This window comes from Maylandia zebra, linkage group LG2 (genome assembly GCF_041146795.1).
Source record: "Maylandia zebra isolate NMK-2024a linkage group LG2, Mzebra_GT3a, whole genome shotgun sequence".
Taxonomy (NCBI): Eukaryota; Metazoa; Chordata; class Actinopteri; order Cichliformes; family Cichlidae; genus Maylandia; species Maylandia zebra.
In genome coordinates this window covers 19662063-19733712 of record NC_135168.1, presented here as the reverse complement: position 1 = coordinate 19733712, position 71650 = coordinate 19662063, and the positions used below count along the sequence as shown (strand labels likewise).

The window sequence follows — 71650 nt, the reverse complement described above, 5'->3', positions numbered from 1 at the left end:
TTAAAGTTTTAACGCAATGCAGATTTTCTGTGCGCAGAGACCGTGCCAGCAGTGCGCAATTGCGCATGCGCGCAGCATAGAGGGAACATTGCTGCAGGTCATCATTACACTAGCATATTTTCAGAGTTGAATGTTACCATATCAGTCCTTTTATTAAATTCACCGAGCTCTGAGGGAGACAGACGAAAGATCTCACCATCAGAGCTTTGTCCATGAAGAACTCCTTCCCTGGAGTGCCGTCGTTGTACTTTGTATCAATGGCGAAGCAGAGGAAGAGGACGTCCACCACAATCTCAAAGATGGACAGGAAGCAGTGGGCCACCAGGAAGGAGAAAAGACACACGATGATGAGCGGCAGCAGCCACTCTGCGTAATCCCGCTGGTAGTTCAGGAGGAGGACTCCAGCGAACGCCGTCGTCGTCACAATCAGGATCTGAGGAGATATATTCAAATAAACTGATGACAGGTGGGAAAAGAAAAACTGAAATCCACTGTCCATATGCCGTGATGCTTCAAAGTTCACTAGCTACTTTTTTTCTACTAAAGACAAAAAGCAACAGAGCTCCCGAGAACACCTTAGACAGGTAACCTACAAGTCAACATCAGCTCCAGCTCTGCTGGGGTGTTTGTAAGCTAAAAATTTATCTGTCTGTGAGTGACAGGAGAATGGTGGACAAAAGCCAAGATGAAAGCCCTCCCTGCCACTAGATTTTACAGCTAAAAAACAAATGCAAAGAAAAGGAAGGAAGACGAACATAATAGCACTGTTTCTGGATCTGGCTAGCTAATAGCTCCTTTCCCCACCTATACTGGCGTATACGTATAGTATAGAAAAAAAATTTAGGCATGGCATCAAATCTCATTTCACGGGACCAGTAAAAGTGTTTAAAGTCAATGTTTTGGAAATTCTGAACTTAATCCCACAGAACTGTAAATGGAAAATGGACTGGTTCTTATATAGTGCTTTTCTGCTGTAGCTGAGCACTCGAAGCTCTCTTACAGCAACATCCAGTTAGGTGATCACACTCAAAGTGAAGATCCTTCCTCCAAAGCAGCACAAACTGGCAGGAAAAATGAAAAATCAAGCTCCCGCCTCACCTTCCCCAGGAAGAGCACAAAGTCTCCAATGGCGTTTATTGTGGCGACTCGCAGCGCGTTTTCTACCAGGATCACGAAGGCATCACGTGCAGACGTGCAGAAACTGGTGCTGTTGATGGCTGTGGCTGCATATGCATTCTGGGAAATAAAACCAGACATGGTGAGATGATCATATCAATGAAGAGAAGAGAAGAGAAGAGGGTGGAGTATTACCTGATTGAGATAGTTGAGGCACTTCTCCAAACACCACAGACAACAGATACAAGTTTTCAGCATACAGCGAGCGCACGCATTCTCCTGATAAACAACAGATAATATCAGGTTATACATAAAATGTATTTATGTTTACATGTCACATACAACACACTGTACATGTAATCATTTTTAAAAAGGATGAACGAGTTGTTAATGCAACAGAAATGTTGTTGTAGTGACGAGGAGACTTCTGTTTGAACACCAAAACATCATCAGCATACAGACAGATGCCCTTCGTATTGTTACCAAACCTTTAAAGGACATCAAGTCATTCTTCTGATGTTTTTTTTCCAGATTGATCATAATTGGTGAAACTGTTCAATGAATCACTTCCGTGTAATCTTAGCAACAGTGTGTTCGCCACTGACAGGTTCACATTGTTCTTGTAAGTGACAGTGTCATGGTAAGGTTCCCTACTGAGAAATAAAATCCATAAACCTATGCACATCTCAGGATTCATCAGGAGTTTCAAGAGGGCATACAGAAAAAGAGAAAATCTGCCTAAATGCTTTCTTTAACTAATTGTTACATAAAATCAATTTAATGGGATCTGGTGAAATAACATTTACTTGGTTGGTATATATTCAGTTTACACTAAGCACTGTCCTCTTTAAAAATTATTTATTTGAATAAATAAAACTTTGATTTTAGGTATTTTGTTTGCATCTTATTGCTTTATTACTTCATGTTTAGTAAAAGTGAAAACTAATTTTTTCAGCGTTGGATTTCTGGCGTGTGGCAGCCTGTTACGGCAGCTCTGCTCATTTCTGAGCTTTTTTCTTATTTCCTCTTTCCTCTCTTCTTGTAACTTTCTAACTTAAGTCTTAGCAATTATATTCTGCCATCATGCACTACTGCTTTGCGCTAGTTATAGCATTTTATTCTATTTTTATATAGTATGTTATTCTTTTATCTTATTCTATTCCATTGTTTTTCTTAATTTTTGCTGCTGTAACTTTGCACTGTCCACTTTCTGCTGTGACACAAAAAATTTCCTAGATGTGGGACTAATAAAGGTTTATCTTATCTTAACAGTCTAGTAAATAAACTTTTTGTACCTTTCCTTTGAGCTGATTATGGATGTACATGAGGATGAGTCGTGGGATCTTGACCAGTGTGATGATGAAGGATCCTTTCGCAACTGTGCCCAGGTGGTACCGGACCAGCCTCAGGACTGAGGACAGGATTGGAGTCACTGGGAGTCGGTTCTTGTCCCTGAAACACAAAGTCCTGGTTAAGAGTCTTTCCTGCCATGAGACATTTAGAAGAACCTTTATGTTTCCTGAAACGAGGGGGTACACATGTGGAGAATCCACTCGGAAATCCAGAGTTTAAAAAGGCAGGCTAAAAAGATGCAGTATTATGCTGTCATTGTATACCAGAGTGACTAGAAATACAGACAGTATGATTTTAATACCTTGAGATAAAACAAGCATAATAATTTTTTTGTAATTTTGACTCTGTACACCTCCACAGTGTACTTTACTTCAAACAATTACGATATGACTGAAGCGCACTCTCTAGAAGTATCACGGCCAATGTCTACAATCAAGAGAAACCTTCAAAAATATTATCTTTTTGTAGCTTCTTGTAACCAAGCTGCAACCCACTGCTTACAACCAACAAGAGGACCAGATTAGCCAGCAGAACTACCTCCAGATCAACACTAGTAAAACCAAGGAGCTGGTGGTAGACGTCTGCAGGCACAAACATCCTCCACTGCAACCACTGAACATACAAGGTATGGACATTGAGACTCTGGACAGCTACAGGTACCTTGGTGTTCATCTGAACAATAAACTGGACTGGACTCATAACTCAGACGCCCTCTACAGAAAAGGGCAGAGCAGGCTGTAGCTGCTGCGGAGACTCAGGTCGTTTGGAGTGAAGGGCCCACTACTGAAGCGCTTCTATGACTCTGGGTTGGCCTCAGCCATCTTTTATGGTGTGGTCTGCAGGGGTGGCAGCATCTCAGCTGGGGACAGGAAGAGACTGAACAGGAGGGCCAGCTCTGTTCTAGGATGCCCTCTTGACAAGTGGAGGTGGTGAGTGACAGGAGAATGGTGGCTAAGCTGTCATCCCTGTTGGACAACATCTCCCATCACATGCAGGAGACTCTGAGAGCACTGAGCAGCTCCTTCAGTGGCTGCGGCACCCACGGTGTGGGCAGGTCTTTCCTCCCCACTGCTGTCAGACTGTACAACAAAGACTCCAACTGACCAAACACACACATCCACACATGTGCAAAAGCAATAATACTAAGTGCAATACTCTTTTCTGGCATCGTTGTATTATACTCAGTTGTATATAGCATTTGTATTCTATTTTATTCTATTATATATAGTATTTTATTTTATGCTATTCTATTGTGTACAGTTGTGTACAGTATCTTATTCTTATCTTATTCCAGTGTTTTTCTAATTTTTGCTATGTAACTTTGCACTGTCCACTTTGTAACAAAACAAATTTCCCACGTGTGGGACTAATAAAGGTCATCTTATCTTAGATTAGACTTTATGACAAAACAGCTAATGAGCCTGCACAGATAAATTTATACCAGAACGATTGCTAAAGAAAGGTATGGAGAAAGAGAGACACATGATCCTGCTGTCATTGTCCAAATACCTACAGACCAGCTGTTCATTTTCTTAAAAGTATCCAAGCTGATTTTATCCACTTTCCACCATGTTGCTTTACTACATCGATTACAGTCAGTGTCTCAGGCGAAAAGAAGCTGTCTTTTCTATTTAAATACCATCATATACCAAATTCTCCAGTGAAATATCAAGTATGAAAAAGGTATGTAAAGTGTAGTATGGACTCACCTTGTGAAATAGTACGTGACCACAGCACCGGCCACAGTCATCTGCTGACAGGCCAGGATGAACTCACTGATCCAGACCAGGCCCACAGCATGGTACCAGGTCAAGTACTGAAGAGGACCGGTCAGTCTGAACTCCGTCAGCCCCGTCTCCTCGTTCTGTACGGGGTTACCTGCACGACCACACAGAGCAAAGAGAGAAAGAATAATTTGATGACTAAAACTAAATGAAATCTGCTACTTTACATTCAACGTTCAACAGAAACATAAATCCACAGAGACAGTTTCGGGTACCGCGATTCGCCCAAATTGGTTCAAGCACAATTTATAGGATAAACGATTTACGAATGAGTCACTACAACCAAAAGGTACAACAAGAACAGAGAGAAACTGGACATGTGAACATGTGTATGTGATTGGGGGGTGGGGGGGGTTCAACCAAATATGTACCAGCTGTTTGACTTATTAGCAAAACAAAGACGAATATCTAACAGCATTGTAGTTTAAACTGAAGACAGGAGGCCAAGGTAGCAGTAGCAGAGTTGAAGGTGTTAAGATGTTCACTGGGAGTAACCAGGAGAGATAGGATTAGAAATGAGCACATCAGAGGGACAGCTCCGTGTTTATGATGTCAGCTTTTCTCTTTGACTGCTGCAACTGACCGGTGGTTCCCAAGAAGAGAAGGACCAGGATCCAGTAGATCCAAAAGAGCAGGAGGGCAAAGAAGGTGACAAAGGGCTGCAGGGTGAGGAGGGGGAGGTGTATGAAGACTTTTCCTGCTACGTGGAACAGAGCGATGGTCAGAGCTACTCGTTTCCTCATGAAGAGCATCAGCAGCAGAAGGATGATCTGGAGACAAAACACACAGTCAGTCTCGGGTTTAAAACACCAATCGATCACACTTTCTATGCTCTGTTTGATGTCGAGTACATACAGTGAATACAGTGGCAGCAACGGCATAGACAAGTAGTGCCTGTCCGCTATCTCTGGTGACCTCCACCTCCTCCTTCGCTTCCTTCAGTACTTTAGAGGAAGTGTCGTTCCCGTATAGCCGGTAGTCAATGTAGAGCCACCAGAGCACACTAGTCCCCGCTTAGACACAAAAAGCAGAGCCCTGATTTCAGACACATTTCATCTGTTTACATCTTTTAATGCAACAAACAGACAGGAAGTGATCTCACCAAGGGATCCAAGGACAACCAGTGAGGTGAGGATCCAGACGAGGACAGCAGAGATGTAACGAATGATCACCATGAGGATCATGGAGAGGACTGAAAAAGACAGGCAAAAAAAAGTGATGTTAGAGTCTCAAGTGGCCATTAGAAGAACTGCAGTTTTTGGCACTTCCATATGAGAATTAGATTTTCATCTTAGAGTTTGATGCTTGTTCTCACACAGTGCGAGGACACAAAGTCCGATGATGATCTCTTTACTGGCAGCGACGCCAGCGATCAGTCGGTGCAGAACACTGTTATCCCCGACAAACGTCACCACAGCCTCAGCAAACCTTGCGTAGCAGGAGATGTCCACCGGAGTGCAGCGATTAAACACGGGCAGCGGTTTACTGAGAATGGAAGACAGAGGTCAGAGGTCACAGAAAAAGCAAAAAAGCAAGCGACTTTGGGGTGAAAAGCTGCTACATACCTGGGTGGAACAGGTAGTTTGGGGCATTTAGTGGTCCTCTGTTCGAGAACAGGATATCTATGAGCTGCTAACTCATAGGAGCACAGCTCAGAACCTGAAAGAAAAAAAAAATACCATCATATTTTAAATAATAATAAAATAACTTCTAATACGGCCCTTTAGATGCAGAGAAGGTCTTTGACAAGGTTTAATGATCCTAGTTCTTTAAAGTCTCACTGGGATGGTCCTCTGCTACCGCTGCTGTTTACACTAGCAATTCCACTTTTGCAGTAACTGTACAATCATACCCACAAATCTATGGGTTAACAACAGGACACAATGACCATCAACTATCCCTATATGTTGATAATATAATTTTGTTTATGCCAACAGCATCAGATGATGTTTGCAGACAATATGCATGACCTAATGGAAGCACATCTGTTTCGGTAAATCAAACAGTTCCTGAAATAGGTTTTTACTGGCTTAACCATTTTAAAAACAATAAAACATAATAATAATCTTTATTTATAAACTGTTTTTCAGAACAAAGTCCTTCACAGGACAATTCAGATAAATGGTAAATGGACTGGTTCTTATATAGCGCTTTTCTACTCTCACTGAGCACTCAAAGCACTCAGTAAAATAAACTTTATAAAATACTGGCAGGTGCCAGCGCCTCAGCCTCCTGGCAGTTGAATCTTTAGGTGGCACAATCCCACTTTTACATTTTAACAAGGTTAAAAGTTGTTCTATGCTTATTGTATAATGTTGAAACAACATTAACATCTTTTAACATTTTTGCAATCAAATTGTGCCCTGGCCTGAACATCCAGAAGCGTGATTATCATTATGAAAATTCACTGAATGTAAACTGGGAAAAAGCTTTGAATGTCATTGTGTCAAAACACTGAAACACTGACACCATTTTAACTACATATTGCTTTCTGCGTCCTTGAGAAACCTGCAAAACAAAAATGCATGAATTGGATCAAGATTGTCAAATTGCAAAGTGTCAGAGATTGTCAGTTAAGTTATTAGTATGAGAAGTAGGGCTGCCACGATTTGTCGACTAGTCACGATTACGTCGACTATCAAAATCGTCGACGACTGATTTAATAGTCGACGCGTCGTTTGAAGCTTTGTAAGATCCCAAAAGACGCAGGAATAAGTAGCAGGATTTAAGAGTGTAATAACGGACTGAAACAGAAGATGGCAGCACTGCATGTACAAGGATGCCAGCTGCCGTTAAACCCCGAAGAAGAAGAAGAAGAAGAAGAAGAAGCAGCTGTGTCCCAGAAATCATAGCGCGGCCCAGCTTAGTTTCCAACAATGGCGGCAGCTAGTTAGTTTTAATATTACTCTTATTATTCTTTCTGGGTCAGAAAATAAACGTTTAACGTATTTTCAGGCGAGAATGTAGCTGTGTAAACCTCAAATATCGGCTCAGTTTATCAGGACACCACATATTTTCAAAAGCGCTCCGACGTTTTCGGAGACGTCTGTTACCCACTAGCTCGATAGCTAGCCGGGGGCTAGGTCACTAGCGCTGAGAACACGACTCCCGGCAAATTGTTTTCTAACCCACCGCCGTCTTTCGCTACTCAGGTTAAATATATATGAGTCACTTAGATAAATTAAAAATGTTATTGTTTGGCTTTTTTTTTTAGTATTTTATTTGTTCCTGAGTAAATCGGTTTGTCTGAGATTAAAGTTATAGTTTTTACACAGCTGAATAAACGTCAAGCAGACAGCTGATTATCAAAAGTGTGAGATGCTGGAGAATATACTCCGTTGTCCTGTTATATTTTAGATAGCAAGGAGTTTATTAAACTTCACCGAAACAATCTGCAAATTTCATTAAAATTGAATAAACTATCATCTTGTCTTTATTTTCAGTTAGCACCTTAAAAGCTTAAAGCTGTAAGCTAATGATAGTTATATAAGAGCAGATGCTGCTGGTGCAATAAGCTGTAGTTTTACGTCCAGTGGATGATGATCTGATTAGTCGACTAATCGCATAAATAATCGGTGACTAGTCGACTATCAAAATAATCGTTTGTGGCAGCCCTAATGAGAAGCCTATATTATATTCTTCCTGTGTAAATACACCTATTGCATTCACAAGATTTTTAGTAAACATGACCTTTGACCTTAACCTTGAGGTCAAGGTCACCAATATTGATACTCATCCAAGATTTTTAGTAGATGTACTTATGGGATCAAGGCACTAAAAGTACAAAAAGGCACCACTGTTCAACTATAAGCTGTTCTGCTGTTCTGCTAAATTTGGGGATTTTTGATATTCAAAATATTGGTATTCTAGTCCTCAAGTTATAGAATCAGTATGATCTTAACATGCAGACTTTCATGGTTTTCACATCCAAGCTGATGGTCAGGGTGAGCGCTGGGTTTTTCCACAGTGCCAGCGTTTCCAACTCTGAGCGTATCCGCCGCATCACCGCTGACAGGCTGCACCTGAGTGTAATCTGGGCTGCTGGCTTCTTGAAATCAGTGCTCATATTCACTCTCCACCAGATCGTCTGCTAAGCCTCGTTAGTCAAGCCGCCACAGTGACAGTATCTTGCCATAGTTATTCTTGTATTGACCTTGTACCTTCTGCTCACAGAAAACCTCTGGATGTTGCTGAAACTCACTGCCATAACCCGTCTTGGTTCAGTCACTGGTCAGCACACAGCTTCTCCACTTACATTCACCTGCCTGCCTTCCTGTCCAGCGCTCTGACATTAACGGATTTACTCATCGGAGTACCTCTACACCCCATCCGCACCAACCCCTCTATGCTTCGCCTCCGCCTGTGAAAAGTAAGACTGTTTGCAATTTGCAACCTACGCCTTGGATCCGCATCTGGCATCCCTTCTAACACTTGTTTCCCTTGTTTCAGTGATTCTGAGAATTACGCCACACCCTTTCCCTCTGTCCCACACCCCATGGGTCCTGCACTGGATGTTACCCAGTGTTGGGTCCCCAGCCCTCGTCCGCAACAGCCCCAAGGCTCCCTCACGGACCATGTCACAGTTCACGTAGTGATTTACTAACCACTCGTTTCAGTGTTTTTGTAATCATGTGACTTTTATAGTGTTGTTTCTTTGCTTCACAGTATACTTCACGTGATTATAGTACAGTTCAGGGAACTAGTACATCATAGTATTACTCCTGTTCATAATGTGTCAAAGAATTATTTGAGTAGTAGCTTCCTAGTTTGCTTTGTCACTTGCCCTAAGTTTATGGTATACTTGCTATCGCTCCTTGCATTTCTGTACACTTTGTGCCTCAGTTCACGTCTGATGCATGGACCAGTTTAGCTTCCAGTGACACTAGGCCACTGCTGGTTACTGATGGACTCTGAAGTGTACATGGATATACTATACTGATATACTCTAGAGGTATGATACTATTTTTAAACCAGTTAGTTACTTGGGCTTTATTTATTGGTGCAACATAGACATATTGCAGAAAATTGCACATATTTGTATCAAAAAGGTATCACTACCTCTGCTCTTCACAGTGATCATGCTTGCTGCCATACATAATCACCACCCAAAGGCACCATTCTTATGAGGGAAGAACTCGAACAAAAGAAACATGCAAAGCTCAGATGACTGCAGTCATTAAAATGTCTTGTGTGCAAATCCTTTAAAAAACCCATGGGAACGCGTGGCTGAAGAGGGGAAAAAAACACCATCCAGTGCAAACAGCTCCAAAAGAAACTAGTCCCCAATATGCCCAGTCATTTGACTAATATGCCCAGTTTGTATCATTCCTGACTGTGAACTTGATTTGATTTTTATTTTGAAAGTTTAATCTGAAACACAGATATGAATATTTCCGCTTGTATGAACAAACTGAGTGTGAGCGTGCTGGAGCTGGGCCTCTGTGACAGGCTGCTCAGGTGTAGCAGATAAACTAGTTCCTCTGTGTGAATCTGTGACAGTGGATCCTTTATAAACGACTGCCGGAGGAGCTGTGAGGTCACCTGACCGAGGGTCTGCCGTCATGTTTCAACACGTTTGTGTCTCAAGTGAACAGTGAAGGCTCTGAGTCACAGAGCAGCCATGATGGAGGAGAAGCAGAGCAGAGTGGCACCAATTACACGACACGCATTAATGCTGCCTTTGTTACTGTACTGTAAGTTCAGTATACTGTTGGTGTGTCCGGTCTGCAGACATTCAATCATCACGGTGACGCGATGGCGCGCGGTCGGCCAAGTGCTGACATCACTGCTTCCTTTAAAACCAACAACATGTTCGTACTTCGGTCTTTGTGAGAACATCGAGTCACACAGTGCACCCTCCAATCCCCTGCCACTTCCAGCACTCCACCTGCTTTTCGCCTTCAACGCATCACCCACCCTTCATATTTAACACCTGCTTTCAGATTCAGCACATTGTATGTTTTCACCTTCAGCAGATCACCCGTTACATCTTTAACACTTTGCATGCTGGAAAATGATTATTAAAAAAAAAAAAATCATTAGAGAGAATGCCTTTGTCAGAAGTGTAAAGCTTACACATGCATGCGGCAGAATGTGTGCAAAGCAAAAAATAACACAAGAAAACATGATGCAGCTGAACTGGTCCAGTTTAGAAGGTTGGTTTCAAATCCAATCCAGTACAAGGAGCAATGCAAGTGCAGGCAGGAGGGAGTGTTTCACTGGGCCCAGCTCTCACAGCTAATTACTCTCCAAATCAGACAAGACCACAAAACCAAAACCAAAACAGGGACATCTAGTGCCTAAGCGTCGTCACAACTTCAAGACATCACTTGCTTTCACCTCCAGCTGTTTACCTACTTCTATCTTTAATGGTTCACCTGCTTTAAGCTTCAATACTTCATCGGCTGTCCTGTTTAACACTTTGCATACTTCTTTCAAACTTTATTATATTATTTAACCTCAACATATCATCTGCTAGCCATACAAGGGTATGGGGGGGGGGTTGTATAACGTGTTCTCTACTTTTTGTTTTGTTCTTTTTTCTCCCACATACTGTATTATCCTAATTGTTTCTTGTAATCACGAATATTGTTATTACTTTATGTGTTGGGTTTTCAGATGTTTGAAATTACCCTTGAATGGCATGGATACAAGAATATACACTTAAGTGTGTTCCTATAGTCACAATAACTTACCGTACTGTAACGAGTTGCAGATATTTACTATGTGCCATAAATGTTCTGTAACAGCTTTTGTTTTTTTTTTATTGAAAAATGAAAATAAATCCTATTAAAAAAACATCACCTGCTATCACCTCAAACACATAAGCTTCTTTACACTTTAATTCCTTCTATTTTTATTGCTTCCATTATCTTCATATTTATTAAGTTACCTGCTTTTATTTTTTTATATTCTGCACGCTTGATCTCAGCACAATCGTCACCTTTCAGTTTTCACCTCCAACACATCACCCCAGCCAGCTTCACCTGTTTTCATCTTTGACATATAATCTGTTTATACCTCAAAAACTTTACCTGCTTTAAATGTTTGACCTTGCTGAACAAATAAAGACACAGATTCAAATACATTTCCCATCAACACCCTCTCCTGCCTCTAAAGCCTAGAACAAAGCCTCTTTGTCCCTCAGCTCAGACGTGTAAAAATATATCTGGATATCCAGACACCTATTCAAGTGTGCAAGGAGTCGTGTGACATTTATACCCTCACCATTGACCATAGCGAACCTCTTCAGGTCCTGGTAGGTCTTCAGCTCCTCTGTGGGACACAGAGACACACAAAGAGCCATCGACTTGATTTTCCTTTGAACAATGTCGATGTTACAGGGATCCAGGAAGAAAACAAACCTGTAAGCGACAGAAAGTACAGGAAGTCAGCACATCGACATTTATAATAGAAAAAATGACTATATATATATCTATATATATATAGATATATATATATATATATATATATATATATATATATATAAAAAATGCAGGTAAATGCCTCCAAAGACCTTAAAATCTAAAAAAGAGTGACACCAAATAGGTCAGCATTGGATTGGCATTTAAACCATTTAACAAATGGTGCTTCTAAAACCAGAAAAATCTCCATCTTCTAATAAATATGAAGACATGAAGCCAGTAACTTTATCAAAATTTAATTTCAGGAATTGCTGATAAAGAACACAATGCATTTTTAAAAGAAAAGCACAATTTTCCAGATTTTAGAAGAGTACCAAATATTATAAATAAAGCAAAAAATCTTCTGATAAGTGTCTTTAAGTGCAGGTAAGGCCGTCAGTAGGGTTGAATGGACCTACTTATTCAGTGCGTTTTAAAGTATCAGTTTTAAAGGATCACATTCAAATAAATATCAACTGCAGAAATGTTTAAGAACAGGAATATTTTACATCTAATTTCTATTAAAAGAGGCGTGTCGAGACTGCAATAGAATGCAATCACATTAAGGAAATATACTTTAAAAACTGGATAAATGGAGTGTAAGTTATAATTTTATACTCATGATCCATTTTATTATTAATCAACCTCATTATTATACAAAACCCAGCAGAAGCACTACATCAGCTGCCTGCTCTTCAGTCCATCGTGTATCAGTTCTGCTACTATCTGACTGTTTCACGTACTGTAGACTTGAACTGACTGCTGAATTTTGGCAGTGCTGCCCAGTCTGCCCAGTTTGATAATCCCGACTTGAGTCATGAACAGAAGTGTTTGAGTAAAAATAGAAGCTGAGTCTGAGCAGAGGAGGATTAAAGCTGAGCAGAATGCAGGAATGTAGATGTGGGAGAAACGTGTGACTCAACAACGAATGGAAACAAAGAGCCACAAAGAGTCTGCAGAGACTCAAACCCTCGCCGTTCCTCTCCTACAGGCGCAGGAATCTGTGATCCTGTGATCCCGCTCACTTCACCTGAAATCACCTCGCTCTCTGTTCAGCCTCGTGTTCCCGTGGGTTTATATCAGCTGAAAGACTACATCTGATCCCACATCAGTCAGAATGTCTCAGAGATCAAACAGTCTGACACAGTAAAGAGCTGACAGATGCCTAACAAAGATCTGTACCGTGTGTAAAAGTAGGTCTGACATCGCCTCCAAACTCCAACAGCTGCTCGCCCTCCAGCAGGTGGAGCTCTGCGTGTGTGTGTGTGTGTGTGTGAGATGAGTCACAGCTCTCAGCTAGTGTCAGCATAATCAATGGTGAACTCTCCCACAGGAACTCAAACGCATCGAGTATTAAAGTGCCAGGATGAGCTGCCACAATGTTCTAAAAATACCCAAGTACTACTTCAGTAATACTGCAAATTAACAAAGACAGACTGTACAGGACAGACGTGCAACACAACCAGAATACAAACAAAAATACTAAAGATTACAGTGAAATTAAATTATTTACATATATCACCACCAGGAGCACAAAATAAATGAAACAAAAACTGCAAAAAGACCCTGATAACTTAAAAAAACCCAAAAATATTTATGCAATAAAATCCTAATTATTAGACACAAAACACAGCACTGTGTAATAAAATATCAACACAATAATCGAAACTGCTACGCACTGAAAGAGCTTTATAAACTGTAAAGATGAACACCTCAATACAACCTATAAACCAAGACAAGCCAAACTACAGAATTCCTGTAGTCGCGAGTTTTTCCGACAGAAAAATTCATACACAAAATCTCCCCTCTGATAACCTGTTTTTAAACATTGCTTTGTTAAGAGGAGTATATATTTACTCAAATATCACATTTTTGTTTCTCAAATAGTCAGAAGTAACTTCAAAATGCACAGATTCCTGTCAAACAGTAACAAACTCAACACTTTAACTGTACGAAGAACAGTAAAAACCTCAGTACTTACTTCCTGTCCGTGTGGTCGAGGCCACTCAGCCTGACGCCTTCAATCTGTTCATTTCGTTGGCCGCAAGTGTTGCCATAGCTGTCATATCCGAAGACGAGGCGAGCGGCGCCGCCGGTGACGATGGTGAACCCGCAGATGCTGCCCTGGAGGATAGAAAGAGAGTCAGCGAGTGCAACACACCTTAAGCAACAGGCGCGTTTCTTGCTGTCTATATTCACTGAATCTCATCCCTCAGTGCACTGTATCACATCTACTGCTGTCACATTCTCCAGTTACACGTCAATTTATCTTCAGTCAATAATCTAATCTGATCAACTGCATACATTTGAATCTGGGCCTTCAGCTTTTGCATGGTTGGGAAAATCTGTTGTGTTTTATCTGTACTGATACTCGCACCAGACTATGAATATATATGGAAACTTTCATGACTCTCGTCTCAGCAGCACATAAAATGACCAAACTCAGGATGAGTTCCAGTAAAAACCCCGTCAGGACATCACTGTGAAAAATCTAAGACCACATGACATCTAAAAGGTTTAAATCCTCAGAAATCAGGGCTGAATAGCAGATGTTCTGACCTGAACAGGCTCAGATTCACTGTTTATTCTCTACTCATCATAAAATTTTCATGCATCTATTCCTGTCCTCGCTTCAGTTGTAAAATCAAACGACTGTTGACCAGTCAGAGCTCTGCCTGAGGCTTTAAAAGCCAATCAGCTGCCTGCTCTGCTCCTGCTGCTACTTCCTGTTACCACAAGAATCTTAATCCAGATGTGCACATTCATTCAGTCCCCCCAAAAAATTATATAAAGGGGCAGAAATATATAGTTTAATAACATGCTTCAGTGTGGTCCACATAGAACCACACAATTAACCATCAAGTTATAGTTTGGAAAAGAATTCATTCTGATTGTATTTTTTCAGGTACCTCACAACTTTCACAAGCCTGAGTCTAACAGCTATGGTTAGAATGAGGCATTTAATAAAACCAAACATGTCGTGGTGCCGAGTCAAAAAATAATACACCTAAATAATCAGAGAGTTTGCCCGCATCATACAGCCTGGCCTTCTGCCTTCAGACGTGCCGCAAATAAAAATGAGTTTTATCACTGCTGTGCTGTAGTTACAGGTCTCTTCAAACTGCTGCTTGCCTCAATAAGTCTGGCAGGAGATGTTGTTGATGTTCTAACAGCGTTTACGCTTGAGTTGTTGAACCCACCAGGGCCAGCGAATGAACATCTTTCCACTTCACCTTGAAAAGTAAAGCAATCTGTGCTGTCTTTTCTTTACTTCTGAGTTTTTTTCTCAGAAATTTAAGATGTAAGAGAACCCAAAAGTTGTGTAATTACTAAGCTGAAAAGGAAGAAAAACTACTTAACCATGTTTATTAAGGGGCAAAGACTCAGCGGCATTTCAGCAGTAATCCATCGTCAGCGATTACTGTGTTACAATGGCTAACTGTATATAAAATATAAAAAAACTGAAGACTTATTAAGTCAAAATTTACAATAAGGGGTTAAAATGTAAAATGAATGCAGTCACTGTGGCACAAGCTGGTAAAGATTTTCTGTATCTGTGCTTCTGGCAGCAGAAAAGTATTCAGCTGCATGTCCAGTAAGTAATTTTCCTCATAAATCAACTCAAACAGAAACGCTGTTAGAACATCAACAACACCAAACATATTACAGAGGCAGGCAGCAGTTTGAAGGGGCTTCTAACTACAGTGCAAACAGTTTCTTCAAGTCGATTCTTAACAAGACAAAGCTGTAAAAGCAAGTTTCACCGACTTTACTTTTCATACATGTTTTTTTCTCTCAAAGTGTTCACACATCTCCCACGTCTTGCTTATACCGTCATGCGCTCTCACGCTGCTCAGCCAAATCCCAGTTACAGAGAAGCCTCAGAGTCCGTTCTTTATGAAAAACATTAGACTAAAACAGGCTTGTTCCACATTTTAGCACCAACTCTCAACCATAAACATCAGAAAATGCTAAATTCACTCGCCTGATTTTCTGGGTCAACGCTTATCAGTCAGTAAGATGCAGATTCATAATAATTTGTATTTTTATTTCATTTAAAATCTTTGGTTTAGTGTCAGTGAATAAAATATGCTCATTTAAGTTTAAAAAACAAAATAAAACATAGTTTCATTTTTAGCCATCAGCTACTTTACTGGTTACATCTGTTCAGACTGCTTCAGACTCAAATAGCCACTCATTAGAGTTTTTCCTTCCCACTGTCGCCAAAGTGCTTGCTCATAGTGGGTCATATGATTGTTGCATTTTTCTCTGTATCTATTTTTCTAGGATCTACTTTACAATATAAAGCGCCTTGAGGCAACTGTTGTTGTGATTTGGCGCTATATAAATAAAATTGAATTGTCCTTACTACTCGGTATGACCGTTGCTGTGTTACTTTTACTTTTATTATTAATTAATTTGACTTCAGCCACAGAAAGCCTTAATAAAAACCACTCAATCGTCTCTCGAGAAGGAAGGACAAGCATTGTATTTCACCGTTTATGAGCTATATATCCATTATTGTTTATGTTCTTCCAGTCTTTGTAATGAAGTGATGATTTTAACCTTATTTTTTTATATGACCTGCTTCAAAGAACACGTTAAGAATATGTTGGGCAAAATATCCGAGGTGAATTTAATAAGTAACAATATCATTTCATTTTTTTAATTAAGTCTAGTTTTTATTTCAGTAACTAAAATTTATTCCGCTTGTAACTCAGAAAATATTCATAAACGAAGCAAGTAACTTTTAAATAATGGCTAATATGGGATCAAGATTGCTAACAGTGAAAATACTTTTATTGCAGTTATCGTTAGAGATTTTGAACATAATCCTTCACAAACTGATAAAATTATTTTGTGAGCAACACAGACAGAAGAGTTATGCTCATAATCACAAGTAGGCTCTTATTTACCCAAAAATCTACTATAATTTGTGCTTTTATTTTACTTAGCAGCTAGTGCTGGTGGACATTATTAGCATAGTATGACTGTTTTATGAGGTATCACTACTGTAGTATCACTGTAGCATTGGTGGTATAATTGCTGTAATACAGGAGGGTGCTATTGCTACAGTATCACTGTAGTACAGGAAGTGTTATTACTGTGGTACTACTATATTATTGTGAGGTAATATAAATGCACTATTACTATTGTTTGGAACTCTTATTGCTATAATATCACTGTAATGTTGAGGGTATTGTTACTGTATTATTACTGTAGTACTGGGGTACCATTACTGTAATTGCTGTAATTAACTGCAATTACCGGAGTATCACTGTAGTTTTGTGTGCTATTATTACTGTATTGATACTGTATATCCGAGGGTATCATCACTGTAATACTGGGATGTTACTGTAGTATCACTGTAGTACTAAGAACAATATTTCTACGATAATATTGTAGTTCTGAGGTTTTCATTACTGTAATAATAGGATATTAATACCTTATTGTCATTGTACTATTAGTTGGTATTAATACTCTAAAATTACTGTAGTTATGAGAACATCTTTACTGTAATATTTACTTTGTTATCATTGTAGTAGTATTAGGCATATCATTAATGTAATATTACTATAGTTCAGAGGTATAATACCCAGGGTATTACAGTAATAGTACTGTAGTGTCGTGTGGCAACATTACTGTATGTACTCCTGAGGTAATATCACTGGAATACCAGGTTACTATCGCCATATTATCATCGTAGTATTGTGTCTTTTATTACTGTAGCATTACTGTAGTACTGTGAGTGATGTGGGTGCTGATGGAGGGTTTCTGTGGTTACCATGCCGACGCAGAAGACGGTGAAGAGCAGAAACCAGGGCAGGTCTGTGCAGCTCCGGTCCTCCAGCGGTCTCCATTCTCTCTTTGTCCTCTGAAAGACACACACGCACGCACGCGCACACACACACACACACACACGGTGAGAGCACAGCAGGGCCTTCAGGAACTCCATCCCTCCCTCTATCCCACCTGCCCCGGCCTGCTAACTCGGCTCCATCCCCCAGCTCCGTGTCTGTTTACGGCCGCAGAGAGCGGAGCGGGGCCGCTCACAGGCCGCGGTTACCCGCCTGTTCCCGGCTGGAGCTAATTGGATTAAACGAGCTGCTGGCTCTAATCCTAGCTCGGCCCGCTCTGGTCCCCGGGACCGGTTTCCCTTTCACGGTCACAAAATAAACACACACCGGCGCTCTGCTGAAGGACACGCTTAGAAGAACGAGCACGGTACCGGACCGAGCCGAACCGGGCCGAACCGAACCAGGCCGCGCTTACCTCCGTGCTACCGCAGCATCCCATTGCAGTCAGGGTGGAGGTGCCCGGAGCTTCACGGAGCTTCACAGAGCTTCAGCTCAGCAGCAGCGGGGTCTGGAGCCCGACAGGCGGGGGGGTGGGGGGCGAGGAGGAGACGACCAGCCCCGCGTGATCCCGGAGGCCGAACCCGGAGCGGAGACGGTCCCGACGGTCAGACAGAACGCTCCGACCCGCTGAGCATTCTACTTGTCGGAGGCTACTCCGGGTACCTAACCGAGCGGGGATTAACGGCCGAGGATTTGTCCGCCACACTTCCTGGTGGGCCGTCAGGTGCTGCGGCCATTCATCTCATTGCGCTTGCGCTTGTGCCCGCGCCGTGAGCGGAGCAGAACAACAAAGCCGTTTTTGACCTGCAGCTGCAGTACCCGCTTTGACCACTAAATCCATTCTAAAGGCAAGATGCCGCTGTTTGCCCTGTAGAGCTAATCTACACTAGAAAGTAACACAAAACACTCTAAACAGTCACATCTTTTAAGTAATCATCAACATTTTTCTCAAACAGAGTGAAATACCCCAAAGTTATGCAACAATCTATGCAATAAATAAAGAATTAAACCTCAGTTTCTCCCCCAAAATCCCGCAATTATACATTTCTGCAAACCAGATTGATATCTGCTACTGAAGGTGCTCAGATTTCCATTGGGAGTAAACAGGATGCAGGATTAAAAATGAGCTCAGTCAGAAACGTGAGGCTGAGATGATTTGCACATGTGCAGAGGAGGGAGAGTGAATGTACTGGACAAATGATGATGAAGGTGGAGCTGGCTGGCAGGAGGAAAAAGAAAGACGTTAGAGGAGGTTCATGGATATAGTGAAGGAGGACATACAGAGGGTTGTTGTGGAGATGGAGGCAAATGATCATCTGTGGCAACCAAAATAAGAGGAGCTGAAGATTAATTTTCAGTAAACTTCCTCACTTACAAATACTGTTTATCCTTTTGATGTTTTCACTGTCGGGATGATAAGTTTGACCTGTGCTGCAGAAGAAGCTGCTCTGGTGTTGTCAGCTCCCCTGCATGTATGTATTTATGTACTTTCATTTCCCTCCTCTTCCTCAGTGTGCATTTGCTGTTGATGCTGAAGAAAGCCACTGTGTCTGTCACTGTAAACCTGCTGATTTTGATAAAGCTTTTAAAGAAAGCAGTTTGACCTCTGACCTCCACCGACAGACTGCCACGCAGAGCTCCTGCAATATTTAAAGAAGTGACATCTTTGTTTCACGTCCATGCGAACACTCAGTGCACTGTTGACATTCTCCACCAGTCACCACATACACAACACACCATCCTACAGCAACATGCGCTTTCTTCCACATGCTGGACACATCACTGTCATAGCTAAGAAAGAAAAAAGGCTGGCGTTTGAACTTTGCATCACTACGTTCATATACCTCCAAGAGACTATGTTGGCTCATTTATGAAGCCATGCAGCTGCTGCGGTATTTTCAATTATAGAAATGTTTCCTACCATGAATTAGTCATAATTCTACTTTAACAACTTTTCATAGTTATTAATAGAAACTGTTCCATTGGTGTGGAAAGGAAAGGAAAGGGAAACAGAAAGTTGTGTGGAAATATCTTTAGCACTATACAGATTTTGTTCTGATTTTTGACTTCTAATGGCTACACTCTGATATTTCGAAGAGACAGATCTAGAAGAAGACTCGAAGATATCCTGAAGTACGTGCAGTTTGACAATCGAGCAGCCAGAGCAGATGGTGAACAAACCTTTCAGGAATATTTGAACAATGTTTGTAGCTGGGCCTGTCTCCCTGGTTCTGATCTCTGTGAGGATGAACAGTTGGTAGCTTTCAGAGCCAGGTGCAGTTTCAGGCATACCGTCCCTTCTGAGAAAACTATGATGGCAGAACTGCGGGTTTGTTTGGGGTTTTTTTTTCATAAAATGACTGAAAATCATAATACATGATGTCAAAATATTTTAGAGTATCTGTCATAGATTAAGAAAGGATGGAACTGTTATAAATACAGACAGAGCCATGTTGTTTAACTTGTCTAACTTAACCTAATTTAATGTTTGTATTTTATTTGTTTGTTTTAATCACTATTGTGTACATAAAGTTTGCACATCATACTATGCACCTGTGGCACTTTTACTGTAACTATATTGTTTATTTATTGCAGGCTGTACTATTTGTATTCTGCACTAACACAATCATTTCCCTTATTCTCATTTGCTATTAACTGCTTTCACCTGTGCTGTGTCCTGCAACCTTGTCTTCCTTTGTGCTCCTGTATTCCTCAAGTTAATTTTTTTGCTCCTTGTGCCCGTTGTGGATGCTGGTTTCTTTCTGGTTTTTGTTTACCTTTTGTTCAAACAGCCAAATAAATGACTCACTTTTGGTCTGATTGTGTCCTGCTTTTGAATTCTTCACACACCACATTCTCACACTAGATATTAGATTTCTGAGAAAGGACTTCTTCAAGTTTGTGTCACTTCTATACAACCACAGCTAAACTGTAGATTCAACTTTCATCATGTCAAGCTTGAGTGTTTGAACTTTTATCTGAAAGCTGACCTGCTACTGCTGGTATAAATTTAAAGGAGGATTTTCCTTCAGTTGAAATCTGATCTGAATGTTTAAAGAAATTCTCAGTTTTTCCTTTGAGGCATTCATTAAACCATCTGTTAACGTGGGCGTGCCTTCAGCTGTGATCACCTTTTTTAGCATTTTTATAGGCTGTCATGGCATCCCGCCCAAAGACTAAAAACGAAAGTTTATTTCGTACTCTCTCTGATTGCCATGAAGTAAGGGATTTCGTCTTCATGACAGCAGCTTCTGCAGGAGGCTGTGTGCCCCTCCTTAAACTGTTTTAGTGCTGATGTGACTGTAAGTGTGAGACAGTGAGGATGCTGATTTTCATTCAGTGTTACACTGATTTTGCAAAGTTTCCTTCACTTTTGTATTTGTCTTTAAAGCTGCACTCACTCTGCTAACTTCCTGTAGCCCCTCATAGGCTGAAATAAGTCAATTTCCACACTTTGTGTTTAAATGCAGTTGTTTTCTTTTGCTGCATTTTACTCATACATTTGCTGCAGTGAAAGCTTCCCTACCTCCTCAGGTCATCCCTCAACAACAAATTGTTTCTGATGATTAAAATCAGGGGTTAAAGTGCTTTTTTTAAAAAAAAAAAAAAACTTGCTTTGTATTGTTGAGCCATGAAGCTCTCTGCTTTCATCTTGTTAAGTTTAATTCTCCACAAAGGACGGTGAATATTGGAGTAGCAGCAGGGTTAGCAAATCACAGCCTGTACACAAAGCTCATGAAACAAAGTGTAAGGGTTCCCTCACCTTCCAAATTGCACTTTAACTCCTCAATAAAGGTACTGCAGTCAGTTTAGAAACTCCTGTATTCATTGTCCAGTCAGTGCTTTGTTATCATACTGTTGTTGTATTTTTTGTAGTACTTTGGAGGTAAGTTTACTTTTTTCTCCCACTAATTTTCCTGTAAATAATAATCAGATTCTCGCTGAGTCATTGAGTGAAACCAAACCCACTTTTTTATTGTTTTGTTCATTTTTGCGTTGCTTTTTTTTTTTTTGAGTGTGTGTGTTCATGTAAAATAATCACGTTTGCTGTGTGAAGAGCAGCAGATCTTTTACCTTTTGCCTGAGCCGAACCTGTTGCTGAGAGCTTGAGGAGAGGCGCTTGGGGTCCATATTCCTGTGGGAGTCCTGGAGGGTCCCGGAGGGTTCCGCAGAGTCCTGGTGCTGCTGTCAGACTGAGGACGGCAGTGATGTAGGTCTGATCAGGCTGCAGAGGACAGAGAGCTTTTGTCTTATTGTTTACTGTTGTACCAGGCTGAACACTGGGGGGGGTGTGGGCATGTGTTTTCCTGCGTTCTTCTTGTTATGGGAGATTAAACTTTTCACGCGGTCACATTTCGGGCACGTAAAGCAGTTGAACCTCATATACATACATAAATCATGAAGTTTTATTAAGATTCATTAAAGTCTCAAATTAACGCACACAGTCATGTTTCCATTCCTTCAGAGGGCGTCATGACTGTGTGTGTTCATTTAAAGAGTTCACAGGCAGCAATGTTCAGCAGAAATATTTAACTTCTCTCAAAATCACATTTGAATCAGGCAGGAAGCAATCGTGACCAAACAAATCTGTCAGGAAGAGGCAAAAATCCAAAGACGGGCAGAAACACAAGGAAGGAAACAAACAAGACCAAAGAAATTTCTGGAAGGCTTAACTGGTGAGAACAAGAAAACACTGCAAAGGACCAAAGACACACAGAGGAGTTTATATACTGGAGAGTTCTTAACAGATTGTGAGCAGGTGATGGTGATGGAGCTGGGGCAATAAAGGTTTGCTCCCTTTCTTAGTCTGCCTCCCTTAACACTGAGATGGCAGGAATACAGAAGAACCAAAGATTACAAAATAAATTACGAATTAGTTTGAAACAAAGCAACTCTTGCAAAGATGACATACTTGTGTAAAATGTTCACAAAGAAACACTATAAATATTCAACTCTGTGCAATTTTTGGTCTCTGATTTCAAAACGAAAAAAAGATTGTGTTATTGGAAATGGAAAAAGTAGACAATGTAAAACTTTTATTAGAGATGGCGTTTCCTTCGTTATCTTTTCTAAAACAAACAGACTGACATAATGAGGTGCCCTTTGACTTCTTGGGTCTGTTTGGAGGATTTGAGTTGTGTCGAGTTGATTGATCTTTTTACACCAACCAAAGCTCCTGTGAAGTTAGACACGGGTTCATCCATAATGTTTCCAATGTGCTAGCTGCCGGTGTCCAGTCCGACTCTGATGGAGACACAGCAGTGTTCAGCCACTTCTGTGTTTAATGCATTTATCAAGGGAAAGGAGGAATAACATGGTCTGACAAGGTGAAACAACCTTAGTCACAAATCCAAGCAGAATAAAAGAGCTGCTAATAGGCCATGTTTGCATTTCATTTACATTTATTCTGGTTTTACTTTCAAAATCAAACAAAGAAAGAAAATAACAATAAATAAACAAAAGGGAAAAAACTCCATTAGTTAATACATATTGAATCATATAGAATCAGGGAGGGGGACCCAGGGTTGGCCCGGGACAAGCTGGAGAGATTATATCTCTCAGCTGGCCCTGGACAAGCTGGAGGAGGTGGACGGGGAGAGGGAAGTCTGGGCTTCTCTGCTTAGGCTGCTGCCCCGCGACCTGGCCCCAGAGTGGAAGAAGATGGATGGATGGAGGGATGGATATCACGAGACAGGGATCATAATGAGCTTTTTGCCACTTGCTTGAGAACACTTGGGTATTGCCTCAGAGAGAATGGCTGATCTTATTAAACCACAGAGACACTGAGCGTTGTACCTTTGTAAAGTTTCAGCAGATTGAAATTCTGGATTTGAAAAATGATGCTTTCTTTTCATTTTTAAGCACTAAAAATGTTATTACAGCTGTTGGGAAACGAATATCCAAGAGTGGTATGAGGAAGACTTTTTGTTTGTAAGTGATTTATTGTTTTGTTGTTTTTATTTCAGACTTTCACACTTTATTGGTAAATGTAATTCAGAATACAAAAAAACAAAAAAACAAAAAATAAAAAAGTAATCATTTGATTGCTGTTTGAGTTCCATGAGGTCCATGAGCATGTCCATGAGGCATGCTTAATAGTCTGGAATTAAGTCTGCACAGGCTGCAGCTTTATTAAACAAGAAATTGTATAAAATTTCTTGAGTAGGGAAATAATAATAGTTCTTGGTATTGGCTAGACTTGATATTTATCCATAAGATTAGCACTGTTATTAAATGTTGTTGTTATAGTGCTTATTTGAAGAGTTTCAGTTGGGTTTCAAAGCTCATCACAGTACAGAAACAGTACAGTGTTTAAAAGTAGAATGGGAGGGAGAACCTTCGGTTTTCAGGCCCCTCTTCTATGGAACCAGCTTCCGGTTTGGATTCAGGAAACAGACACTACTTTCAAGATTAGGCTTCAAATTTTCCTTTTTGCTAAAGCATATAGTTAGTGCTGGGTCAGGTGACCCTGAATCCTCCCTTAGTTATGCTGCAATAGGTGTAGACTGCTGATGGATTCCCATGATCCACTGAGTGTTTCTTCTTCACTCATATGTGTTTATACACCTCTCTGCATTTAATCATTACTTATTATTAATCTCTGGCTCTCTTCCACAGCATCCTCCCTTCACCCCTACCAGTCGGGGAGCAGATGGCCGCCCTTCCCTGAGATTGGTTCTGCTTGAGGCTTTTTCCTATTGAAAGGGAGTTTTTCCTTCCCACTTTCACCAAAGTGCTTGCTTATATGGGGACATGATTGTTGTGTTTTTCTCTGTTGTCTTTGTATTACTATAGGGTCTTTACCTTAAAATAGAAAGCACATTGCGGCAACTGCTGTTGTGATTTGGTACTGTATAAATAAACTTTTACTGAATTGAACAGAAGTTTATTAACAGGATCATCCAACATGTTCAACAAAGAAACCTTGCGTATTTATAACTGATGTGATGGGTGCAGTTTCACTCTGGTGCAGCAGAGGGCAGTGTGACACAGCAGATGCTTCATCATCGTCGGGAAAAACGCAACAAGACAACAAATTTAAACTTTCCAAGCTTTTACTTTATTTCACAGTTATAGACAACCAGGTTATTACAGGCTTTCTGAAATCTTATGTCAGCTAAAATCTATTAAAAGTGTGCTTTAATGTCTGCTAAAGTTCAAACAAACATCTTTTAATGCTTCCTGGGGGCAGCAGCTGGAAGTAAACTCTCACAGCTGGTTGTCATTTGTGCAGCTGTGCTGTCATGGTGATAAGTACCCTTTTGTAATTACCCACAAAAGAGCTCAGGTACAGCAGTGGTCTTCTGTGGCCCAGACTTGAATTCAGGTCATTTATTTCTGTTGCACACTTAGAAACAATCAGGAGTTTACTCAAGGTGCTTTCCAGACAACAAGTATACAGAAAAATATGCAGAATACACAGTGACAACACAGAATGGGTGGTGCAAAGGAAAAATCATGAAAATCTCATAAAAGGGATGTCAAATAGAGCAGCTTAGAGGAAAATACATTTAAAAAATATTATTGAATGGATAAAAGCTAAGCAAAAATGAGAACACAAAAAATATCTGTATGAATGTCTTTATATTAGTTCAGTTATTTAACTGAACATATAGGTGAACACAATCAGGGAATAACTTTAAAATAAAACAGGAAATAGCCAAACAATAGAACATAACTACTAATACCTGAGATGAAAGAGACCAGGAAACAGAAGGGACCAAGGTATAAACACAGAAACAAAGGAGGTACTGAAAGAAACACAAATGTACATACAATTTTCACAGGACTCTACTCTTTCCAGTGAAAACTTTCTTTTTCACATGAGTGTATCCTAATAACATGTAGTTAAGCACCCAAAACAGAACTCAGCGGGAATGTGGAAAACAACACTAGAGGCTAACTTCAAGCAAATAGCAAAAATCACCATTAACTGCGGAATCTACCAAGGAGATGTCCTGTGCCCACTGCTCTTCTACATAGGCCAGAACCCCTCAATGAGATTATTGAAAAGACTGGCTATGGATACCAGATGTTACGGTCTGTGTGGCAGACCGTGGGGATGAGAGGAATGAGGACCCAAGATGCAGGACTTAATGATGAAGGTAGTGCGTTTATTTACAGTGGTGCAAATAGTTCACAGAATAGATCCCCGTGTTTTCCCCTTGACTTCCGTGTCGTGTCTTCACCCACAAGTCCGTGCTCTTCCGCTCCTGTGTGTCCCCACACCCCGTGCTCGCTGCTCTTGTCTTCCCTGCACCTTCCTGGAGAAAATAACAAAGAGGCAACTTGTCAGGACACTCGACTACCGCAGGCATGCACTCGCTGAACTTGACATTTATCGACACTAACGTGGAGTCTCACACAACAATCCCATGCCGAGGAGCGCTCAGCCACAGCCTTAAGAAGCTCTCCAACGACACTTCATTAGCTTCAGGGTTTGTGATCATCTGCTTCAGGTGTGGCCATCCTCTAGACAGGATACGCCCACCAGGCCTACCTGAAACCCAGTACTCAGCCACATTCACAGACACACCCACTTGCCTATACATACAAGGATGGGGAATCACAAGAACAGCAGCAGTGCAGACAACACACACATCACAAAATAACAGCAATAATTATAACAGTAGTCCACGCTGCTCACGGACCCCGAGTCCCCGGAGCTTGAGTCCGTGACACCAGATACAGATGGAATTCAGCATCAGCCACCTCCTCTACATGGATGACACCAAGCTGTATGCGAGGAGTGAACGAGACCTCAATTCGCTAATCCACACCACAAGGATATACAGCAATGAGACTGGAATGTCATTCGGACTGAAGAAGTGTAGTCGGATGGTAACCAATAGAGTTAAGGTAGTCAGACCTGAGGGCATCGCACTACCAGAAGGCAGTATCAGCAATATCAGGGACAGCTACAAGCACCTTGGAATCCCACAAGCAAATGGAAACCATGAATAGGCAAGGAAAGCTGCAACCACAAAATACCTGCAGAGGGTCAGGCAAGTCCTGAAAAGTCAGCTGAATGGGAAGAACAAGATCAAGGCAATCAAAACCTACACCCTACCGGTGATCAGGTACCTTGCTGGAATAATAAGCTGCTCAAAGGAGGAGATAGAAGCCACTGACATCAAGACATCAATAGTATACCTGTATAGTATATCTGTGCCAAGTATTGTCTGGAAGTCCTGAGGGACAATGTCCGCTTTTATTAAAGTCAGTAAAGTCTGTACATCATCATATCAGTGAATATTAGTGCCAAATACCTAATAGATGCTAAAGTTTTTTAAATTCTCTGTACATTAAAGAGATTTTTCAAAAATAATAACTCTGAGGGGCAGCTCTTTCTCTGTGACAGGTCTGTGTGAACACTGAGTGTATACGGCAGAAGATTTTTAGGGTGACAGTTGAAGGGATTGTGTTTCTGTGGCACAACAGCTCAGATGCATGATTATATCGCATGTATCCAGCTGTGTGATCATCTGGAGCCAGGCCTCTGGGTCAGCAATCAAGCTGTGATGTCACTGTACAAACACCAATGAAATGGCTCCACTCTCACCTACTTATACAAAAGTCATACAGTGTGTGTGAGTGTTTTACTAGTTTGTGGTTTAGTATTTGGAACATTCTGATTCATTGTTAATCACCCAGGTAAGAAAATCAAATCACAAAAAGTTGATTCTGTGGGAGAAATGTGTCATCCAGGTAACTTCTTCGGTCTCAGCAGGCTTGTCCAAACTTATAAACAATACATTTGCAAACATTTAAGTACCATTCACAGAGAGTTGAGGAATGGTTGCAATCACAGCATTATAAGATGGTCAAAGATGTACTCACAGGAATTGAGGAAGAGTATATCTTTCACCATCCAACAGTGCATCAGCAGAATCTTGATAAGTTGAGTTTCATTTTTGATTAATAGAAACCATAAAGTTAAAAATAAACATTTTCCTGAATTATCTAAAGAAATCTAGACTCCTGCGTGAGAATATCAGGATTTCTTTTATTGTCTGAGATTCATTTTATTTTCTGAGTACGTCCTACCAGTGAGTCATCCATCAATTTAATGTGTCTAGTCAGGTCCTTGGACCACCTCAGCTGGCTCCCTTTGTTGTCGAGGACTAGCAGTTCTGCTCTGAGTTTCTCCAATATGACCAACCCCCTACCTTCCTCCTCATCTCTCCCAGAGAGGCCAGACACCCTCCATGGATCACCACCTTATCACTACTTAGTGTAAAATGTAGTAAAACAAAATAAATACCAAGTAAAATGGGCAAGCAACTTAAAATACATTAAAAGGGCAAACCACATTAACGTGTAATGAATTAAAATTCTAAATACCCCTTAGGTACTTCAGTGAAGGCTGGGTCAGTAAAACTAACATCAACTTAGTAACAGAATAAATGTTTCAGCAATCAGTGAGCTCTAATCAGTGAATACATTCACACAGTTCCAGACTTAAAAAACAAACAAACAAGATAACAAAATAAAGAAACTACAAAATGGAGTAAGCAATGTGTATGTCAGGTTAAAGATCACTAAATAAATAAAGATCTAGTACGTTGCGTCTTCAGTGTTCTCATTTCACATGAATCACAGCGGAAACTCTCTTATTGTGAAATATCAGCTGGGCCGTCTTTTATTGTGAAACAGTGAATCCAGCTGCTGGTGACCGATAGAAACCCCGCAAAGTGAGCGCTCCATCAATGGACTCTCAGAATGACCGGAAGCGTTGATACCACAATAAAAGCATATAAAAGCAATATAAAATACAAAAGCGATATAAAAACGATTTTCTTTTCATGCTTTTTAACAGGTTTAACTTTAAATTTTTAAATTTTCATCGGACCCGTTAAAACAAAAGCACTTCTTGAACAAAATACTCACAGAACTAATAGAAAGTTATTTTATAATACTAAAGTTTTTATATTTTGGTTGTTTCTGTCTTTTATTTTTATTCTTTGCCTGTACTTGACCGGTTGTTACCAATTTACCTAACTTATAATTGTACTGCAGTCATACAATATCAAGAGTCTTATTTTTTTTTTCCTTAATTAATAAGATTGCATAAAATCTTATAAAATAAAATAAAGGTATTATATTTCATAAATTTAAATCAGGTAGCCTATTTGTTAGCTTTTTATCTATTGGTCCACACTAAAAAATGTATTATTTAATTAATTTTATTAGTTCCTTATGACAGGGTAAAAACCCCCACAAAATATCTCTGGTAAAAAGCAGAAATGAAATTGAAATATAAATATTGTTTCACTTTAAAATACACGAATGAATTGTCACTTTTAAAGAATAAATATGTTAAATATTATATAAAATATGATACACAATATACAATATTTAAACTATATTATCTAAAAATAGAATGTGATAAGATAAATATTTAAAAAAGGCCCCCTTAAAATGTGCTCTTTAGAGTGTAGTGCAGCTGGATAAAGAGCACTGACATGCTCACTACCCTCCACCTGAAGTCAGCAGCAAAAATCAATAAACCTGAAAGATCCGGTCTATGTAGATGAATTTAAGTAGATTTGCTTTGATTAGATCTGGAGGCAATTACATCAATGACTGCTTTCACGGACTTTTCTGTTGTTTTAGGGTTGCTCAGCTTTGACATTTGCTTGTTTTGTGTTTTTTGTTGTTATCCTGGTTGAATAAATTTTTCATTAATTATTTCCAAAACATAAACAAGTACAAAATCACACACCGGTTTGTAAAACTTCCACCAGTACGGGTGTTGGACTTCCTCACTGGCAGAACTCAGGTGGTGAGGGTGGGTAGATGCGTCTCTAACAGCATCACCATCAACACAGGAGCAGCACAGGGATGTGTCCTCTCGCCACTGCTCTACTCCCTCTACACTTCAGACTGTGTGGCCACCCACGGCTCCAACACCATTGTGAAGTTTGCTGACGACACAGTGGTGTTGGGTACCATCTCCAACAACGATGAGGCGGCCTACATGGATGAAGTGAAGAATCTGGCATCGTGGTGCCAGGACAACCACCTCCAGCTGAACGTCAGCAAGACCAAGGAGCTGGTGGTGGACTTCAGAAGGGGTCAGCACAGAGACTACAAGCCCATTATCATCAATGGAGCTCCAGTGGAGAGGGTGCAGTCCTTCAAGTATCTCGGTGTCCACATCTCCTCAGACCTGACATGGGCTGCCCACATTCAGGTCCAGACCAAAAAGGCTAGGCAGCGCCTGTATCACCTACGACAACTGAGGAAGTTCAGGGTCTCTCCAAAGATCCTCAGGATTTTCTATACAGGTGCTGTGGAGAGCATCCTCACACAGAACATCACATCCTGGTTTGAGAACAGCTGTGTGAAGGACCAAACAGCTCTTCAGAGAGTGATCCGTACAGCAGAGCGATGCTACAGGATTGCTCTCCCCCCGCTTCAGGACACCTACAACAGGAGATGCCGGACTAGAGCAGCGCAGATACTGAAGGACCCGTCCCATCCTGGCATCCGGGCAAGGACAGAGAGACTCAAGAGGAGCTTCTATCCCCAAGCCCCCCCCCCAAACACACACACGCCCTCTCACCCCCCCCCCCCCCCACACACACACACACACACGCGCCCTCTCACCCCCCCCCCCCCACACACACACACACACACGCCCTCTCACATCATCCATAAGTGACTGAGACAGGACTCTCTTCTAGACACTCTAAACCCACTGGCGCAATGTACATTTCGAATTCCTTTAATTTTAAATATTGTCTATTTTGTAAAATGTTCAGATTGTCTATTCTTATTTAATTCACTTAATGTACAGAATTCACCTGCTTGCTACATGCTGCTGCTGCACATTCACTTAATGTATATATTATATATAATGTTCTTCCTCCCCCCTTTTGCACAAGTCGAGGAACGTGTCAGGTTTCATTTCACTGTTTGTTATACTTGTATAACTATGCATGTGACGAATAAAGAACCTTGAACATTCTTGTAGTTCATTTCCTCCATGGCGGTCGGGTTTTATTTTGAAGGTGCTAGGCGGAAGTGTGTTGTGACTATTGAGGCTTTACTCCGGTGAGTTTTGTCCGGCGGCTGCTGCTCCGTGAGGAGCAGATGCTGCTGAGTGAAGGCAGAGGACAAGACAGGGAGTCCCGGACCGAGCAACTGACTGCTAGCCACACAGGTGAGATCACTTCGCTTCTCTCCTCCTGTCCCCCTCTTTCATGTTCTCCCCTCTGCTTCTGCTCTTTAATCCGGTTTAACTGCGGACTTGGTTTAAACGCTTCACCTTTTTTTTCTCAGGGGGAAAGGGAAAAGTTCGCTTTAGGTTCTCGGACTGAATAAAAAGCATAGAAGAGGCTCCAAAATAAACTCCAAAGAACAAAAAGTGAGACAGTAAAGAGGAGGAGGACATCGGGGTGTGAACCCGGTTTACGTCAAACTCTTTAAAAAACAGAATAAACTCTTGCTTTCAAAGTGCATTTTAATACATTTAGCGGGGGTTATTTGGATTTTTAATAAAGTTTTAAAGCGAGTTGTGAAACAGAATGTGCAGTTTGTGATCGTACCGCTGGGGACGCTGCAGCAGCCGTAGTTGAGGTTTTATGAATCAAACTCCTAAAGCGGTATCGAACTGCAGATCAAAGCTTCTGACATGTTTTATCTGCCCGGAAATGTTTATTCCTGAACCTCCACATGTGAGTGTGTGTGAAATGTTCATATTTACTCAGCTTTTTTTTTTTACGCCACACAGCCTCCTTCACAGTCCCAGGGGAGTAAAATCTGATGAGCTGAAACCAGCAGCAGAATCTGCTTTTAGAAAGTCTGTGAAGAGAAGCTCAGTTTTTATGTGTTGTAGATGATGCCAAGTCAGGCTGCAGTATTGTCATATTTCCTCAGTGCGTGTGTGTGTGTGTGTGTGTGTGTGTGTGTGTGTGTGTGTGTGTGTGTGTGTCACGCTGTCTATTAGAACCCACAGACATTAAATCCTCAGTCTGGGAGTGTTATCACTGATGATTGGATTCGAATCATTTCCCTTAATCAGTAACTGCATTGATTTGTTCAGACTTTGACGATGACAGTGTGGCGTTTTAGAGGTGAAATGTGGAGTTGCAGATTTACCTGATCGAGCTTTATCGATAAAGTTTTCTATAGATGAAGCAGCTGTTGTGCCGTAGGCCGTTTCTGACCTTCTGATTTAATCATGGGCACACCACAAGAAACAAGTGTGTGTGTGTGTGTGTGTTAGAGGCGGAGCTGCAGCTCATTGATCAGTGTGAGTAAAGGTGTGTGTGTGTCCATGTGGTCTCCTTCCTTTTTGCCCAATCACATTGATCAGTCAGGCCAGTGCTGATTAAACTCTCCACTGCTGCTTAAACTACTTTCAGATCAGTGAAAACTTTATTTAAAACCACGGGCGGCTCAGACTATTCTCGACTTTGCTCAAAGATTAAGGCAGATTAGTTGTAACTTTCAAAACTAAAGACTACGCCCAGGATAAGTAACGCTAAGTCTTATTTCAGAGACGTGCCTGAGGAGCTGCCCCGATGGCAAAGGACGGAAGAAACTTAAACAACACAGCTGATAATTTGCACGGCACAAAAGAAAGAGAAGAAATCGAGCTCAGCAGTTTAGATTAAAGACGTGATCCTAACATACAGGTGACAGGCATGAATATAAATGCCAGCGGTGATAGGAGAAGATCAGTTCCAGCTTAAACGCTCAGCACTCATCACTTCTTAAGCATGCACTGCAGCTCTTCACATGTGTTTGCTCAGATCAGATTAATCATGCCTGAAAGCTGCAGCTCCCAGTTGACGTCCAGCTGATCCCTGCGGTGATGCAGCAGGTAGATGTCCAGAGAGCGTACATCGATTCGTTTTAGACTCCATCTTTAGTGCCTGCTTTGTGATGAGACAAGACGCAACGAAAAACTCCCTTTTCAGGCTTGGGTAGGGGCATCCATCTGCTGCGACCGGTTGGCGGTGAGGGGAGGAAGACAGGATAAAGACACACTAGAGCCAGAGGTGAATAATAACTAAAATTCCTTCAAAAGGATCTTCCTCGAAATATAATTCAAATAAAAAAATTTAAAGATGAAGAAAAGTCATTGTCGGGGTTTCTGCTATACACAGGGATGGATTCTGGGGGTTTTTGACTGTAAGGGTTATTACCCATTAAAACAGACTGTGAGAGTCACCTAGTCCCTAATTCCTGGTCCCCTTCTTAGGGTCCTGTTCTGTTACCATGTCCTGAATCTCATTAACACCACAAGTAACACCTGAGCTGCCTAAACCCGGCGACAGGACGCATGATGACCTCTCACACCACCCAGACTTTAAACCCGAGACCTGCAGGTTAAAGAGCGACACCTGTGGCTCACTCTCAGGTTATTGTAGCGCACGTGTAAAACCAGCTCGCTTTCTTATTTTCTTATCAAGTTTTACTGTTTCTGCATCCGAGAGTCTGCAGGGTGACATGAAGTTTGTTATCAGACGGTGAGGGTGGGGCTCGGCGTGGACATCCTTAGGCTCTGCAGCTCTCGGTGTCCACACCAGTATGTGGGAGGTGAATGATTAAAATCAATACAAAATAAAATACAGAACTAGAGAGCATTGCATCTGCGTGTTGCCCTACATTGTGCGTGTTCTGCTTTTTTGTAAAGAAAACCACCAGTGGCCCACGAGAAGTTCTCAGAAACAGGGGCTGACGTCACATGGGTGAATATTGCTGACTGGAGCTTTAGTTGACATCTCTTATTTATTGAAATGTCTGACCTTAAACACCGCATATCGTATCTAAGTGCGTATTCATGCCGCAGTAAAGGAAGAGATAAAGCTTTTGTTTCAAGCTTTATGGTGTAGATTTTCACGTGCACTTTGAGGCGTTTGAGTGCTTACACGCTGGATTTAAATCACAGGTGCTCAGATTGTTATTAGCGTGCAGGAGTGTTTTGCTTGGTTCAGACTTTCAGACCAATTGCAGTTACAGCAAAAAACTCGCAAAGAGAAACAAAATCACTTGGCATGTGTTTGAAGATGCAGAAACATATTTATTTGCAGCTTCTCGGTATTAGACCTTCCTTGAGTTCTCTACCTTTTCTGCTAATTAGTGTGTGGGAGGCTGTTTGCAGATCCAGACCTGAAAAAAAGTCAAAATACGAGGAAGGGATCAAGTTTTTACTGAATGATGGTTTGATGTTATACAAAGTGGGATAAAGTAACGCCTACAGGCAGGCAACAAGATGGATGTGCTCTCTGTTTAATAAAGTCATAATAGAAGGCAGTAGTCATCACGGTTCAAAACGAGACCCAGCCCATGCAGGTGATGATGGCAGGGTGGAGGTATGCGAGGTGAAGTTGTTTTTGTGCTGTTGCATGATTACAAACTCAAGCTAAAGCAAACCAGAGTGCATGAAACCAAAACGTGAACCTTAGTTTGGAGTTTGTGGTGTGAGAGACCCTCAGGTGTGTATTTTTAAATCCTGAACGTTGGATTCATAGCCAGAAGTGACCGAATCTGGATGAGAGGGTGGAGTAAACCCGGGAGGAAAACAAGAGAGCTGAGAGGGTAAAAAAGGAGATTTTCTTAGATTCACCTACGCTATAAATAATTCTAAGGAGATGAAATCCTGACTCCAGAAGGATACCTGGATCTGAAACGGGTTGCAATGTTCTCCTGAGATCATCCAGGAGACGCCCACAGTTCTGATTTCAGTTTGATGTGTTTGTAAAGATGTGACGGCAGATGTGCAGTTTGCTCCAAAGGTTCCTGGGTCAGGATTCGATCACCTTAAAAAAATACACATGTCAGGTCTCTGATTAAAATCCTCAGATAATTTAAAAATGTTTGATGAGATTTTAATTTGTGTTTAACTTTGTGAAATATTTCCTGTTTTATTTCCAAATGCTCTCGCTAAGAATGAAGAGGGAACCCTGTGAGGATGACTCTGATGGGAAACACTGGGACAGTTGCTGACTGTGTTTCAGCTGATAACTTGGACTGAGATCAGCAGCTTCAGTATCTGATGTGACCTTTGACCCCTGCACCTTTGAGCTCAGTGTTGTTTTGTGCTTTAATGCAGAGCGAGCAGCTGCTGACGATTATTCAGGCGGAGCAGCGACGGCGGCAGGAATGTCTGTCACTACACAGCTGGGTCTGCTGCTGTGGAAGAACTTCACCTACAGACGACGACAGACGGTCAGTCACACACACACGCACACACATCAGGGCTTAGCCTGTCAACCTTTACATCACTTTTCATTCATCAGGGTGTCATTTGGTCCATAAAAAGTCTTTTTAAAGGTTTTTGTTTTTCAGTTTCTGCATTATTCAGTCAATCACTTGGTCCATAAATAACCTTTAGACCCTTAAAATCTTAAATGTTGGACTGAACGAAATATATTGCTAGACAAAACAGTCGATTAGGCTGCTTTTATGAGCCTTTACCTTCCTGTCCTTAAAGAAACTGCACCTTCTGCTCTGACATGTTGGATTTATTAATCAGTCATGTGGTTCCTGAAACAGCCGATATCTTTAGCTGAAGGAAAAAGTGTTTGTGGGATTTTTACAGATGGTTACAGAAGAAAAGTCTAAAAGCGTGGAATAAATGCCATGTTGTTTGTATATGTTATCAGTGTGTGCCTGTCCTTGGAGAAAGAACTACTTGTATAGCAATTTAGATTAAATGTTATTTAGCTGATCAGTTTCTGGATAAATCAATCGCTTGATTGTTTGATAACATGTCTGATAACAGAGAGAAACATTTTTTTAATGATGCTTTTATGCAAAGCATCATGTGAGGAGCTGGAAATACAAAAAATACTTTTATTTTCTACATTTTTATGTTTGCAAACTGAGATGAAGCTGACTTTAACTGGTTCAGTTTGTGTTACCTGGATAGACCACCTGTTTGACTTGTTTTATGTTTGACCACAGAAACAAAGCGGTCAGTGTGATGGGGGTTTAAGGTCACCTCTCTGGAGTTATGTGGGGTTTTTTTGTTTTTTGGGGGGGATTTTCACTCGACCCTGATCAGTAACCTGGTTTGGGCTCCGTGCTCTGCTGCTGATCGATCAGTGACTTTTCATTAATTATGAATAACTTCTGATAATAAACACGTGAAGCTTAAAAGGAGCCAATCAGGAGGCTTTTAGACCGCATGCACGCACTCTTTTTGTGTTTCTCTAATGGTTTCCCGTTTCTAGCTGGATTACGTGTCAAAGTGTGTGTCTGTGTGTGTTTCAGCTCCAGCTCCTGGCGGAAATCGTCTGGCCCCTCTTCATCTTCTTCATCCTCATCTCTGTGCGGCTGAACTACCCTCCCTACGAGCAGCATGAGTGTGAGTTGAAAACCTTTATTTAAACGCTAATCAAACGGCGCTCTGGTTCAGAGCCTGAGCCGATCGATCCATTGAGGCAACGGCTGCCCCAGTTTCACAAAGTTTCAAGAGATGAAGAGTGATGTCGGAGAGCATCCTCATCCAATCAGCCTGCAGCATCGTGTCTGTTTGATCTGGGAGACAAATCTTGGTGTGACGCGAAGTTTATGCTTGTCATGGTTGACCCAGCACACGGAGCTTCGGGCTAAAAATGATGATGTCATAAACATGGTGGTGACAACATCAGGCGGTGTTTGACGTATGTTGGACGTCATCTACGTTGACTTCGTTTTTCAGCTACGAAAGTGATTTTCTTTGCACAAAAAATGAGCACAGCTTCTGCTAGAAACACTGTCAAACCAAAACAGAACTGGACCAGCACCAGTCAGGTGGTGCAAATACGCGCTGGAGGTGAGAGACATGAACACAAAGGTTCAAATCTAGAACGTTCCTGCTGTGAGGTGCAGCACCATTATATAAATCACACAATAGGCGTGTTTCTGACCCCAGCATCATCATGGAGGGGGGATAGAACTACCTTAATTTGTGCACCCTGACCCCGTCTCCTCCTCCGGCGTGGCAGTGAGGGTGTCAGTTATTGGTGGTCACACAGGGGGCGATCAGGCTGTAGGCACATACATTCCAGCCCAGTCCAGCTGGAGGGTCCAGGGGCGGCCAGATGAGTGCTGGAATATCTTGTGCTGGTTATCATCTCTCTTCAGACCCTTGCACCTTTAGGAACATCTGATATCAGTTTCACACTGATTGATTTCTCATTACCCGAGGTTATTGATTGACAGTGGTCCTGGAAGCAGGAGGAAGTGCAGTATTGCTTACTGCTGCAGGATTTCAAATTAAAGCTTCATGTGCTAAATGAATCTCCCCGTGTTGTTTATCACGAGGAGCTTGTTTTTTATTGCTCTTTATCGCTCATTATCAGACGTCGTGAAGGCCACAGTGATCCATCGACAATCAAAAAGCTCTGATAGGAGTGCTAAACTGCACGAAAGGGTTAAACCTCACTTCAGCGTCTTCTTTTTCCGTCTCAGCGTAGACCTCGATGTTGCATAAATAAATCAGCTGTTTGAAATCAGATGTTTTGAACATCTTCCCAAGCCTGAAAGGAAATATGACGAAGGACATGGAGAAGTTGGAGAGAAGAAGCTGACTCAGACAGGAAGTTATGGTGATCTCACAGAGAGAGAAAGCAGGAAAACATTTTCCAGGTTACTTCCACATGGAAACGATCTCAAGTTTGAATCAAAGGTGTTCGAAGCTGGACTGAACTGCAGATGGAAATTGGTCTTTTTTAAGTTTTCTGTTATGTGTAGATTCAACACCGATTCATCTCTTGAGTTTGGCGAATTTTTATGTTTGAGTGATTCATTTGTTAATGCTAAATGGTTAAAAATGGTCAGGTATAAGAACTGGACTGAAAATGAGTGAAAAAGCAGCAAATGTCCAGAGAAAAACTGGATTTTGCTCCTTGAAAGCAAAATATGAAGACGTGAAGCGGTGACTCAGTAGCGAAGGTCCACTTTAAACCTATAGCGAATGGTTGTGTGATGCGAGGCCTTTTCGCCCGGCGAGCGCTGTGAAAATGAAGAAAAACTGAACATCTGCTGGTAACTCCATTTATTAGTCACATGTCAGCAACTTAATTATGTTTCCACCCATCTGTTTGTTCATTTACTTTGAGCATTGACTGACACGTCCGCTCAGCGAAAGCTGACGTAACCCGACGTCTGTAGCTGGGGTGGCTGTAGCTCAGGTGGCAGAGCAGGTCAGCCACTAATCAGAAGGTTGGTGGTTCGATCCCAGGCTGCATCCTGGCTGCATGCCAAATATCCTTGGGCAAGATACTAACCCCATGTTTGCCTACTGGTGGTGGTCAGAGGGCCCGGTGGCGCCTGTGTCCGGCAGCCTCGCCTCTGTCAGGGCAGGGCAGCTGTGGCTACAATGTAGTTTGCCATCGCCAGTGTGTGAATGTGTGTGTGAATGGGTGAATGACTGAATGTAGTGTAAAGCGCTTTGGGGTCCTATGGACTAGAAAAGCGCTATACAAATGCAGGCCATTTACCATTTACCATAACAGTCCAGACCTCAAAAACACAGACTTCACGATTGATCAGTTCACGTTCTTCCCATCAACTGATCGGTAAACTCTTCCACCGCTGCAGACGATATTGTGCAGCCAACAGTCATATTTTAACCTGGATGAACCCTGTGAGATATAAAGTCACGATCTGGGACGACCCCAACCCCAAACTGTTTTACAGCAGTTCCGGAAAAAAAAGAAGACTTCCTGTCGTGTGTTTTCATGCTGAGACTTTGAAGGAAAAAAAGTAATTTTTCTCATTTGTTGAGCAGTTCAGTTGAAAAACAAAGGAAGAACAGCCTAAAATTGTTTAAGAGAAATTAGTGGAATCAGTGGAAATATACCAGTGTTTTTCCACACTGCTGTCCTTAGAGACCTATTGTTATTCCACCCCCGTGAAATCTTTACCGTAAAGGCATTCAAGCAACTTGTCCAGATCAAGAAATGCTTTTAAGTGTTAACTTTTTACTATTAAATCTGGCATCACTGCACCGGGAATATCTGTGATTTTACTGGGAATTTGTCACAGTTAATAACAGCAATTTGCTGTAATTGACTCTTCAGCCGTCTTTTCATCTCGCTCTGTTGAAGCTCAGGAAATCCTTCCTTAAAACGACGCAGTTAAACTTTTAAAATGTAACACATGTCGGCATAAACCGACTCAAATAGGGTGTAAAATGCCAAAGTTTAAAATGACTGAGGGGATCTTGAGATAATCTGGTGTCAGCGGCTGAAGATGAAGAATCAGAAGCTTCAGGCTATACTTTTTTACTGGATGAATGAAACCTGCCTCACAGGAAACAAAAGGAAACGCTTTCATTCCTCACCGATTATCTCAGAGGAGGAGCGCCTCTCTGCCTCACTCGGGCCAAACGTCAACATCAGGAGATGAAGATGGAGCAGGAAGCTGCTCGTCTTCCTCTTTCCCCGTGAAAGCAGAAGCTCTGGGCACTCGAAGTACTTTCACTTCTCGTGCTGTGTGAGAATAGTTGTGCAGTGCTTCACGCAGCATGTGAGCTGCAGGGACGTGTTGAAACTCGCCACGCTGGATCAGAGACGAGCTGGAGCCCGCTCGATCCTTTAATATCCAGTTTTACACACCAGCATAGCTTTGAACATGTTCATGGAGACGAATTTATAATGGTTAATCCCTCTGCGTGGGCACTTTGGGTCAACACCGCGTGCTAAACGTGCTGTACAAATTAATGTGACTTGACGTGACACGACAGCTCCGCTGCACACAGTTCAAACTTTTCTGTTTGTTTTTGTGGCATATATTCAGAGCTGCTGAGCTGCTTTCAGCTGTAGATCCCACTTTTCTTTCAGGCGATTGTCCACCATGCCGGCCAAAAACATCAGAAGTATAATGGATGTGATTGAGTCAACAGGGTAAAATTACTTTTTAAGATTAATTTCTAAAGAGAATGTGGCTGTTGACATCACCTTTAACGAGTCTGAATCAGTCATGTGAGGGCAGTCTCCTTCATCTGTGGCTTCTTTTTAAGGTTTTTCCACATTATTCACTTCAGTTGACTCTGTTTACAGCATCTAAAAAAAGTTTAGATGCTGTTTAAAATCTAAAGCGTAAAACCAAAGTGTGGATGTTTCATCCTAAAGCAACTCGTCAAGTGTTGAAATTTGATTGTCTTTTTAAAAAATATCAGCTCTTTCTCAAATTCAGTTGTTAACACGCTTGAGTGAAGTTGTTACGGGAGAACGTTTCCCACTGAGGTGCATCACATCTGTACACCAACGTGTTACTCCAAAACCTCTGACCTTTCAGGGGTGTACTTGAATGCATCGCCAAGTCTCACAGGTGATTTAAGAGTTAAGGCGTGGTTGAAAAACTCACCTGCTGCACTGTGACCAGATAAAGAAGCGCTTTGGGAAGAACATATTTCAACTGTGCTCCTGAGCAAATAAGATAAGATACCTTTATTAGTCCCACGAGTGGGAAATTTCATGTTAAGGCTGCCGATCTAGTGCACGCAATAGCGGCGCCATCTTACCCCCCGACCATACATACATGACACAAAAACATCACATGGGGAAGACAGGTCAGAGGAGTATGCACAACACGAGGAAAGATAAGGAGAAAAAAATAACTCCCCCAGACTGAGCTCCAACAGGGAGATCAGTTTGAGAACAGAAAAAAAACACCTCTGCACATAAGAGCACATGAAAAAACTCTTAATACACCAAAGAAACACATGACAAGCAACAGGGATGGGTAAAGGGTGAGAGACAGCCAGTGTAGACAGTGCATCCGGCCTGCAGCATAAGCGCTGGTCTCCTTGATCCACCGTCGGCATCGGAAGGGAATAAGCGTCGAAGGTGTTTGGAGGGGGAGGGGGGATGAGTGTACGTGTGTGTGTGTGTGTGTGTGTGTGTGTGTGTGTGTGTGTGTGTGTGTGTGTGTGTGTGTGTATATATGTCCAAATGAGTTTATTTTACCAACTTCCAGCAAACTCTGAACACCTCAGGGGCCACGATAAGTGAAATTACTAAATAAAGCAGCCAGCTGACTGAGGTGTAACCATGCTGGAATATAACTGCAAAGAAAACAACGTGATGATGTGGATGGTGTGACGCAGTTATCACAGCAGAGTCAGGCCACAGTGCGTAGATCCACATGTTTGAGTTGGCAGCACGAAACAGAAGTTCTGTTTCATAACAAGTCACAGACAAGAGAGTCTCCACCTGCTGCTGGGACAGGTGGAGGACTGAAGGATATCCCTTTAGTCTGTCTGTGCCTAGACTAGCGCCATCTTTAGAGTATAACTATTTTCATTACAGTGTGTAAAAGGCTGTTTATGGCTATGATTCAGACGTCACTGAATAGCGAGCTAGCGTAGGTTACCAACCATAACACCCACATAACCTCAGCTTTCTTTCTTCCTCTAGTTTTTTCTTTTTCAGCCCCAGTGGGAAAAATCTTGATCTGACCTGTCTGTGTGTATGAACATGACTTCTCTGTCACGGGCAGCAGACATGATGAAAGTGATAAGTTTATTAAAATATTTGCCTAAACCCGCATGTTTATGTTTACCTGCCTGTTTTTGAGGATTGTTGGCAGACCGCTGCTGGTGTGGGGAAATCATGGTGCACAAGTGGACCCAATTGCAGTAATGTAAATTGCACGAGTCTGCATATGGACCTGCTTACAATGTAAATCTGAACCTGACAAACACCAGGAGGGAGGTCCGAGCGGGTGGAGCTTTTGCTCGAGCTATTAATTGATTAAGCAGCACACAGTTCATCATTTGCTCTGTGGCACTCGTGGCTCAAGAGTTGGGAGTTCGCCTTGTAATCGGAAGGTTGCAGGTTCGAGCCCTGGCTTGGACCGTCTTGGTCGTTGTGTCTTTGGGCAAGACTCTTCACACAGGTGGTGGTCAGTGTCCGGCAGCCTCGTGGCTACAATGTAGCTTGCCATCACCAGTGTGTGAATGTGTGTGTGGATGACTGGATGTGTAAAGCGTTTTGGGGTCCTTAGGGACTAAGTAAAGCGCTATACAAATACAGGCCATTTATTAACATGTTTTATGATCATTATCAGTTCACAGATTTAAGCTGCAGTGTGTCTTTTACACCCAGTTTAACAAGTCAAGCTCTGGTGTTTTGGTCTGGAGCCTGTGGGAGTTTTTCACCCCTGAGCTCATCCTGAAGCTGTTGTTCCACCTGTGTGGCCCTCACTCTGGTGTCGAGTGAAGTGAATCTGCGCCTCTCCTTTATCTTATCTGTGTTTTGATTAAAAAGAGGCCAGTTGGCAGTCTTAAAGGTTCCCTGATATCAGCGCCTTCTCTGTGCGTACAGCTGACACGGTGAAGCTCAATGAGAGAAAGGGGATAAAGGTCTTTGCTCTCAAAGTGAACCCGCTCGTGCCTCTGCCCTCGGCTTCAACCTGCAGCGGGTGCCGCTGATGCTCGACTGAGGGCGACAATAAACCAATTGCAGCTTATCTGACACCTCTGAGTCCAGGTGAACGTGGGAACACTCTGTTCCATCAGAGCAGGAAGATAAAGAAACACCCTGAACATCTTTCAGATTAAATCTGACCGCAGCACACAGGCAAAACCACATCTATGGCTTTAAAACCTGCATATCTTACATTGGGAAACACAGGGGCTTTATTCTCTTCATGTTACAGTGCAGAGGTGAGAGGGCGCCTAAAAATGTGCACTATATCTCCTGTGAGCCTGTTTGGAGCTGGTCACAGCTTTCCTGTCATTTTTACTGCAAGATCTTCCGACTTTCTTGTGACTTCCTGTTTTCATTTCCTGTCTGCAGGTCATTTTCCAAACAAGGCGATGCCATCAGCCGGCACGCTGCCCTGGCTTCAGGGAATCCTCTGCAACGCCAACAACCCCTGCTTCAGACATCCGACACCGGGCGAGTCCCCGGGCATCGTCGGCAACTTCAACGACTCAATGTGAGTGGCCAAAAAAGAGGCTTTTATTCTGAAAAACTTCTCATCTTTATTAAACTGCTAAAGCGTGCTTGTGGTTTCATCTTTTACTAATCAGCAGACATTTTTAAGTAAAATGAATTTTATTCTGATAGTACCTCACATTCTTTCATTTCATTTTCATTACATTTACATATAGAGTGAAATCTCAGCTCAGTTCTTACATAAATGCCGTCTGTAGAGCTGAAACAGGCTGTCAGTGACTTTATTTCTGAAACTTTATTGATACACTTTAACTTTCCTCCTCTCACACATTAACAGACAAAACAGAATTTTAAGATTTCAGCTGCTTTTACCTCTAACCAACACCGGCAGGTCATCTGCTCTCAGTGTTTGTGTATAAGCTGACGCTTCAGCTGTTTTCATGGCCTAAACCCAAAATCAGTAAGGATTCATCATGACTGATTACATCACACACATCAGCCGATTTTGTGGTCGCTTTTTTCGCTATTAGTTTACACTCGGGAGCTGCTCGTTAAGCGGTACTGGAACAGTGACCTTCAAAGTAAAAGCTGCGGCCTTTTGAAATGTGTTGGTTTCACCAATAAGGAGTCGCTTTTACTATGAAGGCGAACATAGTTTTTTTTTTCTGGTTTGTGTCGTATGTGTTTGACTTTCACCACCACTCTGTGGTTAGTGGGCGAGCGTTTGCAGACTAACCGGCATCTTTCATCCAACCTGTGGTGTACCGTGGGAATCTGCTGGTGACCAGATCGATCATAAAGAGGTTTTGGGTGCAACATCTTCTTTGTGAGCCAATATCACCCAGAGGTCGCTGGAGGTTCGCTGGTCTCTAGGCCTGTGTGACTGAGGCCCCAAAGCTTTAATCTTATTGGTTGCTTATCAAATTCCTGCTACGTTTCCATTCTCCTAAGGAGCCAGAAGCTCAATAACTCTCAGATGTTGTGACACATAAACATCAACTACTTTTAAGACTTAAAGCTACGATATAAATTACTTATCTGAGCTTTTTCACTTTAATACTTCATGTTCCTTTACTTGTTTTAAAGTGACACTTAAACTTCCTGTAGAGTTTAATTTTGAACCTTTTTCCACTGTTTCACTTCACATATTTTAAATAGCACCATCTGCTGACACCTTCCCCCCTTTTCTGTCTGCAGACAGTCAGTGTAAGAAGGTTAGCTTTTGAACCTGTGGACTGAAGTAGTATCCTTACATATCTACTACTTTTATCTAGAACCTACCTTTGGCTGATCCCTTGTTCAGAAGGTGGTCACTTCAGCTGCAGATTGGATCTGTGATCAAACCGGGGGATCTTTTGCTTGTTAGGCGAATGTAAACCTTAAACTCTGGAGTTTAGTTAGTCACTGCTTCCATAATAACTAACACTTTAACTGTTTTGAGTGTCAACAGAAATGTCATTTTAACCTGTTTGTTGTTTTCACTGTAAGCTGGCATGTGCCGGGTCTTTCCCTCTGTGTTTGTATGCATGCTAAGAGCTTCTTTGTGGCTCACGTTTGATGTTTTACTTTTATTTTGCAGAATTTCTCGCCTTTTCTCGGACGCCAAGAAGATCCTCCTGTACAGTCAGAATGATAAAAACCTTGAGGGCTTCAAGGAGCTGGCTCAAGCCCTGCAGGTGCTGCAGTCCAGCCGCTCAGGTAGGACACGCAAAACGCAACCCTCACTGTGTGGGGATGAGCTCAGATCAGGGTTAGCGATGCAGTTTGACTTTGTTTGATTTCGCTAATCTGAGCATCAGTGTGGTTTGGAGTGATAACAGACATATCAGCCGTAATCACGTCATCACAAATAAGAAATACACAATGTAGATAAAAACTCAAAGTGTTTAAATGGCTAAAGTTCCAGCTACGAGGTGTATTTATAGACATGTTCTTGTTTTAATCTTAACAACCTGCACACGGCAACAAAGATTAAAAAAAGGACTTTGCCAGCTTTTGGATAAGAAAAGTAAAATCTTACTGTGTCAACATGACCATAGTAATAATATTCATTATTATCATTTTTAAACTGTATAACAGAACAAATGCAGAATTTAAAAGAAGTAGAACATTTTCTTTTAACAGCCAGCCGGTGCCTAAATGTGAAGGTTTTATCGCCATTCCTTTAACAGAGGAACCTAAAGGCCAAAATGCATGCACTTATTTTGAAAGGTAATGTTGTAAAAACACAGCAGAACCCTAAAACTGGTCACCTGGGCCCTGATTGGTGTTAAGAAGTTAAACTTACTGAGACTTCAGGCCAGATGAGAGCCTCGGAAACCAGCCACATAACACCCATCTTCCATATTTCTGTGAGAACAGTTCCTCGTGCAAAACAAGGAAGCTGGAGGCAAAGGTTTAAACATTTCTTGTGCTGATTTTATGGCAGCTATAGGACTTGGTCTTTTCAGACTTTTGAGACGCACCTGATGAATTCCTTAACCCCAGGTTACCATGTTAGAGGAGAAGATGGACTGAAGTTATCACCTAATGCTGGCTACATTGGTTAGCAAGCTTCATCTATAGACTGTACAGTAGGACACAAACAGTTAACAGACAACTTGGACGCCGTATTCATACAATTAAGCTAACAGCAGCCATAATATTGGTTGGATAATTGTATAAAAATTAAAAAACTGCTGGAGCCTCGAGTGGACGTTAGAGGAACTGCGGCTTTTGAAACTGGAGCGTTAGCTTTTATTTTTTAGCCCCAGAGGTTAATGTTTGGAGAGAATGCCTTGACTAACCCTACAGTGTAATTCATAAACCTGTGAGTCATGACTGTCGGCAGGCTCTTTTTTTGAATGCCACCTTCGTCAATAAATCATCTCTGAGATCAGCTCGCTGAAGGAACCTAACAGCTAGCGAGTCTTTGCAGAACCTCTCAAAGGTCAGCAGGTTTTTAGGAGTCCTTTCTCTGCCGCAGGAGTTTTCAGGCTCGCTGAACAAAAAGAATTTCTCTCTTTTGTGCGTTAATTTGCAGCTTTGGCTCTCTGTGGGGGGCGTTTGTTTTCCCTACCTGCACCGACCTGCCGGCTCTCTTGCTTCTCCTCCCTGTTGATTGAGCATCAGCACGTTTCTGCTCTTTATTCCCTCTAATCTGATAATAAATGAAGCAGTTTTATTGGTCAGGAGGGCGATGGTGTGATGAGGGGGCGGCATGACACGCTGCAGCAGGTTTACCTGCTTACCTTCCAGGTGAGCTCACCTGGTTAGAGGGCAGCAACCAGGATTCAGCAGTTCTCAGGAAACTTCATAGCCCGAGGCCTTAGAAACAGATCTGCGAAAATGCAAATGTTTCTCTGCAGGAAAGCGACCTTTAACGGTTTGTTCAGCACCAATAAAACAGATTTTCATCTGACAGACAATTTTCATGTCAGTTTTAAATCTAAAGCAAGCATAGAAAGCTAATCAGCTAATTCTCAAGCTTCAAATGAGCCAAGACCTCCAACGTTCACATCGAGGCGTTAAGGCTAAAGACCGCACAACGAAACACACTGAAAGTTTTTCCTTTGTTTGTTTTTTTCTGGTGGTTTTTATAGTTTGTTTTGTCACTTTGTGTTGTTTTTGTTTGTCTGTGTTTGTGTCCTGGTTTTTGTCTCTTCATGGTTAATTCGTTGTCTTTTTGTCTGTTTTTGTCTCTTTTGTAGTTGCTTTTTGTCTCTGTATGATATTTTGTTTCTTTGTATCCAGTTTTTGCCTCTTACTGTTTGATTTCTTCCTCTTTGTGTTTTTTTTGTCTTTGTTTTTGTGGTGTTTTTATTTGTCTGTGGTTGTTTTTTGCCTCGTTATGCTGGGTTTGTTGTTTTGTTCTGTTGTTTTTGGTCTTCTGTTTTGGTTTGGTTTGTTTTGTATGACATGGGGTTTTTTTTGTCTCTGGTTTATTTATTTGTAGGGGTTTTTTTTGTCATTTTGTGTCCTGTCTTTGTCTCGTGTTGGTTTTCTTCTCTTTGTATTTGATTTTTGGCTGTTTATGTTGTTTTTGGCTCTCTGTAGTTGGTTTTTGTCTCTGTTTTGTTTTTATGGTTTTGTGTCTTATTGGTTTTTGTTTCTTTTTATCTTGTTTTTGCCTCTTCATGTTTGTGATTTGTGTCTGTTCGTGTTATTTTTTTTCTATGGTTCCATGGGTTATTTATTTGCCACTTTGTGTCCTTTTTTTATTTTTATGTGATTGTTTTTGTTTCTTTGTATTCAGTTATTGCATCTTTCTATTCAATTGTTCCCTCTTCGTGTTTGATTTTTTTCCACTTTGTGTTGTTTTCTCTCTGTTGTGGATTTTGTCTTTCGGTTGTCATCTGATCGCGAGCGGTCACTCCACACGCAGTTTTCTGATATTAACACAACTCTCTTCTGACTCTGCTGAGGGGGGTAGAAGGGTGGCAGCAGGAGCCGATTCTGATTGGCTGGCCCTGTGGCCCCTCCCCTGCAGGTGGACTGACAGGGTCAGCGTACATCGTGCATGTTCGCGACGCCCTGTCGTGTTGGGTTTTCTGCTGCTCGGCGCCGTCCCGCAGAGCGTCACTGAGTTCAGATGTGTCCCTGCAGCTGTACAAACATGTAATTCAGAGTGCCCTAATGGGGGTCCACATCAGACCTGAACCTGGATTGGGTCGCTGCAATCATCTCACATAACCATTACTGTACAGTTTAGCAGCTGACTGTTAGTTCCTCTGTGGATTAAAACCCATCCGGCAAGCTTGAAGTCATGAAAGTGGAGGACTCTTTGAACATCTTTAGTTTCTGAAACACTATCAAAAAGTTCAAACATGATGAGCGGCAGACAAGAACCAGTTTTTTAATGTGGTACCGGAACGTGGTGGTGTGGTGGTTTAATGATGGCGAGTTGTGATTGAAGCAGACGGGCTTCTCTGCTGGAAACTGCTTCTCATTTGACCAATCACATCACTGCGAGCTGCTGATGTCAGACAGCTGGACCTGTCCTCTGACCCATCACTAACACTAACTGTAGTAACACTCAGTCGGCTTTTTGTCCCCAAAGGGCCTCTATACCTCCGCTCATCTGAGCACAGATGAACACCACATGATTGTCGCCTTCGAGCTGAAACAGGAAAATTAATCATCGATTGATTTATTAGAGACAGATCAGAGAACATATGATACTTCCTCGGAAAAGACTCGCTTTTACGGCAGTCCTACCTGAACTTGATCTGTTCAGGGTTCCTCCTGCTCGAGCAGGAAGTGAAGCGAGTAGCTGATCTGGGCTGGCACTGAAATCAGATTGAGGCTGAGGAGTGACGGCTTCTGATTTTAAATAATTTCTTTCACAACAAAATCACATAAATCATAAATATGATCTCCGTATTTTAGCTGAACATGCTGAAGTCTGCAAACATGGAATGAAAAGTGGAAAATTTAAACAGATAAATGGTAGATCGTCCAGGCTTACAGAAGCTTGTAAACCATAAAGTTGTGCTACGTGAGATAAGCGCAAAGACAAAGTGCATTTAGTGAAAATAATAAGCTGTCACACAAAACTGGACTAAAAGAAAACGTAAAGAAAATTGTGTGGGCTGTCACAACCCAGCGTACTCCTAGTGTCAGTCCCAAGGCCAGATAAGTGGGAGGTTTGCGTCAGGAAGGGCATCAGGCGTAAAATCTGTGGGAAAGCAGATGTGCAGATCCATCCATGGCGACCTCTGGGGAAAATAAGGAAGCAGCCGGAAGTACCTGTACTGTCCGGTCCAAATATGGTCGTTTGTGACAAACCTGTAATAAAATATGAATATAAAAAACCAACATGGCACGAGCCAAGTTACTAATGTTAAGTCACTTTGAGTGAGCTAAGGTAACAATTGTGTGACAGCACAATGGCTTTGTCCATGTTTTATAAAGTCTGTGAATAGAAGGGTACAAATATTAATTGGATGTATGAAAATACAGATCACATCTTGGAAAATAAGAAGTGAAACAGGAAAATGCAGCAGAAGAGGGATAAAAAGATATGCCTCAGTTTGATGCTCTCCTGCTGATAAACAGAGTGATGAAGGAGCCGATTAATAACGGTGACGTCGTTCTAAGCTGGAGGATAAAAGCTTCTGAGGAAGCTCGACGATGCTTTTATTGAATTTTAGGGTTTCTGATGGAAGCTGGCTGATGGATCAGCAGCCGCATTTTACCAGTTAGAGCGTTTCTTCATGGATGTCCATAAAGCTGCAAATAAAACCAATCGATCGATACATTTCTGTGGTTTGCTGATGTTCAGCAGGCTGGAGGCAGGAGGACAGCAACGACTGTAATCTTGGATGATCCGTCATCTTAAATCTCCATGTTTTGAAAGAGTGAAGCAACACAGGCAGAGAAGCTTCACACGTTAGCTTCCTGTTTGTTTCAAATGAATGACAAGAGAAGCTCCCCTCAGCCTTCGTTGCAGCTGCCTGTTCAAACCTGCAGAAGAAGAAGAAAGGCGCAGGGAGGGGTGGGCATGTATGCGTGCGGGGGCATCATGCAAAAGTGCATCCAGCTGCTGTGATGGAGCTGAGTGGAAAGTTTGACCTGCAGGCGTGTGTGAGCACGCAGGTCGAACGAAGAGCAGCGATGACGTAACAAAGACTGAACGTAAAGCCCACTTGCAGCCGCTCGGGTACGGACGTGCCCCCGACAAGCCCAAATATGGTCCGAACGCCTCCTCAGGCCGCAGTTATAGCATCTGTACTAGGGCTGAACGATATATCGCATTTGCGATAATATCGTTCAGCCCTAATCTGTACCTTCACTAAAATGATTTCAATCTGACTTTCAGATTCAAACTGACATCAGATTAAAATAGAAAATCCAACCACAGTAAACGGACCATTAACAATCACTCCAGCCGTCCAAATCCAAACACATAAAACCTCTCAATCGTCTGGGATTATTGGTAGTTCAAATATCTGTCAAAGGTTTTTATTGCTGTAGCAGTCGGCTCTGTTACCAACAGTCACACCTGTTTGTTTGTTTTTTTTATTTATTTTAATCTCAGATCTGTGTTTTTGTGCAATTGAATTTTTCTCATCGCAGCTTTTTGGGGTGTTTGAGGAATTTTGTTTTTCAGGGATTCCTCACAGTTTACTTACCAATGTCATAAGAACATAGAGGAATGTCTCTGTTTAATGGCCTGACTGTTACCTGTTAGTCTTTCTCCTGCACCAATCACGAGTCAGTGGTGTGTCACCTGAGAGGCCTAAAAGCTTGAATGAAACCAATGTTTTATCAGCCTGTCTCGTTCTCAGCTTGGACAGATTTTAGTCAAACCGAAAGCAGAGATGTCATTTTAAAAATGTGCTGGGGGAACTGCTTCACCCTCTCCTCTGTAAAAAATTACACAATTGCTTTGTGGCCACAAATACGTTCACATTTAAAAGACAAAACCCTCTGATTTACTGGAGGAGGAGAAGGAGGAGTCAGGTTTCTCTGACCTGCTCTGTTTTGTCTGTTTTTGTTTTTTCTCCCACAGGCTTCAAGTTGAAGCATTTCCTGCGAGACAATGAGACTCTGTCGAGTTTTCTGTTGAGGAACGCCTCCTTCCCCGAACACAGCGTCCAGCAGATCACGGAGGCCGACATAAACCTGCAGAAGGTGAGGAGGCATTCTGCACATGCTCAGTCTGTGAGCCCTACATGGATACGGGCAGCTGGAGGAATTTTACTCCAACTTTCATTCATGAGAAAACTAACAGTGTGGAGTAAAACCATCCACAATATACAAGATAAAAAGTTGACAGATATCAGATGAAAGTCTGAAAATATAGGTAAAATTTAAAAAATATATAAAATGCAAAGAAACACAACACAGTATGGAGTAAAAGAAGAAGAAGAAAGTGTCAGACTAAATAAAATAAAAAAATAAAAAAATATGCAATAAAAGCTGGAATATTGTGAACCGGTGTACAGAACACAAGAAAGAAAAATGCAAATATGAATTAAGTGGAGAGGTGGAATAACAATAAGGAGGAAAAGTTCGTGAATGATTAAACACTTGAAATAGAATTTGCTAACTTGCAGAAAATCTGCAGAGTATATGGAATAAAAGACTGAAATGTTGGAGTACATGTTACACAGTAAAACATGAAATAAACACAATGATTGAAACTAATTTCAGAATATTAAAGTCAGACTATATGAAGCGAAACCTGAAGATAAAGAAATCCCTCTTTGGCCTCTGTTTCTGTCTCAGGTCCTCCTCGGGGGGTTCGGGGTCCACCTGAGGGACATGTGTCCCAGGAAGGGGGGCAAGCAGAGCCTGGAGGAATTTGTGACGATCTCGGACAAACAGGTGTCGGCGATGGTTCAAGAAAAGATCTGCCAGGGTCTGCCCGCCTGGCTCAACCACGCCGAGGAGCACTTTCTGGACAACTTGGACTTCCTCAAACCCATCCGGGTAAATACGGCCCTGCTAATCCACTGATATGATTCATGTTTTGCTCATTTAAAGCAGGTTTTTCATCCAGAAACTTTTAGAAACTTTTTCTCCCAGTGTGAAACCACCTCCTGCAGCGTTTCAGCTTATCCTGTATGAACACATTTCAAATCGTGACTTGTCTTCTTTTCTGTTAAATACTTTCTCAGATATAATGATCCTTATAGATGTCAAACACTTGAACTGGCACACTGAGCACTTTTTAGCCCCGAGTTCTGCCTGCAGGTGTGTCTTTCAGGCTGCCTCTAACATACTTTAAATAACAAACTTGTCTGAAAACGTGAATTTTACACTGGAATAGTCCAAAGGCATTTTTTCCTCCCCCCCTCCATTCAGGTGACACAGCAAAGGTGTGCTGGCGTGTCCTCAGCATATTAAATGTGTGTGTGTGGGAGGAGGCGTGCCTCGGCCTGTCCCAGCTCTTTACAGTCTCAGTTTTCGTAGCCCGGAGACCAGTTTTAAAGAGTTTGAAGGATTCAATGCAGCCATATGTCACAAGAGGCCTCAGCCTCTTTTGTGTGCAGAAATCTACGAGCACTTCGAGTGACTGCAAAGCTGAAACCGTGCGAGTTTCCACAGCAGCACAGAACGAAGTCCGTGAAAATCCAGCAGCCTCGTCTCAGAGAAGTCATAGGTGTTTAGCTAGTTATCAGTTATAGGAATCTTAAACAGAGTGAACTAGACTTAAAAGCCAGATTTTAGGGGAAAATCCCCCACACATGCCCATTATTGCCGTGCATTTATCTCCAGTTATGACACAGCAACTTTTAAAACTTGATTAAAAATCAGACAAATGACAACGTTCGGAGAAAAGTGGACAACACGAAAGCAAAGAAATGTTAGATACTCAGAGACAGAGGAGTGAAATCGTCACAAATATGAGCCAAAAATAAACAACAGCGAGCAGAGTTCAGGTGATCTGCTAGAAGTGCAGAACACCTAAAGAGTTCAGTTTGCTGGACGAGTGCTAAATCTGTCTGTTTACAGGGTCCAGAGAACGTTCGTATGATGACTTATGTCATCACTCAGTATCTTTCAACACTGCTAGGAAGGTCTCTGTCTCATCTGACTGTGAAACATGTAAAAATAAAAATAACTAAACTGAAGATATTATTTATTTCAGCCAAGGTTGAGCTGAAACTGAAAATGTCTCTTTGTCTTTCAGAGGGACGTCAGGGCTGACCCCGAGGCCGTCCAACAGGTCGCCAGGGCAACCGACAACCTGCTGGATAGTCTGGGTTCACTGGCAGTTGAGGTAAGTCATCAGCAGGAGCTCAGACCTTTATTAGTACGATTAATATCTCAGCAGCCGTGTTATTGGTTCACAGGTCCAGTTCAGACACTGAGGTTTAGCTTAGCATAAGCTAGCAGCTTAAACCACCTGTCAGTCAAAGAGGCCACTCCCCTTTCGTATCAGGCTCTGAAGGGGTTTATTTTTGCTTTAAATTGGCCTCTTTGGGGACTGGCTCACTGCTGGAGCCTCTGGTGGACATTAGAGGAACTGGAGCTTTAGCTTAACCTTTTATCCCTGATGGCTGATGCTTGATTCAGGCTGATGCAAAGATCATCAGTCAGTTTTTCTTTGTGTCTTTTCATCATGTGCTTTTAATGATGGTGTTTGTCTCACGAACAAAGATCTGGGCACAAAATATCACAGTCAGCTTTTTACTGGACATGCGCGTCACCCAATCGAGTCTTCCGGGCCACGTCAGCACCATCAGGGGCCACTGGGTTTACTTGGCAGCTCCGAGTGTCTCTGCGAGTCTTTGTGTCCAGATAAAAGCAGTTTCCCTGCAGCAGAGACAGACGAGTTCCCAGCTGAACAAAGACTCAAATGTCTCAGTGGGTTTTTACTTCACAGCCGCCTCAGGAGGAGAAAGCATGAGTCCGAACAAACAGCAAACACTCAGCGTCCGTCTACGTCCTGCTGAGACGCTGAAGACCGCAGATGGCTGCATGCAGCCTTTAGTGACCATGTTAGAGGTCACAGAGACACTGAGGGGGCTCTGAAAGCTGCATTGTGTGGCAGAAAGTGGTTTGCGACACATCTGCAGCTCTGCAGAGCCTCCAGCCTGGGATTACAGTGGGAATAGACTGGAAATAAAGTTTGAGTGGGAGACTGTGGTTGGCGTGAACAGTTTGATAACCAGAGTAAAGTTCAGTTAGACTTCCCCAGATTGTTGTTTTTTGCCCCGAGGTTATCACACACTTTAAAACACACAGTACACACAATCGCTCTGTGGGCTAAAGTGAAAACATGTGACAGTGTTTTTTTTTGGTTTGTGCAGGCGCTGAGTCAGGGACAGGATGAGTGTGATCCTGTGAAAAAGGGATTTAAGATGGGCATTATTGAACTGGCAATCCAGGAAATTACAACATTTAGTTTAAAAAACCCAAACAGCTAAATAACTTTAACAATCTTATCTCCTTCGTTCTGCTTTGTTCTCATGGTCAGAGAGGAAGTGTTTTTCCCAGCACTGCATTAAAAATCATGTGATGAAGAAAGAAGAGACACTCAGCTGTGATGGGACCATTAGAACAAAACCCATTTTACATTTTCTGTGAAAAACTCCCAGTTTAAAATAACTTTATTCAAACATCTGGAGCTCCATCTGTTTGATAGGATCCCAGTCATATGAAAAACACATACAGTGTCTCCCTGTCCACAGGTAAACACGTAGTTTACACGCCCACGCTGTCAAAACCTGACCTACTTTCAAGCGTCTCAGCTGTGAGGTTTAAAGGCGATATGTACGGGATCTGATGATACGGCGACAATAAAGTAGTCCTTGTTTTACTGCCTGGTTAATATATTTATTTGTTTAATCAGTTCATAAAAGAGTGCTTTGAACAATAACTTTACAGCTTTAACATGAATGGTGAAACATGCCTGTCTGAATTTCCCAGAGCCCAGGGGACACACTATAGAAGCACTGACAGCAAAGGCTGGGGACAGTAGAGAAACAATAAACATGCTGAGGACAAAAATGGGAAACCCAGCGTAGAAATACTGGAAACAAACTTTAGAGATACTCGACACATAGTACTCAAACTTTTGCAGATAATCCGGATAAATATTGAAGAGGTGGTGGGGACAAACTGAAGAAATACTGGGACAAAACTGTAGACATATTGAGGACATGTTTGGGACAATAACTACCCTTTTCCTCAGATTGGAGCTGCAGCAGTTTCACTTCTGCTGATGCCGCTGACCTAAAGTAACCTGCGGCTCTTCCTCTTTGAGGTCCCTTCCTCCTGAGGCAATAAAAATAATAACATCTGAAGCTCCCTTTACCTTTCCTCTATTGGTACTTTTTTAATGCTCATATTTAGATTCTGCCAGCAGGCACCAAAACTCCTGTGGTGTTCCAGTCAAATTAGAACCTTTTCATTTAGAAGAAACTCACATTGTTACAGAAGAATGTGTTCTTTCTGGTTCCTATTTTGTGACACACCTGGGGAACATCTGTGAGCTTAAAAGGACCTAATTACCAAAAACAGGTGAAATAGCAGAACTGGAAAGATTTTGAGTCAAACAAGCAAAAGTTGATGCTCAAATCTGTAAATCTGTTTGGTTTATTCTCCTTTAAATGAGATATTTTTAGAGACTGAGCAGACACATAAATCATGATGTGGTTTAAGGACCGAATGATTAATCTGTGAGCAGAAAACCAAACTGCTTAATGAGTTATCAGATATTTTGGTTAAAACTGTGAGACTTTTAAAAGCTACTTCAAATTAAGCATGTGGACCTTAAACCTTGGTTTTTTTTACATTAACTGGATCAGCTCTTTGCATCTGAACTTTTGCTTTGTTACATCACTTTTGTTATGATATGTATAAAATTAGTCTGAGCTTCAACAGGAAGCGCAGCCAGACACGAGTTTACTGTCAGCAGTTTTTAGCTAGGGGAGAGTTCAGCTTCATTCTGTGATCCATTTTTAGCATGTTCAGTTTTTAACCTTCGGCGAATGTCTATAATTCCTGAGTTCAGACTCTTTTTAAAGTTTATTTCATTTTTAATTACGCATTGTTTTCCACTTGAGCCTTAACTTTGATATTTTTCATTTATTACATGTTTATATATTTCAATTTATAATTTTTATGTAAATCTAGCGCTGGTTCATAACAACAGAGAGAGAACCCAAACATTGGGTCAGGGAGGAGCATCTGCCTTGACCTGAGGGGTGAAGGAACAGAGAGGAGAGTGTAGATAGACAGGGCAAAACACAAGCTACAGTCAAGTGCAGACAAAATGTAACATTTTGAAGAGGGAAGTGGATGCTCAGTGCATGATGGGAAGTCTCCCATCTCCTTGAGCATATAGCAGCGTAAATTAAGGGAGGGTTCAGGGTTCGCGTGATCCAGCTTTGGCTATCAGTCCAGTCTCCCTCGACCAGTCTGACCAGTATCTTCTGTCTTGGGTCTACAGTTGGCCAGTATGAAGAGCTGGATTGATCTGAGGAATGAGATAGTCTTCCTGACGCAGAACGCCACGTCGTCGCCCAGCACCATGTACCAGGCCGTCTCCCGGATCGTGTGCGGTCACCCTGAAGGCGGCGGCCTGCAGATCAAATCCCTCAACTGGTACGAAGACAGCAACTACAAGGCTCTGTTCGGAAACTACAACAGCAGCGAGGACGAGACGGCGTCGCTCTATGACAACTCCTCCAGTGAGTCCTCGGGGTCATCCTCGGACCTTCCAACCCCAATGAAGCTTTTGTATTCAGTAGACAAACATTCAGCTAATACAGCCCATGTCAGAGAAACTAAACTCTTGCTATATAACAGCCTCCTGTGAACAGATATATGTCCGAGTCCAAGAATAAAAACACTGAGGTGGACATGAGCTATTATGTCCACTTCAAGTACTCTAGGTGCTTTTAAAGCCAGACTCTGATACTTCTGTATTTATTTTTCTTTGTGTTATCGTGATTCCTGAAACATGCCTGCTACATGTATGTGGTAACCTCCATCACGTGTGTGTCGTAGCTCCGTACTGTAACAGCCTGGTGAAGAACATGGACTCAAACCCCATGTCCAGGATGATCTGGCAGGCCCTGAAGCCCCTGCTGTTAGGGAAGCTCCTGTACACCCCCCACACGCCCGCCACGCAGAAGATCATCCACGAGGTATGATGTCACTTCCTGTGCAAAAGCTCCAGACTGCAACTGATTGGTCACCTTTAGCTAGTAACCCAGGGTAAAAAGACTCATGTCTGTGGTGTGTTTAGGTGAATCGGACCTTCCAGGAGCTCGGTGTGTTCAGGGAGCTGGGGGGGATGTGGGAGGAGATAAGGCCCAAAGTCTGGGACTTCATGGAGAACAGCGAGCAGATGAACGTGATCAGGGTAAGCAAGCTCCGCCCACCACCTCACGTGTTCTTCATCATCGATGTCTTTCTAACTCATCTGCTTTATTTTAGACAAAATGTTCTCATACCTTTTCTTTTTTCCTTTCTTCTTTCCTTCCTATCTTTCATTCAGACTCTGCTAAAGAACAACATCACCGCCAGAGTCTTCCGCGCTCAGCTTGCTGACACGGACTGGACCGTAGAGGACATCTCCAACTTCCTGTCCAAGCAGGCAGATAACCAGCAGCCACCAGGCAGCTACCTCACCTGGAGGGATGTGTTCAACGAGACCGATCAGGCCATCATGAGCATCTCCCACTTCATGGAGGTCAGTATCCAAGCATGCAGGGAAACTGGCTGTAGTTGGTGTGCACAGATCACATGACCGGATCTGTGTCTGTCTGTATTTTAAGTGTGTGAACCTGGACAAACTGGAGCCGGTCTCCAACGAGGAGAGAATGGTGAACGTGTCCATGAAGCTACTGGAAGACAGGAAGTTCTGGGCAGGGATTGTGTTTCTGGATGTCCCTTCCAACGCCACAGAGCTACCTCCCAAACTCAACTACAAGATCAGAATGGACATTGACAACGTGGAGCGGACCAATAAGATCAAAGACGCGTAAGGAGCCACACACACAGGCAGATAAAAGTGTCCTGTTCCTCATTCCTAAATTCCAGAATTTACTCCAGTAAAGCCAGCACAAATAGTTTATAGGTGGGTTTGTGTACGGTCCGTGTGAGGACTCGCCTCTCAGTCAGCAACAGCCAGGACATCCCCGTAATGTAAAGCATTTAATTTCTACAGGTAAAAACTGTATCTGGCAACACTGTAGAGAAAGCATAAACAGTATGTGGGTGAAAGGTTATCTGATGCTCTGCAAACCAGAGTTTTAGGTTTGTTTTTTAAAATTAATTGGAGCAAATTTTAACACTTAACTTATAATAATTACATTTTTACAACAACAGTTTTTTTTAATGTACTTTTAAGTTACAGACCTTGCAATGCAAAATAATGCATTTGAGGTCTAAATTGACAAAGTCATGGCCTTGGCTCCTTTGCTTGAGCATTACCTTTCTTTCAGTCTTGTACTGTTGCTTCTGTAGCTCTTTATCACATCCTGCTGTTTAACTAGCAGCACTTCCTGCACTCTGTCCTCCTTCTCAGATACTGGGACCCGGGTCCTCGTGCCGACCCGTTTGAGGACATGCGTTACATCTGGGGTGGGTTCTCGTACCTTCAGGACGTTATTGAGCAAGGCATCATCAGAGCGGTGACTGGCACCAAGGAGAAGACGGGAGTTTACATCCAGCAGATGCCGTACCCGTGTTACGTAGATGACATGTGAGATTATTCACATCATTTCCCAGGTTTGGTCCCCTCCTCGCCGCTCTCGGTCTGTAACCCCGTCCTTCCTGTCCTCTGTCTCAGTTTCCTGCGGGTGATGAGCCGCTCCATGCCTCTCTTCATGACTCTTGCCTGGATGTACTCAGTGGCCATCATCCTGAAGAGCGTGGTGTATGAGAAGGAGGCTCGACTGAAGGAGACTATGAGGATCATGGGTCTGGATAACGGCATCCTGTGGTTCAGCTGGTTCATCAGCAGCCTGATTCCTCTGCTCATCAGCGCCGGGCTGCTAGTGTTGCTGCTCAAGGTGACGACTAAAAACCAAAATACATAGAAAACAGTGTCATTAGAAAAACAGAGCATCCACACATACACATCTCCAAGAATGCAATATTAATAATGTCCCATCTCTTCTTCTCGTGGTTCCTGTGCAGATGGGGAACCTCCTGCCCTACAGCGACCCCGGCGTCATCTTCCTCTTCCTGGGGTCCTTCGGTGTGGTGACCATCATGCAGTGCTTCCTGCTCAGCACGGCATTTGCCCGTGCCAACCTCGCCGCCGCCTGTGGAGGAATCATCTATTTCACCCTCTACCTGCCATACGTGCTCTGCGTCGCCTGGGAAGAGTACATCGGCTTCGGGACGAAAGTCTTCGCTGTAAGGCTGCGCATCTTTTTCACAATTTTAATGTTGTGATGTGATGGGGCGAGTCACATGCCCACCTCTCGCTCTGCAGAGCCTTCTGTCCCCTGTGGCGTTCGGATTCGGCTGCGAGTACTTCGCCCTGTTTGAGGAGCAGGGAGTCGGTATCCAGTGGAAGAACCTGGTGTCCAGCCCACTGGAGGAGGATGACTTCAGCCTCCGCACCGCCATCATCATCATGTACTTTGACTCCTTCCTGTACGGAGTCCTGACATGGTACCTTGAAGCCGTGTTTCCAGGTGAGAGCTTTTCTTCTTCGTGTGTTTATTGAACTGCAGTCATCATTATTTAGCATGCTACAAGAAGTAATTGTTAGTTATACATTATTAACGGTTATAATCAACACATCCTTTGAATAGCTCATCCCCAGTTCTTCAAACTATCGATCAGTCCACAGGCTGTTTGTACACTGACCATGAAAAATCTCTGATACACAACAAAGACTCCATAAAGCACGTTCTGCTCCTCAGGTCAGTATGGGATCCCTCGGCCGTGGTACTTCCCCTTCACTAAATCCTATTGGGTTGGAGAAAAGGACGGAAAGTCCAACAAACTCCCACTGAATCGGAGAGGAAACCCCGGAGGTGAGATTACTGTGCTGCGAAGCTCCAGAACTTCCTCCTAAAAACCAACAACTGAGTTCTCTTTATTTTTAAACAGAGTTTTTAATGTGAAAGAGACTTCCTGAACATTGCAGTAAGATGTGTCTGCATGTCTGCAGCGGTGTGCATGGAGGAGGAGCCGGCTCATCTGGAGCCTGGAGTCTACATCGAGAACCTGGTGAAAGTTTACCGTCATGGTAAGAAGCTGGCGGTGGATGGACTGACGCTCGGCTTCTACGAGGGACAAATCACCTCCTTCCTGGGACACAACGGAGCCGGAAAAACCACCACCATGTGAGTCCGAGACACACCACACTGCTGATACAGATTCTGCCACAGGTCCTGGTGCAGGTAACATCCTCCTCTCTTTTCCCTGCAGGTCCATACTTACTGGCCTGTTCCCACCTACCTCTGGCACTGCCTACATCCTGGGCAGAGACATCCGGACAGAGCTGAGCGCCATTAGGCAGAGTCTGGGAGTCTGTCCACAGCACAACGTCCTCTTCAGCATGTGAGTGCTTTTCCTCAACATGCTTGTTATGCTGTCTTCGCTCCGTCTTTACCTCGATTGTTACGTGACCTTGCTCATGTTGTGGCACCTCTTGCAGGCTCACGGTGGAGGAACACATCTGGTTCTACGCACGGCTCAAAGGCTTGCCAGAGGAACGCGTGAAAGGTGAGATCGAGCAGATCCTGCAGGACACAGGGCTGCCGCACAAACGCAACTGCAGGACCAGCACTCTGTCTGGGGGCATGCAGAGGAAGCTGTCCGTGGCCCTGGCCTTCGTCGGGGGGTCAAAGGTTGTAATCCTGGACGAGCCCACAGCCGGCGTGGACCCTTACGCCCGCAGAGGAATCTGGGACTTGCTGCTGAAGTACCGTCAGGGTAAGGTTCTCCCAGATTGGTCAGATTTTAGCTACTCTCTTCGTTTTGACTGGATTTTTAACGTTGGGTCTCATTTCAGGCCGGACCATCATCCTGTCCACTCACCACATGGACGAGGCGGACATCCTCGGCGACCGCATCGCCATCATCAGCCACGGGAAGCTGTGCTGCGTGGGCTCATCTCTGTACCTGAAGAACCAGCTGGGGACCGGCTACTACCTGACGCTGGTGAAGAAGAACCCAGAGCCATCACTCAGCTCCTGCAGGAACTCGGCCAGCACCGTCTCCTTCACCAAGAAGGTCTCTGTAGAATTTATTTACTAGTAATGCTTAGCTCTGCAGTTTTCAGTAGTATATAGGTCTTTCTTTACACTGTATTCCAGTACGATTGATTAATTTTCAGCAGTTTGTCTGTTAGTGAAAAGTATTTTTGCAGTATTTTACCTTTACCGTGTAGTTGTCTCCTTATAGTATTTTTCTTTAGCATTTGGAGTATTAATTAGCATTATTAATTCCTGTGCAGTAGCAATACCTTAAAGTAAAACCATTTGTGTTTTAGGAGGAGGAGTGCGGCTCAGTCAGCAGCAGCGACGCAGGACTCGGCAGCGAACATGAAAGTGAGGCCGCTACCATCGGTGAGCTCTCTGTTCCCACAGAGCGTTTGATTGGTTCGCTGTCCGGTGGATCTGATTTGTTTTGTGTCTCCGTCTTCAGAAAATGGCCCAGCAGCATCCACCTGCAATATCCCCTTTGTACCCCCGGACGTGTCGCTGGTTTCTGCCTTGATCCTGCGTCACGTCCCCGACGCCCGCCTGGTGGAGGACCTGGGACACGAGCTGACCTACGTCCTGCCGTACAGCGCTGCCAAAGACGGAGCCTTCGTGGAGCTCTTCAAAGACCTGGACACGAAGCTTTCCGACCTCGGCATTTCCAGCTACGGAGTGTCGGACACCACCCTGGAGGAGGTGGGACACATTTGAGTAAAACTGATTTGTGAAGCATTCTTCTCGGTGAATCACCGTGAAGCATGAAAACAAAAGTATGACATTAGTTTTAATGTTTTATGTCACTTTAGATTTTCCTGAAAGTGGCTGAAGACAACGGAGTCGACACCGAAGTGACCTCAGGTGAGGAAGGAGTGATGTCTGACTGTGACATATCAAAATAAGAGCCTGAAATCACATTTCCAAGTTTTTTTGTTTAGACGGGACACTTCCTGTTCAGAGGCGGAGGAGGACTCATGCTTTCGGTGGAGGAGACCCTCAGAGCTGCTTGAGACCGTTAACAGATGATGACAACGATGACTGCAATGATTCTGAAGACCAAGGTACAAAAAAAACACAGCAAAGCAAAATGTATTCACAGAGAGTTACAATGGGATAAAATACCAGGGGCGCAAAATTCAAGGGAAGAAATCAAAAGACTGGAATTTCAAAATAAAGCGCCAACTGTACAGAGTAACGAGTGCAAATATGAGAAGTTTCTCACTTTTGTTGTCTTGTAACATCCTGTCTGCGCACTCTCAACGTTTTCTTATTTGATCATGTGACCTCGTTTCCTCTCAGAGTGCAAAGAAACCGACTGGCTGAACTGTACTGACGGTAAAGGCTCATATCAGGTGACAGGCTGGACTCTGAGGAGGCAGCAGTTTGTTGCTCTGATGTGGAAGCGGTTTCTGTATGCCCGGCGCTCCAGGAAGGGCTTCTTCGCTCAGGTATGCCGTCGCCAGCGATAAAAACCCGCTGCTGCTTTCTGATCAAACCGGCCTGCTGCAGCTCATCGGGGAAAAAAATCTGTGTTTCAGATCGTCCTTCCGGCCGTGTTTGTCTGCATCGCTCTGGTCTTCAGTCTCATCGTGCCGCCGTTTGGAGTTTATCCCAGTTTGGAGCTGCAGCCGTGGATGTACCAGGAACAAGCGACCTTCATCAGGTACACGACTGCCCTGAACTCTCACTGAGTTATCCAGAGGTATTTCCTGCGATCTGACTGTGGTTGTGTTTTTCGTCCTCTCAGTGATGATGCTCCTGGAAATGCCAACATGCAGAAGCTTTTAGATGCGCTGCTGAACGCTCCGGGATTTGGGACTCGCTGCATGGACGGATACACGAACCCGTAAGAAACTTCGACACCCTGAGCATTACATTCACTTTAAACTAGTCTTCATCAACGTGTGAGCGAATCAGCTTTTACTCACCTGAAACCTCACTACATTTTTTTTTCTACCCTCTGTCTCTTCCTCTCCTCCTCCCTGTAGAGAGGCACCCTGTACGATGGGCGATGAGGACTGGTACACTCCTGAAGTTCCTGAAAGCGTCCTGGAACTCTTTAGCTCCAGAAACTGGACCATGGACGATCCCTCTCCAGCCTGCATGTGCAGCTGCGATGGCAAGAAGAAGATGCTGCCAGACTGCCCGGCTGGAGCCGGAGGTCTGCCCCCACCTGAGGTCAGAGCACGGGGAGTGGTGGGCAGATACGAAAGGAGGACACACACATTCAACCTCTATGGGATGCTCGTTTTACACCCAGTCAACTTGCTAATTAACCTCATTAGCTGGCAGATGTTCCAACAATAGGTTTTTAGTGTAATCGTTTTTTTAGCTGTAATAACTTTATCAAAGCCACTTTGAGCTCTCTGAAGGGGAATTTCTGTAAGCTTAGAAAAACTTTGAAAAGAATCACCTGAACACACTTAATATTAAATTAGTTTTAACATAGTTTTTAAAAAAAAAAACGCTATTTTGTGCATTTGGCCCAACTTTAGTCTTAGATTTACCTGACCTAAGCCTGACCCACCTGTGTGCAGCACCCTGTGAAATTGTGGTTAAATAAAAAGGGACTCTTCCTGTCGTTCAGATGAAGCTGAGTGAAACGGACATCCTACAGAACCTCACTGGGAGAAACATCTCCGACTACCTGGTGAAGACTTACGCTCAGATCATTGGCAAGAGGTAAGACACACTCAGAGGACTCACCTGCTCTCACACACACACACACACACACACACTCAGAGGACTCACCTGCTCTCACACACACACACGCTCAGAGGACTCACCTGCTCACACACACACACGCTCAGATCATTGGCAAGAGGTAAGACACACTCAGAGGACTCACCTGCTCTCACACACACACTCAGAGGACTCACCTGCTCACACACACACACACACACACACACGCTCAGAGGACTCACCTGCTCTCACACACACACACACACTCAGAGGACTCACCTGCTCTCACACACACACACCTACACACACACCTACACACACACACACACACTCAGAGGACTCACCTGCTCTCACACACACACACACACACACACACGCTCAGAGGACTCACCTGCTCTCACACACACACACACACACACACACACACACACACACACACACGCACACACGCACACACACACACGCACACACGCACACACACACACACACACACACACACACACCTACACACACACGCTCAGAGGACTCACCTGCTCACACACACACACACACGCTCAGAGGACTCACCTGCTCACACACACACACACGCTCAGAGGACTCACCTGCTCACACACACACACACGCTCAGAGGACTCACCTGCTCACACACACACACACACACACCTACACACACACCTACACACACACACCTACACACACACCTACACACACACACACACGCTCAGAGGACTCACCTGCTCACACACACCTGAACACAAGCCAGACTGAAAGTTTTTTTCTGTTTTCACAGCTTGAAGAACAAAGTCTGGGTGAATGAATTCAGGTCAGTGTCTGGTTTTATTTTGAAATCATAAACACCATCTGTTGGTCATTTGTAGGTGCTCAGCTGTTTTCTTTTGGTATTTTTACAGGTACGGAGGCTTCTCATTGGGTGCCAGGAGCACTCAAGTCCTCCCTCCGGCTAACGAGATCGACGACGCCATAGAGAGAGTCCGAAAGATCTTTGAGTTAGAGAAGGTCAGTCAGAGAGAAACATGTTTGACTCATTGCAGCTTTTATTGTCCAGACATTCCTCCAAGCTGTCGGGTTTATTACAAAGCAGACGTTTTACTAAAAACACACCGGCTTCAGGCTCGACTCACAGGCTGATGAACTCAAAAGACAATTACACCATCAGAATCTAAGTTGAGATGGTGGATATATTTTAGGTCAGAAATAATTTATCTTTAGTCTAATGAAGTTCATCAGAGGAAAGCCAGTCCACCTGTGTGATCCAGAACCAGCCCTTGGTTCTTTAAAGGGAAAGTAAGACTTTGAAATGTGACTGCTGTTTCCTGCAGGGAGCCGCTGCAGATCGATTCCTGGACACTCTGTCTGGCTTCATCAACGGTCTCGACACAAAGAACAACGTCAAGGTGAGAACACATGGTGGCGCCGGCCTCAGGAGTATGACTGCAATAATAACTGTAGTATTTTCAATGAAGGTCTGTTTGGTCTTTATACTATGAATTAGCGTTCCAGCATTTCGTGCTTTATATCAACAGGAGATATTAAGACAGTTTTTTCAGGGTTGGGAAACACTTAAGTTAAAATCGTTTTATAGTTACATTTTTTCCAATTATTGAAATCTAATAATACGAGTGGACTTTTGTGGACTCAACATGAACGTGCGGCAGGTAAATTGTGTGGTTTACAGACAACTTGATGTCATTTTTCTTTGTTGTTTTGTTTGTAATGTAATATGTTTTGATTTTATTACTAATTACATGTTAGAAACAAAACCATCAGTCCTTCAATCAAATATTTGACTCACTTCACCCACTGACAGCTGAAAGAGTCAGTTTAGTCAAACCTGCGGATTAAAACTGGTCATTCACGGCTCTGTTGGGAGGAGGGGACGCCAGCTAACCTGAAGAGGCTGTTCACTGGTTTGTCCTTGAATCCTCTCTCCTCAGATCTGGTTTAACAACAAAGGCTGGCACAGCATCGGTGCCTTCATCAACGTGATGAACAACGCCATCCTCAGGGCAAACCTCCCTCAGGGGAGAGACGCCAGCAAGTACGGCATCAGCGCCGTCAACCACCCGCTGAACTTGACCAAGGAGCAGCTGTCCCAGGTCGCTCTGTGAGTGCACACCTGAACGACACACCTGTCGGCAGTCTTTGTTTGCACCTCAGTCCTCTTAACCCCCCCTCTTTGTCTCTCCCCACCACCTCCTTCTGCTCTTCATCTCCAGGGTGACGACCTCCGTGGACGTCCTTGTGTCCATCTGCGTCATCTTCGCCATGTCCTTCGTGCCTGCGAGCTTCGTGGTCTTCCTCATCCAGGAGCGGGTCAGCAAAGCCAAACACATGCATTTCATCAGTGGCGTCCATCCGCTGCTCTACTGGACCGCCAACTTCATATGGGACATGGTGAGACCCGAAACAAGTGCCCCTGTGTCCTGTGTGTTTGTGCGCTTGGGTGTTTGCTGATGCCTGCTTGTCTCTGCAGTGCAACTACATCGTCCCGGCAACGCTCGTCATCCTCATCTTCATCTGCTTCCAACAAAAAGCCTACGTATCATCCACAAATCTGCCGACCCTCGCCCTGCTGCTGCTGCTCTACGGGTCAGATACTGCAAAATACTGCAAAGTACTGCAGTGTACTGCATGCTGCCACTGTATCATACTACATCAGAGAGTGACACCGAGCCAGTTTGTGCTCTAACAGAAACCTTTGTTTTCCTTTTTCTCCCAGCTGGTCAATCACGCCGCTCATGTACCCGGCTTCCTTCTTCTTCAAGATCCCCAGCACGGCGTACGTCGTCCTCACCAGCGTCAACATCCTCATCGGCATCAACGGCAGCATCTCCACCTTCGTCATGGAGCTGTTCGGAAACAACGTGAGTCCTCACGGACGCCGACGCTAGATTTTAAAACGATTCACAGATCGAATGAAAATAAACCCGAGAGCAGCGGTTTGACTTTCCATTCTTTTCAGGAAATCGGAGGAATCAACGACATCCTGAAGAACGTCCTCCTCATCTTCCCTCATTTCTGTCTCGGTCGAGGTCTCATCGACATGGTGAAGAACCAGGCGATGGCCGACGCCCTCGAGAGATTCGGTAGCTTTCCAGTTTCTGATCGCAGCATTTATTTATTTGTTGTCTGTAGTCAGTCAGCGTGATGTGAGGCTGTTGAATGGCTCTGTGAACGCTGTGGTCGTGTTCCAGGTGAGAACAGGTTCCGCTCTCCTCTGGAGTGGGACATGGTGGGAAAGAACCTGCTCGCCATGGCTGTGGAGGGAGTTGTCTTCTTTTTCATCACCGTCCTCATTCAGTACAGGTTTTGCATCAAACCCAAGTGAGTCAGCACACCTGGATCGCTTCATTTCGTCTTATGTAGACCAGTTTGCAGGAAAGCCTTTATGAGCACCGTGTTTGTGCGTCTATGTGTGTGCAGGCCGGTCAGTAAGCTCACCAAACTGGCACCTCTGGGTGAGGAGGATGAGGACGTGGCCCGAGAGAGACAGAGGATCGTCCACGGCCTCGGACAAGGAGACATCGTGGAACTTCGGCAGCTGACGAAGGTGCAGATTTTTATCCAACTTGTTTTTTCCACCTGAACCAAACACACAGTCAGAGGCTGAATGACGCTGATAAACTATATTAATGAAACAAAGCAAGTACTTCTTAAGAGCTGTTACCCAACGCAAGGAAATTTTAACACAGCTTTTCCAAACATCTGGTTTTATTTCAGATGCTTACGTTATTTTACTTTCCACACAGAAACAGAATTTTTTCACCAAAACCAGAAACTACCAGGGTCAAGATGATTAGCCCCCATCCTAACAGTCAGTTTTGTTTAATTTTTGCAGTCGTTTCTTGTAGTTTTTAACAAGTCTCGTGTACGTCTCCTGAGCAATCCCAGCCCATTCTTCTTTTGGGAACTTCTCAGGCTCCTCCTCAAATCTGGAGGAGCCTGAGAAAGAAAACCTAATGAGTCACTCTCTCTTTCTCCCAGATTATAACAAATCTGTTGTTGTGTATGTGTATTTTTATGATGCTTGTTAATCTTTATTGGAGATTGGAAGTAGTTTAATCCAAAGTAAATGATTCGTGACCGAGTGAACTGTGTCCTGCAGGTGTTTAAGAGGAAGGAGAAGCCGGCGGTGGATCGACTGTGTGTCGGGATTCCTCCCGGAGAGGTGAGCTCGATCTGCAGTCTCATGTTTCAGTTCAGCCTCTAAAACCAAACCATCACCTTCATAAAAATTAACCTGTGAATGGTGATTTTAAAATGTGCGTCCTCAGTGTTTCGGCCTCCTCGGTGTGAACGGAGCCGGAAAGACGACCACCTTCAAGATGCTGACGGGAGACACCATAGTGACCAGAGGAGAGGCTTTCCTGGCTGGGAAGAGGTGAGGTCAAAGGTCTAAGCAGCTCAGAGCTTATTGGAGCTGAAACTTTCTGGGTTGTTGTTGTTGTGTGTTGGAGTCGGGGATTGACCTGGTTTCCTGCAGATTTATTCTGAGGATTTAGTTCACTGAGAACTCATTTCACTTCACGTGGTTGGGCCTTAAAATTGGAGGCCATAAGTCGTACGGTAATTAAATAATTTAACCTCATTTTAAAAGAGAAGGTAGGACGATGTGTGACACGTAAAAAAGTTTCAAAAAAAGTTTCAAACAAGTGAAAGATCTCTGGATCGATCCTGAAATCTCTTTGGGGTTGTATCAGGAAGAACATCTAAGGTAAAAATCATGGATTTAAAATCTGTGGAGCCAGCCGCCATGTTATTCCAAATCATGAACACTGATTAATTAACTAAAGACATGAGCGTCTTCATCTCTGAGGGCTTTGTCTTCTCGTGATTTCTTCTGACTGTGCAAACAGAACCTGAGCTGAAGCTTTAACAGCCGAGCAGCTCATTACTCGCTGCTCGGATCCTCGTTCAGCAGCTCAAACAAAGTTGCTAAAACAAAGCCAGGAAGTTGCTCCATTATTTTATAATTGTCAGCAATTCACGTGCAGAGCTGCGCAGTGTTCCCTGCAGGGCCTTCGCCCTCACACACCGTCCTCCATCCACCAAAAAGTCACACTAGGCACAGGTGCAGTGGTGGGACAGCAAGAGGATTAATCTAAATTTAAATTAAAGTATTTTTCTGCTCTTCATGCTAATATCTGTGTGTTTGCAGCATCCTGCGGGAGATTGACGAGGTGCATCAAAACATGGGTTACTGCCCTCAGTTTGACGCCATCAACGAGCTGCTGACAGGAAGAGAGCACCTGGAGCTGTACGCCATCCTAAGAGGGGTGCCTGAGAAGGAAGTGTGTGACGTGAGTGTAAACACACTGCCAACAGACTGCAAACACTCAAAAGCACAAAGCAAACATGCACTGCCAACACACATTGTAAATATGCAGTTTTAAATAATAAGACACCCTGAGCAACACACTGCTGTGCATCTGCTGCCCATGATAATGCTCATCGTGATGATTCTGCTGCTGTTTGATTGACAGGTAGCAGAGTGGGGTATCAGGAAGCTGAGTCTGGTCAAGTATGCAGATAAAGCAGCTGGAAGCTACAGCGGAGGAAACATGAGGAAGCTGTCCACATCCATGGCTCTGATCGGAGCGCCCCCTGTAGTGTTTCTGGTAAGATGCACCTCACTGCCTAACTTTAGTTAAAGGTAAAACTAGATTGAAGTAAGATTCAGTAAGATCACCACGAGGGGCATCGAAGCAGAGCCACAGATTCACCGCAGGGGTCAAGACTGCAGGTTTTTCCTTTAATTTGTCACTCGTCTTGTAACTGAAGAAACACGCTGTTGCACAACAGCAGCAGAACCAAGGCAGCCAATCACAGTGCAGATGCTTAACAGTAGGATTTGTGTGTGGGGGGGTGAGGTGGAGTTGGAAGGGTGGAGGTTGTGTAATGGGAAAAGGATTTAAAGGAGTTGCTGAGGAAAACAGGAGTAGGAGACGGGAAGGTCTGAAGCACAGAACAACGAGAGCCGGTGCTTTGTCAGGTGCAGGTAGAGGAGGTGTGGCTACAATGACACTCCTCCCCCTCCTCCTCACCTTTACCTTCTGCTTCCTGCTGCATCTGTGGGCCAACCTCAACCTGGCTATCCTACTCGTTACAGGACGAGCCGACCACGGGTATGGACCCCAAGGCCCGCCGAGCCCTCTGGAACTGCATCCACAGCGTCATCAAGGAGGGCCGCTCCGTCGTCCTCACCTCGCACAGGTAAACACGAGGACAGGCGGATGGTTTCATGGTTAATGCGTCCTCATAGTGGGTCTGCCAGTCGCTCAGTTTAGTTGGTAGAGATTTTGAAAGGTTGAGACATGTTTTTACCATATCTGTAGAACATTTTTGGCACTTTTATATTTCCAGTTCAGATTTATCTTTATTGATTCCAAAATTGCTCACTGTCATCAGTGACTAATCCTTTGGCTGGTGATAAAAACAGTAATAGATATCTACAAGCACAGCCAAACATATGTTAAACAGTCATCGTGACACCAGCTGGCGTCCCCTCTGCGTGTGCTTACTAAAGCGGCTGTGTGTGTTTCAGCATGGAGGAATGTGAGGCTCTGTGCACGAGGATGGCGATCATGGTGAACGGCCGGTTCAGATGTCTCGGCAGCGTCCAGCACCTGAAGAACAGGTAGCGCTCACTGACACACGACAGCAGCTACATTTAAACACATTCATCCTCCAAATCCAGCTTTTTAAATTGATCGGTCAGAGAAGTTTGTGCTCAGAGAGCCTCTAATGTGAGTTTATTTTAAATGAGTATCTTCAGTGTTGAACTCCCGGTTTTGTGCCTCAGGTTTGGCGATGGGTACACCATCATCCTGCGGGTGGCGGGGCCGAACCCCGACCTGCTGCCCGTCATGAAGTTCATTGAAAGCGAGCTGAGCGGCAGCACGCTGAAGGAGAAGCACCGGAACATGCTGCAGTACCAGCTGCCGTCCTCGCTCACCTCGCTCGCTCACATCTTCTCCATCCTGGCCAAAAATAAAGAGACGCTGAGGATCGAGGACTACTCCGTCACTCAGACCACGCTGGACCAGGTAGAGACTCGCACGCACCTAAGAAGGTACTAAGGGGGTGTGGCCTGCAGAGGCTCTGACTGATGTTTGTACTTTCAGGTGTTTGTAAACTTCGCGAAGGATCAGAGCGACGACTATCACTCCAAAGACAACTCTGTGAGGCGGAAGGACGTCGTCGTCATCGACCTCCCGGTACTGAGCTCGACCAGCGGAGCCTCGCATGATGGTGGCAGGCTGTCGGAGAGCGTCATGTGACCGCACTGTGAGGCTGAAGCTTCAGCCTGGACTTGACCCGCAGCAGAGAAGACACCTACCTCTTCTCTGATGTCACACTGATTTTTAAAAAAAATGGCGGTGGGCGGAGTCACCTGCTGCCTTATGCCAGTCAATGCAAATGATTTCCTCTGGAGGCGAGGAGCGCTTTGCCGACAACGCCGACTTAAACACTTGAACGAGTGCCTTCAGACCTCCCGCGGCTCCGAGACTCTTCTTCTCTTCCTGATTGAATGCGAAGAACGCGAGCGACTGTTTTTGGTGACAAACGATGAAGAATCCGAGGGCTGTTTGAAAAAATAAAATCACACGTTTAAAAAAACAAACAAAACAAAACAAAAAAAATTTGATTCCGTTTCTACTGTCAGACTTTATTTATATGTGTAGTGAAAAGAGACATGTGTAATTTGTTGTTTTATTTTGACAGAGTCATTAACTGTTTCCTGTAGTGTTTAACTGCCAATCAAAGCACCTGATACAGAGGAGACATGTACTGATTTTTATAGTTTTGTTTTTTAAAGAAAGGATACTAAGAAAAGCCGTTTTGTGAGTTTGGGTGTGAAACAGTGAAATACCTCATCAGCTTCTGAAGCACACTACAGTATTGATGAGCGGCCTTGCTGATCGATCGGCGAGCTGCTAAAGGTGACTCTCTGTGACTGCAGCACTTGAAGTGTTCAAACACCATCAGTTTGTCTTTGCACTGAAATCAAACTTGATCACGTTTATTGACCGTGCGGCTGATGGATGAAGAGCTGTTACGACCCGAACAACCAGGATTAAACTGAAAAAAATCTCCTGCCTCCACCCGGCTCTTTACTTCGCTCTGACACACACACACACACACCCACACACACACTCCTCTCTTAGGTTTTTTAAATCACTAACAGTAAAAAATGAATTCAGGTTTGGAAAAGTTCAGTTTAAAAAGCAGAATCAGTTTTTCTGCCACTGAATCTCACCCAGCAATCCTGAACACCACCTCTGTGAGGTATTTTGACCATATCCCTACAGGTAGGAGGCTTCTGAACACCTCCCTATCCCCACAGATGACTGGGAGGTGGTGTGTGGGGAGAGGGCAGTAAGGACGTCTCTGCTTAGACTGCTGGCCCCACTGATCTGAACCCGGATAACTGGCAGGAAGATGGATGGATGGATCCTGATGAATCTCCTCAGACCTCTCATATACACTCATGACTAAAAAAATGTTTGTGGAAACAAAATTTGTGCCACTATGTTCTTTATTATTATTATTTTTTACATGTTTCTATGATGTAGTGAAGAACAATCGTGAGCATTTCATGTTTCAAAGGCTTTTATTAGCAAATAAATCAAATTTCAAGCAAAGACTTCTTCTGCTGCAGTTCTCTGTGACGTGCTGGCTATCCGTGCTGATCAGTTTGCGGGTTTCTGCTTGTCCACCCACTTTTTAAGGAAGAACCAAGTAATGTTACTGTTCATAATCCATGTGGCCAAAGGTTAAAGGCCCTGAGGTGGACATGCATAAAAATAAAGTCTAAACTGTAAAGACAGAATTCAGATTTACACAGTTTGAAGTTTTTGTGTGAAAGAAAAGAAAACATGTTAAAACCAAGAAATCTTCAAATTCTAGAAATCTTAAGTTTTCTTCTTTATTTTGAATGAGATGCTTTCCCACAGGGTTAAATAAGCTTTTAGG

General features: G+C 43.2%; 2 protein-coding genes across 7 annotated transcripts in view; one reads left to right on the top strand and one right to left on the bottom strand.

Moving 5' to 3' along the window:
* slc44a1b (solute carrier family 44 member 1b) overlaps nt 1-21698 on the bottom strand; it is a 32368-nt gene extending 10670 nt beyond the window's left edge. For 5 of the 6 annotated variants that reach the window (XM_024801378.2, XM_076889962.1, XM_024801379.2 and 2 more), the window contains exons 1-14: nt 21589-21698; nt 17442-17531; nt 13638-13780; nt 11481-11617; nt 5819-5912; nt 5569-5738; nt 5356-5445; nt 5109-5266; nt 4837-5023; nt 4179-4347; nt 2412-2568; nt 1312-1395; nt 1099-1236; nt 197-433 (exon numbers count right to left, since the gene is read on the bottom strand). In XM_024801378.2, the coding sequence (XP_024657146.1) occupies nt 197-433; nt 1099-1236; nt 1312-1395; nt 2412-2568; nt 4179-4347; nt 4837-5023; nt 5109-5266; nt 5356-5445; nt 5569-5738; nt 5819-5912; nt 11481-11617; nt 13638-13780; nt 17442-17531; nt 21589-21645 (1911 nt within the window). In that variant the 5' untranslated portion in view covers nt 21646-21698. Of the gene's footprint in view, nt 1-196; nt 434-1098; nt 1237-1311; nt 1396-2411; nt 2569-4178; nt 4348-4836; nt 5024-5108; nt 5267-5355; nt 5446-5568; nt 5739-5818; nt 5913-11480; nt 11618-13637; nt 13781-17441; nt 17532-17929; nt 18300-21588 lie in introns of those variants that run through there. The other variant, XM_076889959.1, reaches the window with a different exon arrangement.
* An 8885-nt stretch (nt 21699-30583) lies between these two features.
* Nucleotides 30584-71319, top strand: abca1b (ATP-binding cassette, sub-family A (ABC1), member 1B). Its single transcript, XM_004571152.4, has 49 exons — nt 30584-30682; nt 34583-34698; nt 35746-35839; nt 42264-42405; nt 43945-44063; nt 49858-49979; nt 50577-50780; nt 51985-52074; nt 55252-55492; nt 55812-55951; nt 56053-56169; nt 56305-56499; nt 56585-56790; nt 57337-57513; nt 57601-57823; nt 57951-58172; nt 58252-58456; nt 58688-58801; nt 58939-59113; nt 59199-59330; nt 59428-59705; nt 59785-60005; nt 60265-60340; nt 60420-60670; nt 60781-60832; nt 60910-61032; nt 61271-61419; nt 61510-61634; nt 61719-61817; nt 61960-62149; nt 62559-62653; nt 63444-63476; nt 63565-63670; nt 63994-64068; nt 64609-64778; nt 64891-65068; nt 65148-65263; nt 65394-65538; nt 65637-65760; nt 65869-65998; nt 66098-66224; nt 66780-66842; nt 66949-67055; nt 67833-67974; nt 68158-68292; nt 68784-68887; nt 69219-69311; nt 69477-69720; nt 69799-71319. The coding sequence occupies exons 1-49, from the start codon at nt 30613-30615 to the stop codon at nt 69952-69954; spliced, it is 7011 nt and encodes a 2336-aa protein (XP_004571209.3). The 5' UTR covers nt 30584-30612; the 3' UTR covers nt 69955-71319.
* Nucleotides 71320-71650: the final 331 nt, after the last annotated feature.

Coding starts and splice junctions, on each gene's coding strand:
- abca1b (XM_004571152.4), top strand. CDS start 30,613: ATGCTGCTGAGTGAAGGCAGAGGACAAGACAGGGAGTCCCGGACCGAG. Junction 60,341..60,419: donor AAGTGAGGCCGCTACCATCG/GTGAGCTCTCTG, acceptor CTCCGTCTTCAG/AAAATGGCCCAGCAGCATCC. Junction 65,761..65,868: donor CGACGCCCTCGAGAGATTCG/GTAGCTTTCCAG, acceptor GTCGTGTTCCAG/GTGAGAACAGGTTCCGCTCT.